Below are 67,200 nucleotides of genomic sequence, written 5' to 3'. Positions count from 1 at the left end.
GCTGTTCTCGGTATTTACTGGGAAGCATCACTGGGCTGGCCCAGAGTCCCCCACCCCAGAGATCGTAATTTTTACTACTAAGGTGTATGTATATGTATACTTCACATATGTTACATACACACACATTATTGTTGTGTTTCTGGATGGGGACATACCTGCCCTAGCTGCCAGGATTAAATTTTGAGGGTAGGTTGCCTTGTTTTTTCTGTTGCTTGGGTAGGTACAGAGTAGGTATTTCATGTTTGTTGCCGTAGACATTTACTTGAGTACTTGGAGTTTCTGCATACATGGGCATGTAGACTTTGCCTTGCTCTCTAGCATGGGTTTGGGTTTCAGCCTCACGTTTCTATGTGCTGCTCTGGGCATGTTATGAGGTTTTTCGGAGCCGTAGAGCTTTGTGATTTTAGTTGTAAGTTTCTGGACCTTCTTCTGCTACTTTCTCCTAGGAGTTTTTAGTTTCTGATGTTTAGGTTTTTCTATCTAGGTTTTCTGGGAGGTGACGTTTGTTAGGGAGTTTGGGGATGGGGAGTTTTGTTGGAGTTGGAAGGGAGGGGTGGGGTGAGGACAGGGGCAGTTGAGTTGGGTGGGGAGAGGATAGGAAGTGAGTGGGCCGGGGTAGGGAGAAGTGAGCCGGGCTGAGGGAAGGATTTCTGGAGTTTAGTACTGGTTTTCTAGTGTTTCGGTGGGAGTGGGGATTAGGGGGGTGGCATTAGATGGGATTTTATCTCTTGGGTTTTCTAGGCAGGGAAGCTCAGTGAAAGGAAACAGAGAAGGTCATTGGATTTAGAGGGAAGTGTGATGTTTGCTGGGTTTACATGCCTGCTGGGGAGGGTGGGGTCAGAGAGGGTATTTGTGTGTGGGAGTGTTTGGTGTTGCCTCGTTTCGTTTGAGTGTTTGGGGTGGGTTATGGGCGCCTTTCCTGGGCTGTGGGGTTGTGCTTAGTTTTTCTCATGTGTTTCGGGTTTCTAGGAGTGGGACTTCGTTTTCTGCCAGCTGTGAGTGGTAGTGTGGGAGGGTGGGGTTCTGCTGTGGAGTACTTCTTGGGCCTGCTCTCATCACTCTCAAATTACTTCCTCTGAGCCTAAGGAGTACTTTCACTTGGCAAAAGCTCTCTCTCTGTTCTCTTTAAAGCTCTGAAAGGCCTATTCAAGTGAGGGAGGTTGGTGCCTCTGCTCTGCCTAGCTCTGAGTAGGGTTTCAGAGCTGGGGCCTGAGGGGGGAGAGGTTGGGGGCAGTGGCCTCCTGCATTGCCTATGATCACATTGTGGGGCTCTGCCACTCTCTAAAGTGGGTTTCGTTGGGCAGGGTTGTGTCTGCCTGCCCGAGGAGGTTGCTTGAGGCCAGCTGAGGGGGGGGTTGCAGGAGTTTTTCTCTTGCTTCTGGGTCTCTAAGCGTTTAGGCAGGATGGGGTGGTGTAAAGGGGTTCTGCCTGTTTCTTCAGGGGCTATCTATGGTGTGTGGGAGGGTTTCGTTTGTGCTAGTGTTGTTGCTGCTTTTGTCAGAGGGGTTGGGGTTTGCCTGGAAGTTTTGGGCATTTGGATAGTTTAGGGTTGGTTCTCTCTTGTTTCTACTGAGGTGGGAGGGGTTTTGGTTAATTTACAGTAGTGCTAGTTTCCACTGTTTATTTTTTAAATGACTTTTAAAAGTGTAGGTTTCTGTTGAGCTTGGGAGTGAATGTTGTGGAGAATAGAGGTTTCTCAGGGTTGCTGTTGTGGGACTGGTTTGCAGTTTCTTGCCTGTGGTTGCTGTTTAATTTAGGCGTTCTGGGAGGGGTATGCGGGTAAGTGGGAGTTGGTTTATTTTAGGAGAGGGGTTGAAGGTAGGGGTTCTGGAGACTTGTTTTGCTGGCATGTACTACGCTGCGCTGGTTTTGCCTTTGCTTGGTTTCTAGGTTGGCTTGAGTTGGTTGGTAAAGTTTGCGTTTCTGGTAAGCCTGGTATGTGGTTGTTTTCAGTTTCTAGGCATGAGTTTTTGCATTTGGGTTTGGGTGGGGCGGGGTTTGGGTATTGGAGGGAGGGGTTTGGGTTAAGTTTTTGAGGGGTTGTTTTGGTTTTGTTTGGTGGGTTTTTGCTGTTTCTTGCAGTTTGAGCTGGGCATGGTTTCTGCTTGGAGTTTCTGAGTTTGGCAGGTGTTGGGAGTGAGGGTTGGGAAGGGTTTATTTGCAGGTTAATTTTCAGGTGTTTGGGGTTAGGGGTTGCTGGGTGGGGGTGGGGTTTGAAGCTTGGAGGATGTGTGGGAAGGGGTTATGGTGTTTTGTTTTCATAGACTTTCGTTTTCTTGTTTTTTCTAGTTCTTTAGAGTTTAAAGGGGTCTTTTCTTGGACATTAAAAAGGTTCTGGGAGGAGAGAGTTGAGATTAGCTATGTAGTTGGGGAGAGTATTTTGGTTTGGTATTTGTTTGCATTGCTGCTTCAGTGCTCGGGAGAGTGAGGGGGAGGGCCTAGCAAGGAAGGCAAGGCCTCTCTCTAGGATACATTTCCTACTAGTGCCTGAGGCTACTGCTGGGGGGGCAGGGGTGGGGGGGGAAGGGGGTTTGCATAAAAAGTGAGTTTCTGTAGAGATGGGAGCGTTTCAAGCTTTGGGAAGTTTACCTTTCTGATTTGCTATTGTCTCTCTTTGGCTGCAGTTTTCTTGTCACTTGGGAGGGGTTATTTCATTGGGCAGGGACTTCTGTATTCTCTTGCCCTGTGCTTTCTGAGCTCTCTACATTCTGGGTTCTGTGTTTTCCCTTGAGCTTCCTGGCATTCTGCCCAGGCTTCCCTGAGTTTCTACATTCTGGCCTGTAAGCTTTCTCTGAGTTCTCTACATTCTGGCTTCCTGTGTTTCTCAGTGAGCTCTCACATTCTGCCCTGTGCTTCCTGAGCCTCCTGCCCTGTGCTTTCCCTTGAGCCTCTACTTTGGGCAATTAGGTACTGGCCTTGAAGGCTCAAGGGAGGAGGGGGAGGGGCGGTGAGGGGCCTGAGTCTGTTTCTGTAAGATTGGGTTTGGGTTGCTTGGGGTGCGGGTTTTCTCCATTCTCTGGGCGTTTGGGGGTTGGAGAGCTGAGTGAGGCTCTGTGATCTCTTGCAGCCTGATGTGGCTCTGGACAAATAAAATAAGGGATGAGATTGCTGCCTAAGCACATGGGCTCCTCAGGCTGTCCTTCTTCAGCCTGCAGGCTGGGAAGAAGGGAGGGGGTGGTTGGGAAGCCCTTCCAGGAGTCCAGGAAGGCTCCCGGGAGGAGGAGGGCTTGCCAGGAGCTGTCCACATGATGGAAGAGAGTGTTTCGGAGGGGACCGAGCCCCGCTGCAGGAGCAGCCGCTTGGAAGAGGCAGGGGGAGACGGCCGGATGCTGGGGGACTGGGGGGGCAGGAGATGAGGCAAGCCCGGTGAAGGGTCAGCTCCTGCTGGGCAGCCCATAAGGCGGGTCAGCGGCCGGGGGGGAGGGGGGCAGAGCACACGGACAGGCTTGGGGGAGGTGGGGGGGGGCTGCCTCTGAAAACGGGCCTGAGCGTCCCTCTCTGGGCTGGGGCCTTTGCCCCACTTCCCCTCCGGCCAACGGCGCAGTGGGGGCACGCGCCACGTGCTCCTGGGCCCGGGCTCCTCACTGCCCACGTGCTCCTGGACCCCGGTGGGCTCCTCACTGCCCGAGCTCTCCCGTCCCAGGCTGAGCCGCTCCGTTCTGCGGAGCACACTGCCCCCCTCCGGAGGCCCGGCTGGGCCATCTGTCTAGGCGGGGCGAGTCCGGCCTGGCAGGAGGCAGAGGGTGGGAGGGGGAGCCGAGGAGGCGCCCGAGGACCCCCGCTCCCCACCTCGCAGCTGCCTTGGCTTATCTGACCCACCCTGCTTGGTGTGAATATCCAGCGTAATAAATCACAAATAGCCCTCGCGGGGGGACCCGCGGAACCTGTCAGATGGCTCCAGGCTGCTGGGACAGCTGCTTGGGGAGGGGGAGGGTGGGGGCAGGAGACCCCGGCCTCCCCCCCTCCCGCCCGCCCCGAGGGCAAGAGTTCAGCCGGCCCAGGGGCAGCGCCGAGGGTCCGGCCCAGGTGAGGCCGGGAGCCCGGGGAGGCCGGGAGCGGGGAGGCCGGGCCCGAGGCGCGGCCGATCTGCCTCTGCTCTCTCAGCAGCCCGGCCTTCCAAAGCGCTGTCCCAGCCATGATCTCACTGTTGCTTCGTGACGCCCCGGAGAGGCAGGGATTATTCACCCCCATTTTGCAGATGGGGAACCGAGGCCCAGCCCGGGCCTGCCCCGTTTCCCGGCTTCTTTCGGAGCTGGTCAGAGCGGGGAGGGAAGGCGGGGGTGGGGGTGGGGGGCGACGGCCAGACAAGCCGGTGACCGCCGGCGACAGCTGCGCTCGGGCTTCTCTCAGACAAGGGGGCCTTTTACCGTTCTCGGACACTCGAGCTGCCCCGACAGCCCGGCCCAGCCTGGTGCTGTTGATTCATGCCCTGCACCCCCTCCCCCCCTCCCACCGGCTGCCCCCTCCCTAAGCCCAAACAGCCTGTTCCCAGGCCGCTGGGCGGGGGGCTTGAGCCCCAGCTGTTGGCGCCCCCCCCTCCGTGGGAATGAGCTGACGGGGCAGGTTCCCCCAGACACATGCCCGGGGCCCCTCTCCCCACTTGTGGAGCCGCTGGCGGAGCAGCTGACCGGATCCCCAAAGAGCAGCTGCGAGGGACAGGGTGCCAGAGGGAGGCCGGGGGGGATTAGGGCCGTCACGGGAACGCGGTGGGGGAATGTGAGCCCCCAGCCCCCCGCTGGCAGCCCCCCCTCCCGGCCCCCGCTGACAGCCCCCCCCACTCCCCCGCTGGCAGCCCCTCCCGGCCAACGGCCCCCAAGCCAAATCTCGCTCCACAGGAATGTCCGTCCCTCCTCTGGCTGCAAGCGGGCCCAAAGCGGCTCCCACGGTCCCACACCCCAACCCGTAAAGCAAGAAAGCGCCACTGAGGCAGAGGTCGGGACAGCCGGGGGGCAAAGGGCAGGCCCAAATGAACCCCCGGCTAAAATGGCCACAGAAGGGTTTGGCAACGGGGGCCCGGGACGGCCCCAGTGAGGACAGGGACGGGAAAAGGCTGACCTCTGGCTCCTGGCTGGACAGTTTGCAGCCCCGGGCCCAAAGTACCGGGCAGCAGCGGGCAGAGGCTGGCACTCAGCCCAAAGGGCCAGAGGGTGCTCTGTGGGTCCTATACTGCGGAGGGGAGGCGGGTGCCGGCAGAAATCTGGGTAGGGGTGCCAAGGAGGGAGGGCTCCCGGCAGTCCGGAGGCTGGGGAACTTCTGCCCTCGTCCCCCACGTGTGGGCCCAAGGGGAGGCGGCCCGGCCAGGGCCTTTCCCTTCGGGGCCGCCCTCGGCTGGTCCACGCCCGAGGCCCCAGTGGCCGCAGGCGGAGAGCTCCGGGCCGCCGGGAAGGGCGGGGGCTCTGCCACGATCCTCAGCCTCCTGGGCCCGGCCGCCCCTGCCCTTGGCCACCCCTCCGTTCTCCGAGCCTGCGCCTACTGCCCACCGGGCTGCCCAGCCTCTCGGCTCTTCCTGCCTCCCTCCCTGGCCCGCCCTCAGTCCGGGCCCAGCGGCTCCCCAAGCCCACGGGGCCGCCCCGGGCTCAGCCTTGGGGGATCCCTCCGCCAAGCTGGATCCAGGAAACCTCGAAGCAAAGGGCCCGCCGGGGACAGGCTCGCCCCGGGGCGCGGAGAGGTCTCCTTGCGCGCTCACACTTCCAGGGGCCAGGAGTGGGAGGACCCGTTTTTCACTTAGGGAAACCGAGGCAGGCAGAGTAAGGGGCTCGCGGCCCCGCCCGGGCTTGTTCTCGGGGCTCCCGAGCTTCCGGCCGAAATCACCCCGGGGAAGCCGGGGCAGCGCCGGCGCCGGGAGGGCAGGGTCTGCTCCAAATCAGCGTTGGGAGCTGTCGGGCGGGGGCGGGGCGGGGGCCGCCGGCTCACCAAAGCCTTGTCACGGCCAGGCGAGTCTCACCCTCCGGCCTCTGGTTGTCATTACCGTGGCCGCGGGGGAGGGAGCGCCGGGGGCCGCGACAAGGGGAGGTCAGCGAGGCTTCCTGGCCCTCATTATTTTTAAGTGGGCCGGCCGGCGTGGGGGCCGAGGCCGCAGAGGAGGCAGCGGGTCTGGCCGCGGCGGGTGGCAGCTCCCCCGACCGGGGTCCCGGCCAGAGGCTGGGCGGAGGCCGCGTGCGAACGTGTGGGGATCAATGAGCGTCTGTGTGCTGTGTGGCCAGCTGTGTCTATAGAGGCCTTAATGAGCAGGCCTCGGAGCGGGATGGAAAAACCAGAGCGAGGCCGCCGCCGGCGGGTCTGCTTAAAAGCATCTTTGTCTCAGGTGACCGCCCGCCTGGCTGGCTGGGCGGCCGCGGGGGAGGGGAGCGGCCGGCGGGACTTGGGGTCCCGGGGCTCCCAGGCCGGGCCAGCCCGGGGACAGATGAGGGCTCCTGGGGGAGGGGGACTTAAAGTCAGGGACTCCCCCACCCCCACCCCACTGCCCAGCTCTGGTCTTTGGGAAGGGCCCTCCAAATAAGCCCACCGAGCGTGGGGAAGCTGAGGCGCCCGGGGGACACCGGAGGACACCCGGGGACACGGCCAAAACCCGGCCGCCTTCCCACAGCCCGGCTCCCCGCCCCTTTCCCCGAGACCTCCCCCACACGGCTGCCCCCCACTTCCATCCCACAGGAGGCACGAGGCCCCAACAAGAGGTGGAGGAGGAGTGCGGAGGGAGGGCAGCTCAAGGAGCCTCCCCTTTGGGCCCTGGAGTCCTCAGCAAGGACGGTCACCACCTACAGGAGGAAGCTGAGTAGGACTCCAGCTGCCCCCCAAGCCAGAGCCGAGGCTGCCCAGGCCCCCGCGCCCCAGGCCCCGTGCCCGCCTGTCAGAAATCTGCCCAGACTACTACCTGCCATCTAGGGGAGAGGGTGGGGGAAGGAGGGGAAAAGTTGAAACAGAAGTTTTTGCAAGGGTCAGTGTGGAGAAATTGCCCCGACACACGTTTTGTAAATAAAAAGTTCTAATTTTAAAAATGTCAAAAAAGAAAATAAAATTTCATGCAAGTAAAATAAAAAAGAAAGAAATCTGCCCGGGCCCCGCCGCCGGCCCAGACTCCCTGGCCCCCAGGCCCCGCCGCCGGCCCAGACTCCCTGGCCCCCAGGCCCGGCCGCCCGCCTGGCCCGGTTTGGAGGATCAGGGCGTGGCCGGGGGAAGGAGGCTCTCCCACAGCCCGCAGAAGCGCCCATGAGGGGCGTGATGGAGAGCAGGGAGGGCAGGCCCCGGGCCCTGCCTCCACGGTGGCCCACCAGCCCCAGCCCCGGGCCCTGCACAGCCAGCCCTCGCCCTCCCGAATGGCCGTTGGCAGGAGCGGGCGGCGTGGCCGACTGGGCCTCCGGGGTCTGGGGCCGGGCGGGGCCCGCTTCTCCCTCGCTGGCCGGGGCTCAGCCCGAGGGCCGCAGCCAGGAAATAAGGTGGGGCTCGCCCGAGAGCCTCCCGGGCACCGGGCTCTGGGCTGATGGGCCCCGGACAAATATACCCAACGAGACACACGGGGCGCGGGCGCCAGGCTGTGGGCTCAGCTCGCCGCTTCTTTCTAATCCTTTGGCTTTGGTTTTCACCCACTCGGCTGGGCAGAGTGTGAGAGGGGAACGCTGCCCGAGGCACATGGGCATGTGCCCGAGGACATTCAGGCAATGACCAATCCCCAGCCACTGTGCCCGGCGCCTGCACGATGGGCATCTGCCCAGCCCGCCGTGGGGAGAGGCCACCTGACCCTGCCGGAGGGCGGCCCACTTGGGTCCCGGTTTCTGGTGAGACGGGCAGCAGCGCCCGGCGTGGAGGGGAGAGGGCCGGGGCCGGCTTTCCGGACCGGACCTTCTCCCCGGCGCGCGCCAGGGTGACCAGCCATCCTCTGCCTCGCTTCCAGGCCTCGGCAGCAGCCTCGGGGACCCGCGGGGGCTTGGTGGCCTGGGCCGCCCAGGGCTGGCATCTCAGGACAGGTCAGTTCGAAGGCGGGCGGAGGCTGGGAAAGGGGGCTGGGGGGGGTCAGGGAAAGAGAGGGACTTCCTCTGGAAAATCCTCCGTTGTCCCGTCCTGCCCCCCCCTCCCCCCCGGGACCCCAGGGCTGACGTGCCCCGGCTAGGCAACCCGGTCAATATTTGTGTGTTTGGAACGGTCGGGCCATCCCCCGGGGCCTGCTGCCGAGTGTGGAGGCAGCTCCCCAGCTCCCAGGCCGGCCCCTTCCGCCTCCTGTTGGGAAGGAAATGCCCCCGGGGGCTGCCCAAGGGGCCGCGGCTTCCCAGCTGGGGCTGCTCCCTCACCCGCCCCCTGGCCTTCCCAGGCTCCTCAGGCCTCCATCCTCTCTCTGCTCTCCTCTAATTGCTTCCCACGGCAACTGAAAGCTGTTTCCTCCATTTCTGCCTTTGGCTGAGACGGGGACCAGTGGGTCGCCCCCCTCTGGGCAGGGCCCTTTGGTCCAGGCGGGTGTTAAGTTACCTTCACTTCTCTCCTGATTAAATAAACACGGCTCCCTCCACCCCAGGCCTGATTCCTATCAGGGCAAACACTCACCCCAAGTCCCGCAAAGAAGCTGTTTGTTTAAGTGGGGCCTCCCCCCAGGGTCCCTGCGGAGCAGCCGGCCCTCGCCCCCTCCCCTGCGGCCTCCCAGGACTCCGCCCGGGCCCGGCCTCCTCACCGGCGGCCTCCACGTTCCCAGCTTGGCCGGGAGCTGCACAACTGGGCCCAGGAGGGAAGCTTTAACCTAGGCCAGAGGGGCCGGAGGGGCTGGAGGGGCCTGGCATCCCACGCAGGGGCCTCCAAGGAGGCTCTCAGAGTCCGCAGAGGCTGAGCCAAGCCCTTCTAGTTGTTGGACAGCTACGGGAGGCCAGGGTCCACCCCCGGGGGGGGCACAGACCCTCTATCTGGGGGGCACAGACCTTATATCTGAGGGCACAGACCCTATCCCTGGGGGGCACAGACCCTACCCCTGGGGGGCACAGACCCTACCCCTGGGGGGCACAGACCACCAAGGGGTTCTGTTTATTGTTATTCTTTTTCAACTGACAGGAGCCTAGGCTCAGGGCAGCGGCAAACGCAAATTCTCATTGTACAGAAGAAGCTTGGGGTCACACAGGCCGGGTTTGAGGCCTCGGATTCTCTGCAGAACTTCTTGATTGCGGCCTGGCTAAAATGCTGGCGCCGAGGCCCCGAAACCCCTGACTACGTGGGAGCGCGGGAGCTCTCAGTTGTGTCTGAATGTGTGTGAGCGGGAGTGTGAGTGTGTAAGGCTGAGCCCGTGTGTGAGCAGGAGTGTGAGTGTGTAAGGCTGAGCCCGTGTGTGAGTGGGAGTGTGAGTGTGTAAGGCTGAGCCCTTGTGTGAGTCTGAGGTAAGTGAGGTGGAAGGTGAGCCCTGTGTGTCTGAGCGGAGGTGGGAGGGGAAGGCTGGTGTGTGAGTCTGAGGTGAATTGAGGGTGGCTGAGCCTGTGTGTCTGGAGCGTGAGGGCGGTGTAAGGCTGAGCCTGTGGGGTCTGAGTGGTAAGGCTGGAGCCGTGTGAGTCTGAGGTGGAATGTGGAGTGGGGCTGAGCCTGGGTGGGGAGTCTGAGGTGGGGCTGGAGCCCGTGTGTGAGTCTGTGTGCGTGTGTAAGGCTGAGCCCGTGTGTGAGCGGGAGGTGTGTGAAGGCTGAGCCTGTGGAGCGGGAGGTGGTGTGGCTGAGCCTGTGTGTTCTGAGGTGCGTGGTAAGGCTGAGCCTCGTGTCTGAGCGGGAGGTGAGTGTGAAGGCTGGAGCCTGTGTGTGCTGAGTGTGCGGTGTGGCTGAGCCGTGTGGGAGTCTGAGGTGCGGTAAGGCTGAGCCCGTGTGTGTCTGAGTGTGCGTGTAAGGCTGAGCCCTGTGAGTCTGAGTGTGAATGTGAGTGTGTAAGGCTGAGCCCGTGTGTGTCTGAGTGTGCGTGTGTAAGGCTGAGCCCGTGTGTGAGTCTGTGTGCGTGTGTAAGGCTGAGCCCGTGTGTGAGCGGGAGTGTGAGTGTGTAAGGCTGAGCCCGTGTGTGTCTGAGTGTGCGTGTGTAAGGCTGAGCCCGTGTCTGAGCGTGAGTGTGCGTGTGTAAGGCTGAGCCCGTGTGTGAGCGGGAGTGTGTGTGTAAGGCTGAGCCCGTGTGTGTCTGAGTGTGCGTGTGTAAGGCTGAGCCCGTGTCTGAGCGGGAGTGTGAGTGTGTAAGGCTGAGCCCGTGTGTGTCTGAGTGTGCGTGTGTAAGGCTGAGCCCGTGTGGGAGTCTGAGTGTGCGTGTGTAAGGCTGAGCCCGTGTGGGAGTCTGAGTGTGCGTGTGTAAGGCTGAGCCCGTGTGGGAGTCTGAGTGTGAATGTGAGTGTGTAAGGCTGAGCCCGTGTGTGAGCGGGAGTGTGCGTGTGTAAGGCTGAGCCCGTGTGTGAGTCTGTGTGCGTGTGTAAGGCTGAGCCCGTGTGTGAGCGGGAGTGGGTGTGTAAGGCTGAGCCCGTGTGTGTCTGAGTGTGCGTGTGTAAGGCTGAGCCCGTGTCTGAGCGTGAGTGTGCGTGTGTAAGGCTGAGCCCGTGTGTGAGCGGGAGTGTGGAGGGTAAGGCTGAGCCGTGTGTGTCTGAGTGTGCGTGTAAGGCTGAGCCCGTGTGTGTCTGAGTGTGCGTGTGTAAGACTGAGCCCGTGTGTGAGCGGAAGTGTGCGTGTGTAAGGCTGAGCCCGTGTGTGAGCGGGAGCGGGCCCGCGGTGCCCTGTGGAGCGGACGCCCCATGGCCCGACTTTGCAGCCCACCGGCCACCTCAGAAGGGGGAGGGAGGGAGGGGGGAGGCAGCTTTGCCCCGGGCCGGCCTTCGGGCCGGCGGGACTCGGGAGCTGCCCGGCCCCCGAGGCTGCCCCTCCAGATCTGCCGGGGCCGCCCAGGCGGGGCTCGGGACACAGCCATAAGCCGGTGCTTTGTGCGAATACCGGAGCTCGTGCTTCCCAAGCCCGCAACAAGCTGGGGGGCGGGGGCTGCTCTGGCCGCGGCCCCCCCCCCCAGGCCCCTCCGCCTTGCCGGGCGTCGGGGACACGGCGCTTCTTGTCTGGGGGGCGGCTGTGGCCCGCAGGGCCCCCCTTTCCTCTCCCCCGCCCCCGGGGCCGGGAGTCGGGGGAAACAGACGGGGTTTTGTGCGATTCCTCCCCTCCGCGAAGGGGCCGGTGGAAAACGGGCTATTTCGGGCCGGAGACAATATGAGTTCCCGGCGCGGGCCCCTCCCTCCCCAGAGCTCTGGGGCTGCTGCCTGCTGCGCTTCCTGCGCCCCCGCCCGCCCGCCCCCCGCGGCACCCCCGCGCGCTCCCTTCCCCGTTTCCCGCGCTCTCCCCGAATTTCTGCGGCGCCCAGACCCTCGCCTTTTTCCGGGGCTCCCCTTTCCCCCCGTTTGTCCCCGTTTCCCGCCCGCTCTCGCCCCCTCCCCACTCCCCCTTGCTCCTCGGCGCCCCCGCTTTGTTTCCCACTTGCCCTGCGTCCCCGGCTCTGCCCCCCCCCCAGTCTCCTCGGGCTGGTTCCGGACCCTCTGATTAAGCCCTCGTCTGCCCCCCAGCCCCTCGCCCCTCCCCCTCTGTCTCCGCCGCTTCCCCCCACGGCACCAGCGCAGAGGGCGAGAGGGAAGGTCACGGACCATGTTAACACGGAGAGTTTGTGGCATTAGCTCCCCCGGCTCAGCTTTCACTGAGCTGTCATCTCAGAAACCCCAGAGGGCCACAGGTGTGGGGAGGGCGGGGGGAGGGGGGCTGGTGGGGGGCCCTGAACCCCACAGCCCCGGCTCGCCAGCTCTGGGAAAAGCGGCCGGGGAAGCGGAAGTCTTTCCTCGTCTCTGCTGCCCACGGAGCTCCGACAGGCCCGCCTGCCCCCCCACTCGCCCCGGGTCCCTGGTCTTGGGGTCCAAGAGCAGCCGGGAAGAGAAAGTAGCTGGGCACAGCCAGCCCCCCCCCCAAACGTTCCCAAAGGGAGGGGCACCAGGCCCCCCTCCTCGCCCCCGAGGGCCGCCCCCTGAGCTGGGGAAGGGCTCATTGGCGGGGCTCCTGCCCCCAGTCCGGGCGCCGGGAGGCCTGTTTGCTCTGGGGCCCCGGGGCCCCGGGCAGCCAGGGCCATGCTGGGGGAGGCTTACACAATGACTCCTTGACCCCATTTACACAAGCGATGTTGGCCCGAGCCCCGGCCCTGCCCCCGCCCTGGGGCTACCAGGATGCCAGCTGCTGCTGCGGCCCGAGGGGGAAGTTGGGGTCCCCCGAGCACGGGCGCGGCCCAGCCTTGGGGCCGGCTGCCTCCTCTCCCAGGCGGACACGGGGGTCTCGCCCACGGCATCCCCAACAGCCTCCTCTTCCTGCTGTGGGGAGCCCCAGCCCCAGCCCCCATTTGCCTCAGCCTTAGCGTCCGAGCCCCCATGCTACCAGCGGGATGCAGTAGGCGCAAGGTGGAGGAGAGGGGGGGCCAGGGTGGAGGGAGGCCGGGGGCTTTCTTGGGGAGAGGGAGTGCCTCTGTGGGAGCTCAAAAGCTCCTCCCCGCCTCTGACACCGAGGGGAGCCCCCCCCAGAGAACCCACCTCTGACACCGAGGGGAGCCCCCCCCAAAGAACACACCTCTGACACCGAGGGGAGCCCCCCCAGAGAACCCACCTCTGACACCCAGGGGAGGCCCCCCCCAGAGAGAACCCGCCTCTGACACCGAGGGGAGCCCCCCCAAAGAACACACCTCTGACACCGAGGGGAGCCCCCCCAAAGAACACACCTCTGACACTGAAAAGAGTCTCCCAAAGGGAGCCTAGAAGCTCTTTCCCGCCTCTGACGCTGAGGGGAGCCACGGCGGGGGTTCTGGGGCCTTGGGTCCCAGCCCGGCAGCTGTCCCGGAGCCTGGGAAGCCAAAGGCAGATTCCAAAATGTTTTTCCCGCCCCAATGTACATTTTCCAGCCCGTTTCCCTTGTGGTTCTCGCTTCCCGCTCCGAGGAGGCGAGCTCAGACAGCGAGCTCGGGGCCAAGAAAGCAGGGAGGGGGAGGCGGCAATCTTATGGAAATAAATGAAGTCACTCCCTGGCGAGGCGCCCCCAGAAGCCCGCGCCCCCCGCCCTGGCGGGTGCCCCCGACACCTATGTCATCCTCCCGCGGGCGCCCCCCGCCCTCGGCCCGGCCCCCGACACTTATTCCAGCCGCGTTTGTGTTTGTCCCCGCACCGGGACCGTCGGGGGCTGAGTCACCGGCGGGCCCCGAGTCAGCCGCCAGCCAGAAGGTGGCGGAGCCGGGGCGCGGGGAAGGGTCTCGGGGGTCATGCAAGCAGAGCCCCCCCCCCAAGAAAAACACCAGTGGCGGCTGGAAGGAGGGAGGAGGGGGAGGGGGCGCGGGCTGAAGCTGAAAAGTGAACTTTCCCCAAGTGAAAGTCCCCACCGCCAGCTGGACAGCCGGGCACCTCTGGCCCAGGAGAAAGTTCCCCGGAACAGTGGCTGCCAACAGCCGGGGGGCTTAGGGAGGCCACGGGAGAGGCCGGGGGGCTTAGAGGCGCTGGCTTCCCAGGCTCCGGGACAGCTGCCGGGCTGGGACCCAAGGCCCCAGAACCCCCGCCGTGGGGATGGTGCGGCCAGATGCCTTTTTGGGGAGGGGGCCGCACAATGGGCCTTTTGACAAACGCCAAGCCCCGAGGGTCGAACAGCCTTAGTTCCGGACCCCCGCTCTGGGGACCCCCCCCGGCGGGGGGATATTCGATAATGGGGGAGGGGATGATTGTAGAGCATCAAGCTGAGTGGGTGCTGGGGGGAACCGAGAAGAAAACGGGGGGCTCACAGGGGAGGGAGCCACGTTGAGGCAGACGGGGGCTCTGCGGCGAGCAGAGGGCAAGGCAGAAGCTCCAGGGGGGCAGGGGACGGCTCTGGGGCTTTGCCGGGGCCCCGGCCCGGGCACAGCTTTGGGAGCCCCGGGCTGAGAGCGATTTGGACATTCTGGTTCTGGGGGCCCCACACCTCGAGCCCGGCTCCCTTTCGCGGGGCCTCTGGGTCTCATCGGGTCTCCCAGCTCCGGGGCCGGGACATGGGGAGCGCCTCCTGGGGGGGCCTTTCTGCCCTAGGAGTCGGTGCACAGCTCGGAGGGCGCCCCATTCAGCCCTCGAGAGGAGAGCTCACGATCCCCTTTGTGGGGGACCCTCCCCCAGCACGCGCCGCCCGGCCCAGGGAAGACGAGGGGGCTGACACCCCCTGGGGAGCAGGGCTGTTGCCCCCGCTCGCCCCCCGCCCTTGGCCGAGGCTCGGGAGGCAGCTGCCCGGCCTTCCGTGGGCCCAGGCCGGCGCAGGGAACAAAGAACAGCTCGGAACCGTGTGGGACGGGGCTGACTCGGACGCGAGGGAGCCCAGAGTGGCTGCAGACAGTGGGCTCCGAGGGTCAGGAGGGGGAGCGGAGAGTGGTGGGGACTCGGGGGGGGGGTCCCGGAGAGAGCAGCTGCTAGGGCTGAGATGGGGGACGGCCCAGGCAGAGGCCGGGGGGGGACAAGCTGTGGGGAGGGGGCTGGGGGGCCGGAGGCGGAGGCTGGCTCCCTGGGGGGGGTCTCTGCTTTCTGAAGCGGGAAAGGGTCAAGATCTGCTCAACTCATTTCCCTCCACTCTCTTTAATAAATACTTTGCAAAGTGGAAACTGCAGGATGAGGATTCGGCATCAAACCCCGATAATCCTTTTCCCAGGGACGAGCGGAGGCAGGGACGGAGCCCAGACCGGGCCGAGGCGGGGGCCGCTGCACCCCTGGCCCGGACGCACAATCAGCCTGAGCGGATGCCCTCCCCCAGAGCCCACAGCCACTTGTCCCCCACCCAGGACCCTCCCCATGAGGGCGTCCTGGGGAAAGGTGTGGTCCCTGCCCGGGGGTGGGGGTGGGGGGGCAGCACCAGGTCGGGGGTGGGGCAGCACCAGGCTCCATCTCCCCCCCAGAGGGCCCCCTCCCCGGGCAGCGCGGCCCGCTGTCGCCCCCAGCAGTTGTCCGGAGGCATGTCACCGGCAGCCAGAACAAGGAGCCCTTTCTTCTGGCAGTGAATGTTTCCAGGGGTTTCTCCGCCGGGGCTGACTGGGCCCTCACGGCACCCGGAGTTCGGGGTGTTTGTTTAGGGGGGCAGGGGTGTGGGGAGGGGAGAAGCAGCGAGAGACTCTTCATTTTGCAGCAAAGGAAACTGAGTCTGGCAGGGCCGTTTGCTGCCCGAGCCCCCGGCCCCGCCCCCGGCCTCCGGCTCCCCGGGGCTGCCCGTCCCAGCTCAGGAATTGGGTGCGGGCGCGCCGGAGACAGCTGCTGGCCGGCCCCACCCCCAGCTCCGCTCCCCGACCCCCCCATGCCGACCTTTCTCCTGTTTGTTTTCCCGACGCCCCTCTTGGGGTTGCCATGGCGATGACACCCGAGAGCGGCCCCGGGGTGAAGACCTTGCCCGTTATAGCCCCGCGGCCGCCCTGACGTCCCTCCTGGAGCCTCGGCGGCCTCAGCTGACCGCATACCTGGCTAAACTTAACCCGGTTCCGGGCAGCCCCGCACATGTCCGGCCTCGTGGCCCCCAAAAGTGCAGACGCGGCGGCTTTCGGCCTGACTCCGACCTGAACTTTCCACCGCCCCCCCCCCCCCCCCCGAGGCCTCGGGCCCCCTTCCGGCCTGCCCTGGGGCCTCAGCCCTGGGGGACCCCCTTCCCCTACAGCTGGGGGGCGAGGGGCCCAGCGGGGGTCCCTGTCCTCGGGGTGCCCCGGCCTCGGGCCCCCAGCTCTGACTGACATCAGGCTGGAGGAAGCTTCAGTTCCCTAGGAAGTCCGCGCTCTGTCCTCCCCAGGCCCCCATTCTGGGCAGGGGGGACATTCAGAGAGAGCCCCCACAACAAGGGCAGGGCGGGGGGCCTTCCAGTGTGAGGGGGGACCTTCCAGTGCAAGGGACCTTCCAGTGGGGGGGGGACTTCCAGTGTGAGGGGGGACCTTCCAGTGTGAGGGGGGACCTTCCAGTGTGAGGGGACCTTCCAGTGTGAGGGACCTTCCAGTGTGAGGGGGGACCTTCCAGTGTGAGGGGGACCTTCCAGTGTGAGGGACCTTCCAGTGTGAGGGGGGAACCTTCCAGTGTGAGGGGGACCTTCCAGTGTGAGGGGGACCTTCCAGTGTGAGGGGGGACCTTCCAGTGTGAGGGGACCTTCCAGTGTGAGGGGGACCTTCCAGTGTGAGGGGGGACCTTCCAGTGTGAGGGGGACCTTCCAGTGTGAGGGGGGACCTTCCAGTGTGAGGGGGGACCTTCCAGTGTGAGGGGGACCTTCCAGTGTGAGGGGGGGACCTTCCAGTGCGGAGGGACCTTCCAGCTGGGGGCATTAGGAAAGGCTGTGGAGGGAGGGGGCAGGGCCAGGAAGGCCGGGGAGGAAGGGGAGTGGCCAGGCTGGGGATCAGAAAGGTGCCCAGTGGGGAAGGGCTCCGATGCCCAACAGGGGGCTTGGATCTGAAAGTCCCGGGGACCCCCAGGGGCCAGAGTCCAGAGGGAGTGACCCCGGGCCCTGGGGCCCCATAGGGACCCGCTCGAGGCGATCTGGGAGGGCTGCAGGCCTTCCTGCCCATCCGGGGGGGGGGGGTCCCGCACCCGCCAGTGCCAGGAGGGGTGAGCGGGTCCCAGACCCCCGCCCCCACTCCCGGAGGGTCTCCTGCTGAAAAGCCCCCCCCCCCAGCCCAAGCCCCTCGTAAGGTGCTGCTTTTGTGTTTCACAGAGATCTGGCTGAGCTCGGAGGAACCAGGGTTTCAGCTGGAGGCTGGCAGGGGGCTATTTTGGGGGGGATGCTTGGGGTGGGGGGTCTATTCTGGGTGGGGGGGGGTGCCTGGGGCCTGGGCTGTCTCCATAAGGCCATTGCCGGACAGCTGAGAAGGCCTGGGCCCTGCTAACAGGAGCTCAGCATAGAGAACATTCGCGCACTGTGGGGGGACATACTTGGGCGGGGGGGGGGGCACATGCTAGGGGGGGCGGAACATGCTTGGGGGGGCGCTGGCCGGGTCGGGCGTGGACAGGGCGGGAGCAGCTGCTGACATTCCTGACTGGAGCCCTCCCCCTCCTCGGGGCTCCGCCTGGTTTGGGGCCCCTGGGGGAGCAAGGAGGTGGACCCCGAGATCCCGAAGCACTTGGGCCCCATTGGGCCCCCAGGGAACTTGAGACAGGGAGCAGACCCCCCTTCCGGGGCCCTGTTCTGGGATCCCCGCGGGGCTCCCCGGCACCCACCACCCACTGCTCTGCCGGAGGGAACCGCCCTGAAATGCCGCTGACCGAAAGCCCGCCGAGCCCTCGCCGCCCTCCCCCTGCTCTCTGGCCAAAGCTTGGGGGCTCAGAAGACCCCCACAGGGAAACCTCAGAGACCCCGGGCCGTGGGGGCGGGGCCACAATGGGGGGGGGGCTGCGCCTCCCTGCTGGCCGCCATTCGTGGGGGGCCTGTGGCGTCGCCCCGGGGGGAAGCTCCCCTGGCACTTCCCTGGGCCTGCAGGGAGAGGAGGCTCCTTCAGCTCGGAGCTCCTGGGGAGGAGGGGGCTGGTCAGGTTCGGGCAGAGAGAGCCGGGTCCGGGGCCTCGTGGGGGGCACCCGGTGGATGGGCCCGGGCAGAGGCCGGGCAGGGGAGCAGGGCCTGCGCCCCCGCCCCCCCCCCCCGGCCAGAGCTGCTGACTGACCTGAGTGTGTGTTTCCCAGCGGGGGGGGCTGATTTCTTAATCCGGGAGGCACCCCCCCCCCCCGGGCCTGGCCGCCTGCGCTAATGAGCCGCCGTTTCGTGGGTCTCCCTTTGATCCGGGTCTTTCAGGGCGGCCCCCCTCCCGGTGCTCGTTCCTGCCTCACATTTGGTGCTTATTCTCACAGCTCTTGCTGTACCAGGTCCTCGGCCTGCCCAGGTCAGGGGGCACTCGCTGCGGGGGTCCTGCCAGGGAGAGGAGGGGGGCGTCCGTCCGGGCATCGGCCCGGCCAAGCCTGGAGGCAGGGACCCCGGGGGTGCCCCGAACGCTGGGGGGCTCGATGGCGCTCCCGAGAGAGCAGAGGAGGGGGCCGCCCAGGCTGCTGCCCGGCCCCTCCCTGCCCTCCGTGCCCAGCCGGGAAACGGGCCCGAGGGGCTGCTGCCCCCTCCCAAAGGGCCCCGCTCTCCCCCCTCCTGCGGACCACAAACAATGGTCACTGCGACGGCTGGGCAGCCCTGGACTCACTGTGGGGACCCCCAAGGGGCTGAGGGCGGGCCCAGCCCCCGTGTGCCCTGCTGGCCCGCCCCAGATGTGCCAGCCTGGAGGAGGGGACCCAGGGAGTGGGGGTGGGCGGCGGGCTGGCTCTCTGCGGCCAGGCCCCACCCTGCTCTGGTGGTCTCCTTTGCCCATCAGGTGCACCTGGGCCGGGCCGCGGGCTCTGCAAGCACTCAGGGTGCCCCAGGGCACCCCCCGGGCAGAGTCTGGCACCCCAGCAGCCACGGGCACCCCCGGGCAGAGCCTGGCACCCCCGCAGCCACGGGCACCCCCGGGCAGAGCCTGGCACCCCCGCAGCCACGGGGCATCTGCCTTCCCAGCTCTTCCTGGAGATAGGGAGTGGGGCTGGGTGGGGGCCCGGCCCAGGCCGGCTTCTGCAGGGACCCCCCCCTCCCCGGCAGGAGGTGAGGGCTTTATGAGGGCCACAAATCAGGTGCCGCGGGGCTGGGGCTGACACGGATTTTATAAGCGCATTTAAGAGCGGGGCGGCGGGAGCAGCGTCCAGCTGCCGGCTGGGATTCCAAACACTTCGTAAAGAAAAGGCATGAAAGGCGCGCACCTTGTTCTGTTTAAGAGGACCCTTCACCTCCGTGCCCCGGACCTGTCGAGGGCCCCTCCCCCCTCCGGGGGCTGCGGCTGCAGCTGGGCCCATTCAGGAAGGGGGGGGCGCACGGCCGGGGCCGCTCCTCGCCCGCTCCCCGAGGCCGCCTCCGTCTCAGGCCTTCTGGGGACTCGTCAGAGACCCCCCCCCCAGCGGAGCTCTCCTCCCCCATCCCGGGAAAAGCGGGGGGCCCACGGTGGGCGGGAGGGTGGGGAAGCCCCGGGCCCAGGAGCTGGCCCGGCTGGCACGGCTGGGCACACTCACTCCCGGGGCCCTGAGAGCAGAGCCGAGGGCTCTTTATGATCCTGGAGGGCGTCTGGTGGGTCACCGACGTCTTGAGGGAGCCTCGGGGGCCTGACCCGACTCTCCGGCCAGCTGGACCCTGAAAGGCTGCGTGGGGCTGGGGGAGGGGAGAGCGGGTCAAAGGATGAAAAAGGCTCAGGAGAGCGTTTCTCCGGCTCCGGCCAAGCGTGGAGCCTCCCCTCCCCCAGGGCACCCTTCCCCGCGCCCCGGCCGGACCACACACCCGCCCATTCACTCCCAGCGAACAAAGCCCGAGCCGAGCCCCCCCCCCCGGCCCAGGGGTCTGGGGGCTTCCCCGGGGCTCCTCTGCCCGAGCGCCTCAAAGCCAGAGAAGGAAGGGGGCCGGGGAAGGCAGCGCCCCCTTTCCCAGAGACTCGGGGAGCAGCGAGATGCCCGTGGGCCCTGCGGGGCCCTCGGGGTGTCCCTGAACAGGGGTGGCCCCCAGGGGTGCGCGGGGAGCCTGAAGCAAGGCCCCGGGGGGCCCTTTATTCCTCCAGCCATAACTTCAAGGCCTGTGCAGAGACTGGAGCCAGTCTAAGCCAGATGTGGGAGCAGCCCCCAAATGCTGGTTATTTGTCTAGGAAAAGACCTATTTACAAAGAAACCCCGAGGCAGGGGAGGCTTGGGGGGCAGAGGCCCGGCCACCGAGGCCTGGCCCCGTCAGAAGGAGCAGTTCCCAGCAGGCTGGGCCCCTGCCGGGGGGGGGGGGGAAGGGGCTGGGAGGGGGGGCTGGCCCTTTTCTCACACACTCCCCTTGGGGTCCGTTCCTGCAGATGGACACGCCCCTTCCTAGGGCTGCCCCAGCCCGGCCCACCGGGACCCAGGAAGACCCTGGGCCGCCGACCCATTCTGCTGGGGAGGAAACTGAGACCCCGAGCCCTGGCTCCCCGGGGGAAGGCCCTCGGCCATCCCCGCTCTGGCTTTGTCCGGCTGCTGAGGAGGAGGAGCTGGGAGGTCAAAGGGCGGGAGAGATTCCCAGGTCCTGAAATAATTGGGGAGACAGACCATCCAAAGCCACACACGGGGAACAATTGGGCCCCCTCAGCGCGGCCCAGGGACTAATTAGGAGAGGGAAACAGTCCTTGAGGGCTCTGGGAGAGCCCGGAAGCTCGGCGGTGGGGGGGGGGGGGGGGGGGGGAGCAAGCTCCAAGACAGCCCCCTCGGCTCCTCCCTGGGCGTCCCTCTGCCGGCCTCAGTTTCCTCCTCTGGCCCCTCTGGCCCCAGATCAGGGAGCCTCCCGTGCTTACCCAGAAGGGGGAGGGAGGGTTCCGGGTGCCTCCCGAGGACAGTGGGGGCCCCGGGGGAGTCCCTGTGATTTCGCCTCAGTCAGAGGCTCCTGCCGCTCCCCGGCCCCCTGACCGGCCCCTACCCTGGAGGTTCTCTCAGGGGGACGAGGTGGGGGGCGCTGAGCGCCTCCCCCCGGACTCCTCTCACCAGCCTCTGACCAGCCTCTACACTTGGTCTTGCTTGGGCTGCTTGGCTGAATGGAGAGCCCTGGTCTTGCCCCGGGGGCCGGGCCCACCTTGCCTCTCGCGGAGGGTCTGTGGGCACCGACTGGGCGGGGGCGCCCATCCCTCCCTGTGCCCCAGACTCCCCCGGGGCCCCCAGCGAGCCCGGACTCCAAGGGCTTCCCTGGCAAGAGCTGGGAAGGGCTTGGGGGGTGGGGGGAGGCCTCGGCCCCAGGCCTGGAGAGCCAGAGCAGTGCCAGGGCCCCTCTGCCTACCCCTGGTGGTTCTGTTCCCCTCCTCTCACCCCACCCTCACCACCCCCTCTATGGCCCCCCTCAGCTCTGTAGGCCCCCCCTTTTCTCCCCACCCCCGCCTGTCATTCTTGTTGATGTCCAGGCAAAGGGGGATGTGTTTCTAATCAACCTTCTGCTATTTATCTTTCAATCAACTGTTCCCGGTGTAGGAATAAACAGGATGTTTGGAGGCCTGGCGAGGGAGGCCGGCCTTCGCCAGCTGTGCGAGGAGGCCGGGCTCGGGAGATGAGGTGAGGAGGGGCTGAGTCTCCCTCGGGGACTATCTCCTTTTCCAGCAATGACATGGTCTGGATATATTCACAGAAGCAGAAACGGATCCAGAGGGAAGGGCCGAGACCCGGTTCTCGGATGCTCGTAGCCTTGGCAACAGGTGCTGCTTCCCGGCCGGGGCCTAGAGAAGTCCTGCATCCGGACCATCTGATGGGGGGAGGGGGGAACAGAGCCAAGTGGGGAAGGCTTCCGTCTAACGCCTGGAGGGGCCTCCGTGGGAGAAGGAAAAGGGGACCCCGAAGGGAGACCCCAGCGCGGGCTGTGCCCTCACTGGCCCCCCAGGCCCCGCTCCTTGCTTCTCCCTGGGAGACCCTCGACCCTGAAGGCCTGGGAGCTGGGAAAGTAGATCCAGAGCAGCCCCCAACCAGGCTGAGGGCGCCCTGAAGGCCTCTGGGAGCGCAGCCCCTTGTGGCTTCTAGGCCCCCAAGTTGCAGATGCCCACAAGGGCCGCCAGTCTTCCCGGCCCCCACAGCTCCCACGGCCCATAAGCTCCCTTCTTTTGGCCGTGGCCGGGAGGGGCTCCTCGAAGACCAGGCGCTCTTGCCTCCAGTCCCTGGGAAGCCTCACGGGCAGGAGCGGGGCCTCCTCGGGCCTGGCCGGGCCCCGGGGCCCCGAGTTCTGGGGCGAGCTCCCTGGCCTCAGAGCCAGCGGGGAACGGGCAGGGCTGCGGCCCCACAGGACAAAGCTGCTTTAATAAACCATCGCTGCGCGGCCCCTGTGCCTCCGCCTGTTCTTTCTCTGGGGGCTCTGGGAAGGTCTGGGCTGGGGCCAGGGGGCGCGTCAGGGACGACCGAAGGCTCCTGCAGCCCCCGCCCCCCGCATCCCCACGGGGACACGGGAAACAGAAGCTGAGAGAAGGCTCTGCTCAGGTCTTCCACAAGAGCCCCCTGGTCAGCGAAGCCCCGTCACAGGGAGGACGGGAAGAAGACGACCTCTCCTCTCCCAGAGGGAAACTGAGGCCGGCGCTCCGGGCACTGGGCCGGGACCCCCGACTCCCCGGGCGGCGGTGGGCAGCCCCGCTCCGGTCTGCGGCCTTGCCCCCAGCCGGCAGCTCACCCTTTGTTGCAGAGAGGAGGGCAGAAGAGCCCAGCTCCCGAGACTCAGCAGGACTCGTAAAAGGGGAAAGGAGGCCGGTTGCGGCAGCCCGGGGCCATGGGCCTGTGCGCTCTTAATTACCCGCCCCTCCCGCTTTTACTGTCGGGCCCCCAGGGAAGGCGGGCTGGTAAACAGTCGGCACTTATTTACAAGGGCGGCTTAGGAACCCACACAGCCCCTGCCTGGCCCCTCCAGACACCTAGAGCCCTGCACACAAGGAGAGCCCGGGGCCTGGGGTGGGGCTGGAGGACTCGACCCGTCCTTCCTGGGCCATCCTCCTCGGCCCCTCCGGTGGGGGCGAGCCCGGTTCGGCTCCGCTCCTTACTAGCTCCGTTCCTGAGCAGGAGGAGAGCCCGGGGGCCCACTCCACTCCGCTCCCCAGTAGCCCGGGCCCCCTCCCCTTTCCTGTGGCCATGCCGGCAGCCCTGCTGCCCGCCCGGCCTCTCGGCCCTACAGACCACACTCCAGCCACTGCCAAACACTTCGCTCCCTCGCTCCGGAACACAAAACTGCTCCCCACTGCCGGCCATGTCCCCTGCAAACCCCTTCATGCTGGCTCTGCGGGGCCGTCCCCAGGCCTCCCTGACCCAGCCTTCCCTGGGGCCCCGGCCTCTGCCGGGACTCGGGAGCCCGCTAGCGCGCCTGTCTCTGGCCAGGCCCCTCGGTGCTTCCTCGCCTGGGTGGTCCCCGCGGGTGGAGGCGCCCATCTTGGTTCGCAGGCCCAGCTCCCCTCCCCGCACGGGCCCTGGACCTGCTGAGGTCCCCCTGACCCCACTTGTGCAGGGGTCGGGGGCAGGGGCCCTCCTGCCACCCGGCACAAATGGCTGCTGCCTCCCCCAAGACCTCCAGGGAAAAAAAAGACACAAGGGAAAAAAAAAAAAGGCAAGGAATCCATTTTTCCTTTTCCATAAAGCAAGCTTTAATTCCGCCTTGTTGAAGAGTTCCCCCCCCCCAGACGGGCCGGGGGGCAGCGCGGGCCTCCCCATCACAAGCCGAACCAGTCGGGGACACCCCCGCGCCGCGGGTCTCCTTTCTGCCTCTCTCTCTCTTTATCCATAAACTCATTTTGGATGCCTTCAAAGGAGACGGTGTCGGGGCTTGTTTCTTTCTCAGGAAACAGGTCCGGGAACGTGAAGGTCTGTCCGTAAGCCTGGGGAGGAAGCAGCCACGGGCCTAGGCACGGGGCCCCTGGGCCCGAGGGCCCGATCCCCGCGCGGCGGCCCCCCCCCCAGCCCGGAGCAGTGATTAATGCCCCCGCCCCCCTTTACCCCCCCACCCCCCGCTGCTGGCCGTGATGGACTCCGCGCCCCGGCAGCCGGAGCGTGTCCGGAGCAGCGGCGTCTCTGCCTCCGCCCCGGCCTCGGCTTTCATCTAGCAGCAGGAAACCATCACTCTGGGACAATGATCTTTTCACTGACATTATCTCTTCATTGAGCCGCATTTGCCCCGCTTGTGGCCTCATTAACGGTGTCCATTCCGGGGGGGGGAGGGGGGAGCCCTGCAGACCCCGAGTCCCGCAAGCCCTTCCCCCTCCTCCCGGCCCAGAGCGGCGGAGAAATACGGCCGCCCCGGCCCCCCGCTCTATAAATCAGGAAGGCTTTGCAAATTAACTGGTCTTAGGAAATTCAGCGGCGATCGGTATCAACAAAGGCCCGCGCCGGGCGTGATTCGGGGTGCGGGGGGGGGCCACCCCAACCCGCCCGGGGCATCGCCGCCGCCAGGCCGGGCGGTCCCCCCTCGGGCCTCCGTTTCTAAAGTATCGCCGCCGATTCATATTTAATCAACGCGGCTGCAGTAATACACGCGATATTAAATATCGAGCCCTTCCGCCGTTCCGGGATAGGTCAGGGGACACAAAGGGCCCGTCTGGCTCCGGGACGTTTTAATAAATAAAACGAGGCGGGGGCGGGCGGCTCCCCAGAGCCCGCGCTCTGTCAAGAAGCCGGAGCGCGGGCTGTCGGCCAGCACGGGACACCCTGAGAATTGAAGGCTGATAAATTCTGATCAGATGGAGCGGGGTGTCAGAGCGGGGAGTGATGAAAAGCAGGGCCGCGAGCTCGGTAGCCCGCGCGCGGGGGGCTTAGCTTACACATCTCCGAGGGCTTTTTTCTTTTTTAAAATACCAGAGGGCAATAGTTTACACGCAGGGCTGATTGCCCAGAACGGGGGTTGATGGCACTAGATCGCGGGGAGTCGCCGCTTTCCCCCAGGAGAAGGAGGCAAAATGACATTTTCAAACGCAAATGCGGAGGAGTGTGCGATTTACAGAGTTCAGCCCAGCCGGGGAGGGAGGCTCGGGCTCCAATCGGGGGCGCTTCCTCCGCAGGCTCGGTGGGCGCTGGGGCGCCGGCCGCTTCCCCCACCTAGAGAACGTGAGCTTTCCCTCAAAAAGGAAAAGGGGAGAAAGGAAGCCCCTCGTCCTTACAAAGAGAAAGGAAAAGCTGCCCCGGGCAAAGAACTGGGAGGGGAAACCCGAGATAAAAAAACAACGCCCCCAAGCCCAGGGCAAAGGGAACGGTGCTCCCGCTTTTTCCCGGGACCCCTCTGTGTGGGCCGAGCCTCCGGAACCACGAAGGCCGGACCCTTTGGGGCCTTTCTAGCTGTCCGCAATTAGGGCAGAGCCGCGTTTCTGGGGTTGGACTCCCGCGCCTGACAAGGGGGTGCGAGATACATTTTCTAACGGGCTCATTGCCGCCCGAAGCCCCTCCAGCCGTTTCACGGCAGCGACTGTCAGGGAAAGGCCAAACCAGCCCCCCAAAGCCTCCCCCCTTTCAAGCGACACCCAGGCTGTTCCCGTCACTCGCCCCCCTCCCCCACGTCCTGCCGGAGTCAGTCAAGTCGGGGCGGGGGAGCGGCCGTTACAAATTATGATCAAGGAGCCTCGGAGCGGGGACATTAGACACACTGTTCCACGCTAAGCCTCCGGGCAGCTGTTGATACGAGATCTCCGTGCTAGAGTTCAATTTTCACGACTGGGGGCTGGGGGCCGGCTCGGATGACTCAAAAGCCACTGTAACCGTAGCCTCCCGGGAAGGGGCCGGGGCCCCGGGGCGCCCCCCCCCTACAGGGGGCTTTCTGCCCAGGGGCTTCCTCCCGGGCTGGGCTGCCACAGAGCCGGCTGCGCACGTGGGCTGCCGGCCGGAGAAAGGAGGCAGTGGTCGTCTGAGGGAGGCGGCCTGACCCCAGCTCGCACAAAGCGCCCCCGGCCCGCGCTCTCCCCAAGAGCACCACTGCCATCTGGCGGCGGGCTCCCGCCCCCCGGCCGCCGCCGCCTCCTCCGTTCCGGCTGTTTAAAGTGAAATTGGAGGAAGCACAGCTGGGAACAAATGGGGTTCCCAGGGCCCTGTGGAGGGCCCCCTCCCGGCCCCGACTCAGCTGTGGAGGGAGATCTGGGACAGATGATGGACAAGGGCGGCCCATGTGCAGGACTGGAGGGGAGAGGGCTCAAAGATGCCCAGGTGGGGAGGGGGCTTCAAAGGGCAGGGGCCCTGGGCCTTCCCCCTCCTCCCACCTCCTCCCAGGTCATCCCAAGGCCAGGGGTCCAGAGGCCTCTGAAGGGGAGACCCCGGGGCACTGCTGTGACCCCCCTCCCCAGGCAAACAGCCCTTTGTTTCCATGGCCCTTTATCTGACGGTTGAGCAATCCCAGCTATTTGCCGGCCAAGGAGAGGCCCAATGGGGGCTACAGAGACAAAAAAGACCCAGGACCTGCCCTGGGGGGGGCTAAGGCCAAGGTCACCCCTCCTTACTCCATGCTGCGAGAGGAGGGGGAGAGCCGGGGGAGCATAAGTGATACTTTGGGGGGACGCTCACGGCCAAGATCCCAACAGAGATTGAGGTGAAGGGAGCAGCCGGGCTGAGCAAAGGTCGGCGTCGGCCCAGAGGCCCCAGCCCTCCGTGACCCCAGCAGAAGCCAGAACTTCCCATCAGACCCCTGGAGGGAGCCTGCTTAGCGAGGGGCCTGAGGAGCTGCGCCCAGCCCCAGCCTTACTGACCAGCAACAGCCAGTGTTAAGACACTCCGAAACCCTGGGGCCCAACTGCTAACGAGGGCCAGCCGCGCTCCCCAAGGTGTCTCTCTCTCTCTCTCACACACACACACACCCACACACTCACACTCACACCCAAATGGCCTCAGCTGTGCAGATTTCTGAAGTCTCCCCCCACGCCCACAATCTCCAGGTGGACCAGGGCAGCCCCAGAGAGATGCCCAGAGGAACCCCCCCCCAAGGCCTGCAGGGACTTTCCAGCCCTCTTGGACACTGGGCGGTGACGGGAGGGGGAGGTCGTAGGGAAACCCCTTCGCCCCCTTTTCCCCCGAGCCACCCCCCAGCAGCCCCGTGCCCGCAGCTCCGAGCGCCAGGTTTGACTCACCAGCTGGACATAGGCGACCTTGTAATCCGGCTGCTTGATGCGCACGTTCCTGTGATCCCGCTTCTTGTTGGACCCTGTTGGAAGAGACCTTCCTTAGTTTCCCCCTCCCGAGTTCTGCTCCAATTATTCCGGGCCCAGAAGTTCAGCCACCCCAACCTGCTCCTGAAGCCCCAACCCTCCGAGGGAGCCCCATCATTGGCATCCCTTGGTGGGGGCTGGGAACCTGCATGGGGGGGGGGCAGCTGGCAGCAGAGCTGGTGACAAAGGCAATAGCCAAGAGGGAGAGAGCCCACCAAGCTAGAGGCTGCCCAGCCCCACTGACCATTGTACTTCTGATCCTGAAGCGCCACCACCTGGTCACTAGTGGCAGAGCTGGGGAGAGCAAAGCAAGAGAAAGAGGGCCTCCATTCACCATGCTGTGGTCTGGTCCCCCCCTCTTCCCCTCTTTATTGTGCTGTATCCTGGTTCTCACCCCCCCACACACACACTCACCGTGCTGTACCCTGGTTCTCACGGCAGCCACGGGCACATTATAGATGCTCTGCAGATAATTCTTGAGGTCGACCCTGGTCATCCTGCGGACCAGACAAGAGGGAAGAGGTGGCCTTTGGAACCCCAGTCGCAACAAGGAGGCCCGGCCTGAAGCCAGAGTCGCAGACGCAGCAGCCGTGTCCCCCCGTACCCCCTGTGGCCAGGTGCCGGTGGGTGTGGCCCTGCTCCAGTGGGCCCCTCTGCGGAAGTCCATACGGCCCCTGGGCATCGACCTCCGGGCGGGTCACCAGCGTGGCCTGGCCCCAGCGATGGCACGCGAGTGCAGGCCGGGGGCAGACTGACCAGGCCGGCCCAACCAAAGAGCCAGAACCCGCACCCCCTTCTCTCCTGCTGGCTGGTCTGGTCTGGCTGGCTCAATGTGCCGTGCAGATGGCGGCCTGCAGAGCCTGCCCAGACCCCCTATGACCCCCCCTCCCCATAGCCCTCCCGCGACCACCCTGAATAAAGCCGAGGAGTTCCATCTAGCTTCAGACAGAAAAAACTGTCCTTCAGGGATTTCTTGTCTCCATTGTACTCCAAACTGTGGCCGTCTCCTCCTGGGGCCGAGGGGCCGAGCCCAGGGGCAGGCCCTCAGAGTCTCACCAGGGCCCACCCCAGAACCTTTCCTGAGGCCGCCCTTGGATAGATTCACTGCCCAAGGAAGAAGTCCCACATCTAGGTTCCCCCTTTGCCCAGGGAGCACTCACTCCATTGGGATCCGGAACTGCACGGTGTCCTCTGGCTGGACTGTGCCTGGCCTCACCAGCTGGATGAAGAAGTTGGTCCGGAAGATTCGCAGCTGGGGGTTTCCTGCCTGGTACAGGGGGTACCTGCCAGAAAGCCCTCGGTCACCTCAGCGGTGAGCACCCCAAAACCAGAACCTACAAGGCCAAGGGCTCTGGCAGCAGCGGGCAGACCCCCCTCCCCGGGCAAACTCTGCGGGGGTCAGCTCCCTCAGCCCTTCAGTCCTCCCAAAGCACCGTGGGCAGGATTTAGGGGCACATGGGGGGAAACGGCTCGACTTCTCCTCTCTAAAGCGTGGGGAACCTCCGGGTGACCCTGGGGGCTGCCCCCAGTTCCAGCATTCCCGACTGCATGAGGGCTCTATCCTGGGGACTCCCAGGGCTGGGGCAGGGGAGCTTGGCAGGAGAGAGACCTCTGGCGGCCTGCAAGGGCAGCGCCAGACCTCGCTGGGACTCTGCTCCCCCAAGGCCCTCCAGTGGCCATTCGTGTTGATGCAGGCAGGTGGGAAGGGCCTCCCATGTTCCCCCTGGTGGACAATGCCCCGGGTCTGCACCCAAGCAACTGGGAGCAGGGCTTGTCAGCAGGGCATGTGCCCATCCTGGGCCTCCAAGGGTCCCTCTGTAGAGGGGGTGCTGGTGGCCTGGGAACGAAGGGGAGGAGAGCCCAGTGTCTCTGGGGCCTGGAGCCCGGCCTTCCTGGGGGGAGGAAGGGGCCGGGGATTCAAGCATAATGGAGGGGTGTTAGGGTTCTTACAAGGCACTAAGACAGTAGAACTGAGCTGATGCCGCAAGGAGACTTTATGGGCCAGAACTTGAGACAAGGCACTAAGTGGAACTGAGGAGACAATGGTTAAATCTAGTTTAGCGTTGCTTTAATCCTACAGCAAATAATGGTTTCCCAGGGATACAGTGATTGGTGTGTGCTCAGTGCGGGGCAGATACACGAGAAGCTCTCGGGGCAGACAAAGAAGCCCTCAGGGGAGGAGACAGACTCATTCCAAATTCCTCCTTTGTGCCGGCTGGAGGCCCTGGATGCCGAGAGAACTCGAGGATTCGAGACATCCGGGGGGAGCTCTCGGAATCAAGGAGGGAGACGGGCCTTTAAGAAAGCTAATGGGCCCAAGGAAAGAGGCAAGACTTGGAAGGAGAAAATAAAGCATTTGAACTTTGAACAGCTGGATGTATTTGAGGTGATTATTGACCTGAATTGAAAGTAAGGCTGCCTCCAGAAGTTCCCCACGAAACTGCTCCCAGGGAACATTATATTTAGAGAAGAGAACTTTACACAGGGGAGCCCAAAGCGAGGCTCTGAACCGCAGGGCGTGGGGTCTCGGACCCCCTGCGCCATGGGCTGAATGACAGCTGGGCCCCTCATTCTTTGGGGCACCTCAGCCCCTCTGGGCCAATCATGCCCCTGCATGGAAACTAGACGGGATTATGAGGAACCAATTGTGAGAAAAAAATGTTAAAAACAAGTTCTCAGAATCCAACCCCACACCAGAGGCCTCTGCCATGAGTGACCCCCAGAATCCTTGATGAAATCACCAGGCTCTGACCCGATGTCACCAAGCAATTACACAAAAGAGTGGGGTTCCCCACTGGACTGAGGGTTAACCATCTGTGCACCTCCCCACCCCAGGCTTAGCCCTGGTTCTGGCACACAGCATCTCATACAGACGGACAGACAGATAGAACAGGAGATGGGCAGAAAGATGGATGGACAGACAGGTAGATAAATAGATAGACAGACATAGAGACAAAAAGTTAGACAGATAAATAGAAAGATAAACAGGTAGAAAAATAGACAGAAAGATAGAAAGATAAACAGACAGGTAGATAGAAAACAGACAAAGAGAAACAAAAGAAGACAGAAAGATAAATAGATAGATAAAATAGAAAGATAGACAAAAAGATAGAAAAAGATAGACAAAAAGATAAATAGAAAATAAACAGATAAAGAGACCAAAAGATACAAAAATAGAAAGATAAAAGAGAAAATAGACAGAAAAAAACAGACTGATAGAAAACAGACAGAAAGAGGATAAACAGATAAAATAAAAAGATAAATAGATAGATAAAATAGAAAGATAGACAAAAAAAATAAAAGATAAACAGAGAAAAATAGAAAATAAAAGACTGATAGATAGAAAACAGACAGAAGAGAGAGAAAAGATAAAAGACAGGAAAAAAAGACAGAAAGACGGATAAACAGACAGATAAAATAGACAGACAGAAAGATAGAAGATAAAACAGAAAGAAAGACGGACAAAAGAAGACAGAAAGATAAATAAAAAATTAAGATAGATAAAGAGAGACAAAAAACCAGACAAACGGACAAAAGAGAGGTAGATAAAAAAGACAGCTAGATAAATGCACATTAGGAAAGATAAACAGGCAGGCAGGAATAGGGACGGAGTTTCAGTCCGGGCCCGATGGCAGACAGACGGACCCCGCAGATGACCACGGACGCCGCAGGCGGCTGGGCGGAGGGGCGCCCCACACGCCAGCCCCGCCCCCGCCGGGTGCGGCACTTCGGACATCTCCGGAACTGGGCAGGGTCTGGGGAGTCTAATAAAGGGCCCGTGGGAGGGGGACCAGCCGGCCTCCCGCCCGCCCAGGAAAGGCGGTCCAGGGGCCAAGGGGAGCCGGGAGCGGGGACCCCAAATGGATGGAAGGCGGAGGATTCAAGAAGAAAGGGCCAACGGACAGGGACCCCGCTGGGGCAGATGGGGGGCGCAAAAGAGCCCCCAGGGAGAAGGGCCCCGAGAGGGGGAGGGGGGGCCAGCCCCCCCGGAGCCCGGCAGGAGGGAGGGGCCCCTGGGGGCGGGGCCGGGCCCTCGGGCAAGGGGGCCCCCGGGGACCCGGGCCCCGGAGAAAGAGCCAGGGCCCGTCACCATGTTAGGATGGGAAGGGGGACTGAAGGCCCACGCTGCACCCAGAACCCCGCGCTGAACCCGAGCAGGCGCGGGCCCAGAGGGAGGCGGGGGGCCTCGCCCGGGCAAGCCTGGGCCTGCCAGGAGGGCGCAGGGCCCCGGGGTGGGGGGGGACCGGGGGGCCGGGGTGGGGCGGGACCGGGCGGGGCGGGCCGGGGGCCCTGGGGGGACCCGGGAGGGGACCTGGGGGGGGGGCCCCGGGACCGGGGGGGCCTGGGGGGGGGCCGGGGCGGGGACCCGGGGAGGGACCGGGGAGGGGGGCCGGGGCGGGGGGCCGGCCTGGCTGTGGGCGGAAGGAGGGAGGGAACGACTAAGCGAACGAAGTAAGGAAGGACCCAAAGAGCAAACGCGCGAGGGAATCAATGGGGGAGCAGGAGGAGGGAAGGTCGACGGCTGAATTAGCCCGTGAACAAGTGCGAGAAAAACGACCCGAAACAACCGAGCGAGTGAAGAAGTCAGTGAATGGCCGAAGACGCACAAGGGACCGCGAGGGCGGGAACGTGTGAAGCGCAGGAACACGGGGCGGGGAAGGGGCGAGGGAACAAGGAATTCCGGGATAAAGACGGCTAAGGAAGCAGGAGCTGAAGGACCGGGGAGGGACCGCGGGGCCCAATGAAGGCACCAGGAGGGGGGGAAAGGCGGGGGGGCCGGGGCGGGGGGGCCCCCAGGGGCCGGGGCGCGGCGGGCGGGGGTCACCAGGGGCCGGGGCGCGGGAGGGCGGGCCAAACCCCCGGCTGGGGGCGGGGCCCACCAGGGGCCGGGCGCGGAGGGCGTGGCCGTCCCGGCTGGGGCGGGGGGCCACCCAGGGGCCGGGGCGGGGGGCGGGCCACCCCGGCTGGGGCGGGGCCACCAGGGGGGGCGGCGGGCGGGGCCGTCCCCAGGGGCCGGGGGGCGGAGGGCGGGCCACCCCGGCGGGGCGGGGGCGCACCAGGGCCGGGCGGGAGGGCGTGGCCACGTCCCGGCTGGGGCGGGGCGCACCAGGGCCGGGGGCGGCGGGCGGGGGGGCACCAGGGCCGGGGCGGAGGGCGGGCCCCCCGGCTGGGGCGGGGGCCGTCACCGGGGCCGGGGCGGGAGGGCGGGCCTCCCGGCTGGGGGGGGGGGGCGTCCCGGGGCCGGGGGCGGAGGGCGGGGCCGCCCGGCTGGGGGCGGGGCTGTCACCAGGGGCCGGGCGCGGAGGGCGTGGGCCACGTCCCGGCTGGGGCGGGGGGAAGGCTGTCACCAGGGAAGGGGCCCGGCGCGGCGACCCTGAAGGGTGACTGGGAGCCTGCCCCGCTCCGGAAGTCGGGGTCACAGGGGCGCGCTGAGCCCCGGTTTCCCCCCGGTGACCCCAGCTCGGGTCTGAGGCCGCCGCGTACTCACAGGACGTTGCGGGCCATGACGCGCGTTCGCTCTGACAGCGGCTCCAGGAACTTCCTGTCGGCGGCGGAAATGGAGTAGACGAGGCGGGGCTTCCTGCCCGCGCCGGGGCCGCTTCTGCATCGCCGCCTGGCGGCCGGAGGCCGCGGCCCGCTCTCGCAGTTCGCTTCCTTCCTCCGCGCCTTTGTCTGCTGCCGCCCTCTCCCGGGCCCGCTTCCGCATCTGGGACGGACGCCAGGCCCCCCTTCTCCTACAGGGACACGAGAGAGTCCCAGGGCCCGGGCGCGGGGGGGCTGGGAGCAGTCCGGGAGAGCTTCCCGGAGGCGGCGCCTCAGATGTTCACGCCAAGGGGGAAACTGAGGCCGGGATCAGGAAAGGGCGGAGACAGCCGCCTGTCTGAGCCGAAGTGGGTCCTCGCCGGCTTCCCCCGATACCGAGAAGAGCGGGGCAGCGCGGGGGCCGAGGGTGCCCCTCCCCCCCGCCAGCTCAGGCCCCCCCCCCCAGGCCAGCCCCTCCCTCCCGGGTAGCCCCTCCCTCAACCCCCGGAAGCGGCCCCTCCCTCCTCGCGTCTCTGCTCCCCCCTGCGAACGAGGGCTGGGACACCCTAGGTGCCTAATAAATGTGCAGTGATCGATTGACTCCCAAAGCTGTGGGGGGAGGGGCAGCGGCCCCCGAGTGTCTCCCCCTCCCCCCAGGAACGGCGGGGCGGCCCCCGGGGCCCGCCCCTGGGCGCGAGGAGAGGGCGGGGGGGCCCCGCCCTTCCCTCTCAGCCCCACAAGCCCCCCCTGTGCTCCGGTTTCTGCCCCCTCCAGAGCTGCGCTGCTGACCGACGCCGCCCCCCCCCTCCCGGGCTGCAGCAGCCTGAGCCGGCGGGGGACCCGCGGGGGCGGGGGCCGCGGTCAGGCCCCCCACGGAGAGGGCGGGGCCGGTGGGGGAGGGGGAGCACCCGCCCCTCACAGCGTGCGCCCCCGAGCCGCCCTCGGTGCGTAGCTTGTGCCCCCCTCCCCCGGCCACCCCTCCCCACAGAAACACACGGAACTCATGGAGAAGGGGGTCGCTCGAGCTTTATTTACACGCCCCGCCGGGGAGGGCCCCCGCGCGGGGGGCTGCGGGCAGGAGGTGAGGGGCCGGGGGGCAGGGGGGCTTCGCGTCCGGGGGGGGGCCCGGCCGGACGCGGGGGGAGGAGGGGCGGCTCTGTGCCCGCGAGGCGCGCTGCTTCCCGCTTTACTTCCAGCGCCCGCCGACCTTGCCCTTGGCTCCGGCCTTCTTGCTGCTGCAATAGAGAAAGGGAAACCGAGTCAGCCGGCGGCGGGGGGCGGGGCCGTGGGCCGGTCCGGAGCCTGACCGGCCGCGGGGGGCGGGGCCTGAGCGGCCGCGGGGGGCGGGGCCCTTCCCACCCTGCCTGTCAGGCCCGGCCCCTGTCCCTGGTCCTGAACCGCCCCTGCAGGAGGCTCCAAGGGCACCTGGGAAGGGCCCCGCCCATCCCCCTCCAAGCGCAGCCCCGCAAGCGGCCGCCACTTACCTGCGCACGGGCCGCCCTGCTCAGGGCTGAGTTTGTCCCTTGCCCAGCGGGTTAGTCTGAGGTTAGGGCTCTGAGGGGGAGGGGCCCGGGAGCTCGGGACCCCCGCGCCTCCTGCCGCCCCTTCCTCCCGCAGGGTGTCCAGCTCCTGCCTCCGGTCATGGATCTCAGTCCTGAGGGGACCTCGAGATCACCCAGCCCGGCCCCAAACTGTACAGATGGGCAAACTGGAGGCTGGGACTGGCTGCCCTGGCCCCGCCCCCCGCAGGGAGATTCGAGGGGGGGCGAGCATCGGGGAGACGGAGGCAGACTCGGCCGCCCAAGGGGCCTGCGAGGTTTCTCAGGCGTCTCTGCCGCGGCGGAGGAGAGCTTCCCTGGCAGAGGGCCGGGGCCCAGGGAGCGCCCACCCAGCACACGCCCCCACACACACACACCCCTCGCCAGCAGCCGGTCACCGAGGGTCTGTGCCACCCTGACCTTAATCGGGACAAGGGGCCTGCCCACCTGGGGAGAGTTGACCCGCCCCCTCCCCACCAGGGTTTGAGCTGCCCCCCCAGAACTGCTTCCTCCGGCCTGGGAGCTGAGGGGAGGCGGGGAGGAGGGGAGGCTGCTTGGGAGGGGCCGTCTGGGCTGGAAGGGTTGAGCACAGACCCTCCCCCAAATCCTTACTGAAGCTTTTGGTGCTCCTGCCCCCGGGGGGTCTGTGGGGGCCCTTCAAAGCTCGGGCAGAATCACCCCCAGGCGCTGCTGAGGGAGCATGGGGACCCCGGCTGGAGGGGGAGGATAGGGCCCCGGAGGCCCCCCGGGGACTGGGCTCTGGTTCCCCTGGGCGCCCCGGGCTGGCCCAGGATCTCGGGGTGGGGAGGGGGCCCCGGGCCCTGATGGCAGCGGGGCAGGAGGTGACAAAGCGCTTTGGACTTGCCCGTGCCCCCAGATCCAGGGCCTCTTACACACGGGGACAGGTCAGCCCCCAGGAAGGTCGGCCCTGCCCCGCGCCCCGCCTCCTCGTCCCCCGGGCCGCTTTTCTGATGGTCCGGCAGGAACACACGGGGTTAAACGCCCTTGGGGCTGGGCGCAGCCACCGCCAACCGGGCCTGGGCGGGGCCTGTCCGGGGAACGGGGGGGCCTGAGCTTTCCAGTTGGGCCTTGGGGCCCCACTGGACCCCAACCAGGCCCTCACTGGACCCCCCACCAGGCCCCCCACTGGACCCCCACCAGGCCCCTCACTTGGGCCCTCAGAGATGACTGACCCTCCCCACCCCCGGTGGCTCCTGCCCCGCCAGGGCTGGGCTGGGGGGCGCTGCCCCACCAAGTCCGGCCTCCCCGCCCGCCTCTGGTCCGGGCCGGCCCGGGCACAGGGGCCAGAGCAGGGCTGGGCACCACTGCTTCTGGGCCTGGTCAACCGGGTTCCTGAGAGTAGTAACTGCAAAACACAAGGCCGGGCTGTCACGGGGGGGGAGTTGGGAGGGGCCTGGGGCCCGGGGTCCTTCTGCCAGGGGATGCTTCAAGGGGGCCCGAGTCCGGGCAGGAACCGCAGGAACCAAACAACCCCACCCAAGGCCTTCCACCGGCCCACGGAGACGGAAACGAGGCCTGAGAGCAACAGCCTTCCAAGGCACAGAGGGAGGGAGGGCGGACTGGACGATGGCCCCCTGTCCCGGGAAGCCGGAGGGGGAGGGGAGGCAGGCGGGCCCGAGGGCCCTGCCCCCGCCCCGTCCCCTAGCCGAGGGGCGAGGCCCTGAGCAGCCTTCCCAGACCCAGAGCCCCATCGCCCCTGGGACGACACTGATCCCTATCAATGCCCCCCAAGGGGAAGGAGCCAAGGGGTTCCATGGAGAAGGGCCCCCCTACGCCCGTGGATCTTTAGTCCGCACGCCAGCACCAGCTCAGTCTGGGGGTCTGACTCGGCCCCCAGCTGTGCCTGAGGCCACCGCGGGCCCAGCCAGGCCGGAAAGGAGGGCGCCGTCTGGGAAGAGGGGGCGTTCTGCCCCTGGGACCACTGTAGCGGCTCCAGCCCAGAAAGGCCTTAAGGGCCGTGGAGACCCGCCGCAGGAGCCAGGATCGAGCACCAAGGGCCCCTCCCCTGCCAGTCGTGCCCTCCTGCCCAGCCTGCACCGGACTCTCCCGAGGCCCCGGAGGGCGGTCCCGAGGCGCAGCTCGGCCAGGAGGCGTGAGGGAACTCGGGGGGGCAGAGGCCAGAGCCCGAGGCCGGCCCAGGTACTTCCCCTCACGTCCCGGCCGGGGCAGCGGCATGAGGCAGAAGGTCGGAATGGGCGGGGGGGGGGGCAATCTGGCCCCGGGCTGCCAGTGGGATGGCCAGCGGGGCGGGCGCCCCAAGCGGGCCAAGGGATACCCTCCTCCAGGGGAGGGGGGTTGCTGACAGGCTGGGCAGTCACTCCTTCTGGTCCCTCAGTCCTGCCCAAGCACACAAAGGGAAGCCTTCTGAACCGACAGCTGTCCCCTGCTGAGCTAAGTTGCCCCCCATGGATTGGGCAGCATGGGGGCAGGAGGAGGGGAATACTGGTGGGCACAGCCCAGGGCATCGTTCTGTGGGCACGGCCCATGCCCCCCAGGCTCCCGCCTGGCCTGGGGGAGCTGACCAGCAAAGCTGTGCTCCCTCCGCCCTGTGGCTAGAAGAGGAACAGCAGGAAGGACGCCGCTGAGGGGGGGGCTGGTGCCCCGGGGGGGGAGGTGTCCAGAGTCAGCCCCTGCTTCAGTAAACTTGAGTCACCTGTGGCTGGCCCGGGCTGCCCGGGAGCACGGCACTTACCTCTTCCCAGCTGGCACGGGAGGCCGGGGGGCAGCGGGCCCAGGGCACGGCGCTAAATCAGTCCTACAGCCCGGCTGGGGCTGGCCTTCCTTCCCTCTCCCCGGGCTCGCTCTCGGCCCTGACCCCCCACGCCCTCCGGCCGCAAACCTGGCAGGGGGCTCCCGGGCCCTCGCCCGCGCCACGGCTGTAGGACTCATTCGGCGGCCCTGCCCCCGCTCCGCCAGAGCTCGGGGGCGCCCGCCTGGGCGGGGGGAAGGGTGGGAGGGGAGGCCCCCAATGGCCTCAGCCCGCCTCTGGCCCTTCTGCCCGCCTTGTGCCCGCTGCCTGCCAGCCTCGGCAAGGACCCAGAATCTCACCATGCATGAAATGGCCAGCAGCCTAGCCCATGGCAGACTCTCGGTACTTACAACTTGGCCAGCATCTCCACCCTGGCTCGGACAGTCATGATCTAGGAAGATGGAGAGTGTTACGTCAAGAGGGGCCTGGGCGTGGGCTCGGGGGGCCCGGAGCCCAAGGGCTGGGGCTCGGGCGGGGGTCAGACCCCCTTTGGACGGCAGGGAGGGCCCTGGGCTCGGGGGGGGTGTCGGACCCCACCGAGCTGCCAGAAGGCGCCCGAGCCTCAGGCCGCCGCCCGCGTCACACGCAGGGCTCTCTGTGGGCCTGGCATGGTCACGTGAAGCTTGTGGGGATGAACGGGAGCCAGTTATGGGAGGTTCTGGCTTGGGGGGCAGTGGTTGGGGGTCTACAAGAGCAGAGAGAGCTCCGCCCCAGAGGCCAGCACGGAGGGGGGGGGCTTCACGCGCAAGGTGGCGCCGGGGGCCCCCAAAGCCGGACAGAGGATGCCCCCCCGGCCTCCGGCCCGCCTGAAGCTGCCAGGCTATGCTGAGCAAACGGACCCTGTCAACAAGGCGTTGGGCCAGCGGGCAACGGTTAGCTGCTGTTTCCCGCGGCGGGAATCTGCTGATGCGGCCGATCCTTATCGGGGCAGCAAACAAGGCCCTGGGCCAGACCTCCTTCCCTTCCCGGACTCCGGCCTCTCCCAAGGCCGGGGGCCGGGGTATGGGGGGGGGGGCTCTCCTCAGCCCTCCTTGCCCCAGAGCTAGAGCCAGGAACGGGGAGAGGCGGGGGGCGGGGGGGGGGGTGGTCCGAGCAGCCTCTGGCTCGCTCTTTCCTGACACTGTCTCCAGGGGCTGCTCCAGGGGCCCGAGCGGAGGCCGGACACCTGGGCAGGGCAGTGGGGCCGGGCCCCCATCCCAGCCCTCTCGGGCCCCGGCCGGCCCGAACACCAGCCTCGGTCTGGGCGATGTCGGAGCGGGGCACAGGGGCTGAGCCTGAGGCTTCTAGGAGGGAGGGGGCGAGCCGGGGTCCCCGGGAGCCAGTGAGGTTCTGGCCTCAGTCTTCCTAGAGAGGAAGGTGTGGATGCCAGGGCTTAGCTGGTCTTGCCCCGTTGCCCAAGTCGTTCTCAGACTGGCACAGGGAGGAAGGGCCGCGCCGGACAGCTCTGGAGGGCAGTGGGGAGCCGGCCAGAAATGGCAGACACGCTGCCTGGGGAGAAGCTGCAGGGCCCAAGGGGGGTTGGGAAAGTTCCAGAAAGGGTCTCCCACTGGATGGGAATGTGGGACGAGGAGGGGAGACCTCCCTATGGGAAGGGCTGTGCTGTGGGGGCAGGGGCAGAGCTCCCTGGGGCAGGGGCAGGCGGCCTGGGAGGGCAGGGAGGGCCTCCCGGAGTGCCGCCCAGGCCGGGCTCCCTGCAAGGGCCTGGGAGGAGACGAGGCTGGACCCAGGGTCCCTCATGGCCTTGGGGTCTGGAAATGCAGGCAGCTGAGGACTCCTGGGAGGGGAGGAGGGGGAACTCTTTGTCCGGGCTCATGGCGGGAGCCGGGGAGGGGGCTGTCTGGAAGCCCCCACAGGCCCCCCGAGGGCCGAGGGGCAGAGGTCAGAGGGCAACCTGGCAGCAGGCAGCGCCGGCCCCCAGCTCCCTGGTAGCTTGGGGGCACCTGAGGACTGCCCGGGGCTCACCTCGTACTTCTGCCTCTTCAGCTTCTCCCCAAAGTCGTACTTGTCCGTCTCCAGCTGGTACAGGGTGTCCCACAGCTCCTTAGCCTTGTCCCTGGAAGGAGGAGACACCCCAAAGCCTCAGGGACGGGAGCCCCCGCGCTCGGCCAGGCTGCGGGCGGGGGGTCCCGAGGGCGGCCGTGCGCGGGGGAGAGGGGCACCACGCCCGGCCTCCGACCGCTCGCAGGCGGGGCTGAGCAGGGGGGGGCGCGGAGACGCGGGGGGACCAGACGGGCCCAGAGGGCAGCAGACGGCCCTGGTGGGCACGGGGCAGAGCCAGCCCCCCCCCGCGACCCCCCCACGCCCAAATGCCCCAGGCTGGCCCCCCGGGACCCCCCTAAAGCAGCTTCCTCTTTCCTCCTTCCCCGGGAAGACCCCCCTGCAAGGCCGGGCCCCTCCGCGGGCGACCCCCCCACCCACCTCAGCTTGTCGTCGCCCAGGTGGTCGATGTTCAGGGGCTTGCGCCTCTCGGCCAGGACCTTCTTCTTCATCTCGCGGGCCGTCTGCTTCTTGCCTCTCTTCTGGTCGGCCTGGGGGGAGGGGAGGCTGAGTGGCAGCCCCCTAGGTGGGGGGGAGGGGGGCGGGGAGGGGAAGGGGGGCGGGGCAGAAGGGGGCCGCGAGCCCCGCTCACCTTCGCCAGGTACGAGCTGTACGAGGCCCCCATGGAGGAGAGGGCCTTCTTCTTCTTCAGGTCATCCTCGGCCCGTCGCTTGGCGTCTTCCTCCTCCCGCCGGGCCTTCTCCTCCTGCGGGGCCAGAGGGAGGGAGCCCTCGGTCAGCACCGTGGACAGCGCCCGCGGCTCCGCCCGCCTCCCGCCCAGTCACCGCCCGGCCAGGTGCCGCCCGCGGCCTTCTCCGGTAAAATGCTCCCGTGCTGGCGCCCTTCCCCCAGAGGGAGGGCCCCCCTCCCTGCCCCCCCAAAAGTCTCGCAGCTTTGGCGAACCGGAATAAGGAAGCACAAGAGCCCTCGCCGGGGACTCTGGTCCCGGGGCAGTGAGCGCCCCTCCCCCCCTCGCCGAGACCCCTGAATGCGCCTCTCTCCCGGAGCCCCCGGAGGCGCGCGCTGGCGCTGGGCGGGGGCGCTCTGGGCGGGGCCTCGGGAAGAGGCTCCCTCAGCTCCGGCTCTGGGGAGGGCGCGGGAGACGGGGGAGGGGGCGGCGGGGGGAGGGGAGAGCGGGGGGAGGGGCAGCGGGGGGAGGGGCGGCGGGGGGAGAGCAGGGGAGGGGCGGCGGGGGAGGGAGAGCGGGGAGGGGCGGCGGGGGAGGGGCGGGGGAGGGGAGAGCAGGGGGAGGGGCAGCAGGGGGAGGGGAGGGCAGGGGAAGGGGCGGCAGGGGGAGGGGAGAGCAGGGGGAGGGGCGGCAGGGGGAGGGGCAGCGGGGGGAGGGGCGGCAGGGGCAGGGGGGGGGAGAGCAGGGGGAGGGGCGTCTGGGGACACTCACGGCCAGCCGGTTCTGCCGCTCTCTCTCCTTCTCGGCCCGGATGCGCTGCTGGTCGGCCCGCTCCGCTCTCCGCTTCTCCTGCAGGGACAGGCACAGATGCACCCGACGCTCCGGCCGCCCGCCCCTCCCCCCCGGACCCCAGACTCACAATTCTCCTTGAGGGCGATGAGCCCTCCTCCTCCTCTTCCGGGCTTCAAGTGACGTCAATCAGGGCCTGGAGCTCGATGAGGTCTTTATTCTGCCGCTTCTTCTGGATGTCCTGCAGGCCACAAGGTGGGGCCCGAGGTCAGGCAGGCTGCTCTTTCTGGGCCTCGTCCCGGGGGCGGGAGTCCTGGGCAGGCCCCGCCCCCGCAGAAGGCCCCGCCCCCAAGGCTGCCCCGCCCCCTGCCCCCCACAGGCCCCGCTCCCACTACCCAGCAAAGACCGGACTCAGAAAGAAGGTACAAATACGCGCATCGAGAGAAACTTACGTCAAAATCGACTTTCTCTCCTTCCGGGATCTTGGGCGCGGTGAGTCTGTGGGGAGCAGAGCGGGAGGAGCCGCCGTGACCTCGGGAGCCGCAGCGTCCCCGCCTCCACAGCGTCCCCGCCTCCCACAGCGTCCCTGCCTCCCACAGCGTCCCCGCCTCCCACAGCGTCCCTCCCCCCCCCTCTCGCGGCACCTCTGACCACGTCCGGCAGAGGGCGCCAGAGACCGCCACGAGCCCGGCCCGCCCGCGGCCCATTCGGAATCACAGAACTTAGCGTATTAGAACGGGGAGGGGCGGGGCGCCCTTCCAGGGCCTTGTCCGCCCCGCCCCCTGTCCCGCCTCCCAGCGGCTCCCGGTCCCTCCCACGCCGCCCCCCAGGGAACGCCGGTCACCAAACGGCCCTAAGCAGGGGTGACCCGGGAGCTGCTCCGGAGTCCAAAAGGCCCGAGGCCAGAGAGTGAGGAAGGGCCCAGGACACGCAGAAAATAAGCAAAGGAAAAGCCCGGGTCCAAACCCGGCCTCAGGCTTCCGTGGCGGGGACCCTGGGCCCCCGGGTGCCTCAGTTGGCTCTTCTGTGAAATGGGTAGGAGAAGGAAATGGGCGGCGGCGCCGGTCTCCGCCAGGGAGCTCCCGGGGACTGCAGAGTCCGGGGCGCCGGGAGCGGCTGAAGCCCCGTCACCCTCACGCGCGGCTCTGAGATGCCCGCGCCGCCTGGGCTGCCCGTCCCCCGTTGGCTGCTGCTAAGCTTGGGGCCCACTGGAACCCCCAGATCTTTCCTAGACGGGCTCTCGTTCACCCCAGACTTTCTGGCTCTCCGTTGGGAAGCTGTTTCTTTGCGCCCAAATATAAAGTCAGATCTGTGATTATGGAGGGAGCCCCGGGGGGAGCGCCTTCTCCTGTGTCGGGAAGGCCCTTGAGCTTACAGCCTTGAAAACCAAGTACAAAATGCGACGTTTTCATTGTAAGGGCAGCTACAGGACCCAGAGCCTCTCTGAGCCTCAGTCTGCTCATGTGTAAAATGGCAACAGAGGCGCTCTTAGGGTCCGCCCCTCAGGGCTGCCCGGCGGCTCAAGAAGGCGTGGGAAGCATTGTATGAGATGCTCCAGGAATCGCGCTTCTCCTCTGGGGGAATCTGAGAGGTGCCCCTCCCTCCTCCCCCCGGGGAAGGGCTACTCACTTTGGCCGAGGCTTCTCTTCTGTTTCCAGAACACGACCAAGCCGCCGGTGCAAGAGCAAGGAGAGAGACAGAGACAGAGACAGAGACAGAGAGAGAGACAGAGAGAGACAGAGACAGAGACAGAGAGAGAGAGACAGAGAGAGAGACAGACAGAGAGAGAGAGAGACAGAGAGAGAGCAGACGTGAGATTGAGAACAGGGGAGCTGGGGAGGAGTTGGGGCAGCTTGGAGCCCATCATCCTGGAGCTTGGGCCACCCCCATTGAAGTGACAATGCAACCTGACCCCCTCCCCCGCTGCCCATGGGGTTTGTGATTGACGCTGGGCAGGAGCCAGCCCGGACCACGTCCAGCCCTCCCGGGCTCAGTCATTTTTCCAAGGGAATTTTTGCAGACACACACACACACACGGCAGGATTCATGAACAAGGCAGAGGTAGCAAGAAGGGGGATCTCGCTCCACAAACAACCGAGAAGAAGCAGGAACAGGGAGAGACTTAGAAGGACACCGCTCTGCTCCTGAGACTTCTGGGAGTCTAATCTTTCCTACAGGGGTCGGGATACAGGAGAGGAAGGAGGAGGGGGAGGGACGGGGAGAAGGGGGAGGAAGAGGACAAAGGGAGGAGGAGGAGGGAAAAAAGGAAGGAAGGAAGGAAGGGAAGGGAAGGAGGGAGAGAGGGAGGCCCTGGTCCCCATCTCTGAACTGCTCTTAAGGCCATCATCACTCTCCAGGATTCAGGAGCCTTCTCTGGCCCCCAGCACCAGCAGCCCCTCCCTCTGCCCCGCCTCGCCCCCTACCGCTGCATCTCCCACCTGGTACCAACAGACTCACTGCCCTGAGGGGGCTGAAGGGATGCTGGCGACAGGCTCTCAGTGAGCGCAGTGGGCGGCTCAAGGCCCGCCCTGCAGGCCAAACAAGGCAGGCGGCAACCAGAAGCCTCCCGGGCCCCGGAAGACCCGAGGGAACAGAAAGAGGGAGAGGAAGGATCCACAGAGGACAGAGAGAGGCCTCCGAGAGCCAGGCGGCACAGCCACCAAAGCTCCAGGGTCCAGGGGGCGCAGAGAAAGAGGCCCGAGCATCTCCACATCAGGACTGAGAAAGTCAAGTTAGAAACACACGGAAAAGGGGCAGGAGGGAAAGGGCCACACAGGAGCCCGGACCCACCGAGGCCTGGGGGAAAATGGTGAGAAAGTGAAAAGAGGAACGTGGACAGGACAGAAACAGAGCAGGCTGGGGCCTGAGGCTGAGTGAGCTGGAGAAAGAAAGGAAGGATGGGGGGGGGGGAGACAGACAGAAAAAACAGGAGAAGGGGAAGAAGAGAGGGGGGGAGGGGAGACAGAGACAGAGACAGGTGGAGAGACAGAGAGGTATAGATATGGAGAGAGACAGAGAGGGAGACAGATGGACACAGAGAGAAGTGGGAGGGAGGGAGAGAGAGAGAAAGAGAAAGGGGAGAGAGAACAGAAAGACAGAAAGAGACACAGAGAGACAGAAACAAAGAAGGAGAGACGGAAGGGGGAGGAATGAAGGGAGAGATGGGAGCAAGAGGATGGGGAAGAGAAAAAGAACTGGGAGAAGGAGGAGGAAGAGAATGGAAGAGAAAGAGGAGGAGGAAGAGGAAGGATGGGGAGGAGGAAGAGGACAGAGGGGAGGAGGAGGAGGAAGAAGAAGGACAGGAAGGAGACAAAGATGAGGAGGATGGGGAGGGGGCGGCGGAGGAGAGGAGCCGCGGAGCCGGAAGCGGGTCCTGGACCCCAGGAGGCCGCCGTGCGCTCTGTCCGCCCCATCGTTCTGAAAAGGAAGCGGGGAGGCTGCGGGCGGGCGGGCGGGGAGGGCAGACCTTGGACAGCGGCGCGGGGCCGGGCCCTTACCTTCCTCGTAATCCTCTTGCTCGTCCTCCGCCACATCTTCGCAAAGGCAAGCACATGCAAGAGAAGAGCGAGACGCAGGAGCGCCAGAGCCGTTAGAGGCGCAGAGGCTGGGCACGCCGGGCACGCAGGGCACGCAGGGCACGGGCGCCGGGACGGGCACGAGGCCGGGCAGCGCGCCGGTCCCGCGTCCCCGGGGCTGGGCCCCTCCCTCCGCGTCCCTCCCAGAGCCTCCTGACAAGCCGGCGTGAGGGGCGGGGCGGGGGCAGCTGTAGGGGATGAGGGGGGGGGGTGGCTGAGGAGGCAAGGAGCCCCCCCACCTCCCCCGGGCGTGGGCAAGGCTGACTGGCCTGACTCCAGCCCCATCCTCCCCTGCAGGCGAGAGGGTAGATTCCCTCACGGACCGGCGGTGGGCGACCCTCGGACCCACTGGGAGGCCCTGGCCCGGGAGCTCTCTGTCTCCAGGGGGCAACGCCGGCGTGACCGGGCCCCCAGAGGCCGAGCCTCCCGAGGCTGAGCCCGGCTTCCTGCCAGGGAAGGACGAACGCCGGGTCCGGGCCGGGAGGGGCCCGAGCCTTCCCCGCCTCCTGCCTCGGACTGAAGGGCGGCCAAGCGCAGGCCCCCCGGAGGCCGGACTGCCCCGGGCAAGGAAGGGAGGGCCCGGGCCTGGGACGGCCCCAGGGGGGACACCGAGCCCCCCCCCCCCGCCTCCCGGGGAGCCAGCCCGGAGCCTGCGCCGGAGCCGGGTCTGGAAGCTCCAGGGCCCCCGCAAGCCTCCGGGCCCTCCCGGCTGCTCCTCCTGAGATCCCGGGACCGGGACTTTCACAAGGAGCCTTTGCCTCCACTCAGAGAAAGTGTCCCCAGGGCCCGCAGCGGGCGGGGCCACCGTGAGTGTGGGGGGAGCTGCTGCCCAGTCACATACAGCCCGGAGAGCGCGGGAGGGGAGCCCCTGCCCCCCCCCGCCGGCCCTGCCCACGTCCCACAGGGAGTGGGCTCCGGCGCTTTCGGGCTGAGGCCTCGAGCTGCCCAATGGCCGCCGGGGGGGCAGAGTTTGGAACTCCCGGCCTGAGTTAGCTGGAAGCGAGGCTCCCGCGCAGCCCCTGGTTCCAAGGGAGAGAGAACCGAGGGGGAGGGGGCGGGGGAGGTGAGGGGGAGGACCGGGAAATTCTAAACTGCCCGACTGCATAATGGGGAGGGGGCAGGGAGGGAGGCCCTCATCCTCAGGAGTGGGGAGCACCGGCCGTCAGAGGGCACACGTGGGGGGGTCCACAGCTGAGGGCCGCTCCCAGCCGTCGGCCCCCACAGGGGCCGGGGGCTATCCCTGCGCGCTTGCTTAGCGCGGGGGGGGGGGCGAATGGAGCCTTTTGGGGGAGGGCCCGGCCCGGGGAGGTCCACCCCATGCACAAGCGTGGCTCAGCCGGCCCGGCCCAGGGCAGCGTTGCGGCAGCACAGCGCAAGGGCGTAGCACGTGAGCACTCGGGGCAGGGCGTCCTGCCCCTGGACAGCTCCCGGTGCCCGCTTCTCTGCCAGAGCAGGCGCTCCTGCCTCCACCTGCCAACCACACGCTCTGCCCATTCATCCTTCTCAGGGAAGCATCGCCCTCTGGGAAAATGCCTCAGCTAGAGCGGCCCTAAGAAAGGCCCCCACCGGCCCCTCCCACAGAGACCCCCACCGGCCCCTCCCACAGAGACCCCCACCGGCCCCTCCCACAGAGGCCCCCACCGGCCCCTCCCACAGAGGCCCCCACCGGCCCCTCCCACAGAGACCCCCACCGGCCCCTCCCACAGAGGCCCCCACCGGCCCCTCCCACAGAGGCCCCCACCGGCCCCCACGTCTCCTGGAGCTGGGTTTGACTGGGTTCTAAGCGGGCTCCGCACATCCCATGGCCATGTGCCGGACACCTCAGTGCGGGGCTGCTTGTCAGGCAGCACCCGCCAGAGGCTCGGGAAGCTGGGGCCAGCCCTCTCTGCCTCCCCCCAGGGCCTGGGCCCCGGGCTAAGGCTGGGGAAGTCTCTGCATCCCCCAAAGGCAAGAGAAGTGGGCGGGAAACAATCAAGTCCCCAAACTCCCCTCAGCGAGGAAGGCGTCTCTGTACCCGCACACCCTCGTCCCGTTCTCCTTGGCCCCGAGCAAAGGTCCCCTGCTGTGTATGTGGGGGGGGGGGGGCTGGGTCTCTTTCCCTGGTTCCCACCTCCTCCCCTTTGCCCCAGTCTGGCCCTCTGCCTGAGGGAGCCGCTTCGGCTTTTCCCTTCTCTGCACTCCCACCTCGGTCCCACAGGGACCCTGTTCACCCCGCCCTCCCTCTTTTCTTCCTGGACCCTCCCCCAGGCATCCTGCCCCAAGCCCCATCAGCTCGGGGCCCACACGGATGCCCTGGAAGCATCTCCTCAGGGAGCCCCCACCCTCACCCCCAGACAGACCCGAGTGGAAAAAGGGAGGGAGCAAAATCGGGAAGGCAGCGGCCAACACATACGTACCTTCTTGGACTTCCTCTGTGGGGGGGTCATCACGGAGACAGGTCAGGCAGAGGGAAAGAAAAAAGAGTAGTGGTGAAAATCCCAGGGGAGAGAGACAGAGGGGGAGAGACAGAGACAGAGTGAGAGAGACAGAGACAGAGAGAGACAGAGAGAGGGGAGAGAGAGAGAGACAGAGAGAGAGAGACAGAGAGAAGAGAGAGAGAGACAGAGAGAGAGAGAGAGAGAGAGAGAGAGAGAGAGAGAGAGAGAGACAGAGACAGAGAGAGAGAGACAGAGAGAGGAGAGAGAGACAGAGAGACAGAGACAGAGAGAGAGAGAGACAGAGACAGAAAGAGAGAGACAGAGGAGACAGAGAGGAGACAGAGAGAGAGAGACAGAGACAGAGAGACAGAGAGAGTGAGAGAGAGAGAGACAGAGACAGAGAGACAGAGACAGAGACAGAGACAGAAAGAGAGAGACAGAGTGAGACAGAGAGTGAGACAGAGAGAGAGAGACAGAGACAGAGAGAGTGAGACACAGAGACAGAGAGACAGAGAGTGAGACAGAGAGAGACAGAGAAAGGCAGAGACAGAAAGAGAGAGAGAGAGAGAGAGAGAGAGAGACAGAGTGAGACAGAGAGAGGCAGAGACAGAAAGAGAGAGACAGAGACAAAGAGATAGAGAGACAGAGACAGAGAGAGACAGGCAGAGAGACAGAGACAGGCGGGGAGGCAGGGAGGGAGGAGGACACGGCGCCCTGTCTGGGCCGTGGGTCCTGGGCCCCTCTTGTTCCTCCTCTTGGGTCACCCAGAGCTCCCTGCGCACGCTCGCTCACACAGGACACACACTCACGCAGGCCACGGGAGCCTGAAGTCATGTCTCATACCTGGTTCATGGACTTCATGGGTGAGAAGAGTCCCAGAACAAGAGGCGACACCCACCGTGAAGGGGGAGGGAAGGGAGGAAGAGGAGGAGGGGTTCAAACGAGAAAACAGCTGGTTAATGGAGAAGGATAATTGAGTCACAGCAGTCGGGGTCACACAGCAGCCCCCCAGGGAGGTGGACAAGACTACCACCACAGGCCTCTCCCGGCCCTTCTCTTCCCACGGGCCTTTGACAGCTGCTGCCCAGATTAAGGCAGGGACGGAGACCCTGCGGTGGCCTGAGGAACATCAAGGACCAGGAGCGAATGCCCCTGAGGCCCTGGGATGCCCCCTGAGGCCCCAAGGGCCAGCCCCGGGCTTCCAGAAGCTCTGGCCTGGGGAGAAGGGTCAGGGCCGGGCTGTGGCCTCCTATTCCCCATGGGCTCTGGGAGCCCAGCTTGTAGCCCCGAGGGGGGAGGGGTCTCCTGTGCTCTAAGTTATGGAGTTAGTCCACAAGCGCCAGCTGGTAGGCAGGCCTGGGAGCTTGCTGGGGGGAGGGGCAAGGGCTCTGGCCCCTGTTCCTTTTCCTCAGCTGCCCGGGCGGAGCACTTCTGGGGCGGGGGAGGAGCCCAGAGGGGCTGGAGCCGGTGGGGCCCGCAGGGGCAGAGCCACAGGGAGGGAGGCTGAGGAGAGGCGGGCAGAGAAGCAGGTGAGAGTCCTGCCGCCCTGCCCAGCCCCATCAGCCGCCCCCCAGAACTGACGGGCCGGGCCGCTGGGGTAGCCCGGACTTGTTGGGCGCCTGGGCCAAGGCCCACTGTGGGCTGCGTCTCTGGGCCGGGGTTCTCGGGGAGCCCCTCTCAGCCTGGTGAGTGCCCAGCAGCCTCATTTTTACAAGGAGGCAACGGGCAGGGAAGGGGCCAGCAGAGCCAGGACCCAGGGCCTCGTCCTTCCTCGGAGGGTCTCTCTGACCCCCTGCGAGCGCCCACCTCAGGATGGGCCCGATAACTGGAGGCCGTCAGGGCCTGAGGCTTCTGCTGGAAGCGGCCCCCACGGTCCTCCTTTTTACAGATGGAGAAACCGAGGTTCCCAGATGGGAAATGGCCTGGCAAGGCTATGCTGCAAGTGGCAGAGCCTGTCTCCAAGTCCACGAAACTGGCATCTCTGTGCCCAGGCCCCCCGGGCACCTCTGCCCCCCACCCTGGGCTCCCCATGGCCATGCAGCACCAAGCATTAGTCATCCACACGGGCCACATGCCGTGGGCGCCACCCATGTGGCTGGGGGGCCCTGCCCCCCCTTGGAATCCCCAGTCATGCTTGGGGCCCCACGCATGGGATTCCAGAGTCATGGGGTCATACCTTCCTCATGGACTTCTGCAGGTGGGAAGCGCCAGGGAGCCGGGCGGGGCCGCCATGAGGAGAGAGAGAGCATTAGTGGGAGCCACAGAGCCAAGTCCTGGGCAGGGGAGTGAGGGGGGGTCGCTGGCGGTGGGAGGGTTAGAGGGAGGGCCGGCAGGGCCCGGGAGCCACAAGCCGAGACCAAGGCCAGGCCGGCTCTCCTCCTGCTGGGGGCCGGGTGGGCGACTTACCTTCTTCCTGGGCTTCTGCTCCGGGGAGAAGTCAGAGGTCGCAGGGGGAGGCAAAGAAAAGGAAGTGTTAGAAGTGAAGGCCTTGGAGATTGGGGGGTGTCAGGCAGTTAGGAGGAAAAGACATTCAGGCACCGGAGGAAGGGGAAAGAGTCAGGCAGCAAGAGGGGCCCTGGGGCTGGTCCCGTCCAGGGGTCTGAGTGGGCCTGGCTGGGGGCGGTGGACTTGCCGGCCTGGCCTCTATTGGCACGAGAGGGCGGGCTCTCTGGGTAGCTGGTAATCCCCTGGGTGCTGGGCAGGGAGAGTCCAGACGGGTGGGGGACAGAGGGGACCTGGAGACCTTGCCCCACTAGGAAAGCCTTAGACCTTTGGGGCCTGTTCCCCTACCCGGAAGCCCCGGAGCCCAGGAGGGAACAGCAGCCCTGGTCTCCAGGCTCTGAGGAAGGGAGGGGCTTGCCAGGGTCACTGGAAACCTCTGAAAGATGGAGGGTGTCACAGAAATTAGTGTGCCCATGCTAAAATGGGGAAATTGAGGCACGCAGAAGCTAATGCAGCCTGTCCCCGTCACGGGTCCTCAAGTCCCAGCTCTAGAGCCGGAAAGAGCCTTGCAGGCCGTGGAGTCCGGCCTCCCCACCTTGCCGGCGTTTCCTGCAACAGCAGCTCTCCCAGCTGGGAGCCCTCCTCCTGGCCCCTGGAGGAGCCTCCATCCTGGGGAGGTTAGGAGGGACGGCGGGTGACCATAGCCCTGAGGGAGGGGCTTCACTCCCAGCTCAGTGTTCCTTCCATTGCCAGAGATTGCCAGGGACCCTGAATGATCCGGGCATCCCGGGGGAGCCCCCCAGCAGCCTGAGGTCCGCAGGCCCCCACTGTGCCAAGGCTGCAGCTCCCAGAAAGTCGCTTCAGAGACTCTGAGAATGGATTTGGGGGAGAGTCTGGGGAGGGGGCCCCAAAAATGGATCTGGGGGGGGCCTCCACTCAGCTCTCCACTTGGGACTGCAGGAGGCCATATTTAGCAGGGCCTTTGCGTCCAGTCACCTTCACGGGGAACACTTTGGAACGAATCTTGGGGGGCTTTGAAATGAGTCTCTGGGGGCTTTGGAAATGAGGAGCTCCTGCTCCAAGGCAGCTTCTCCAGCTCAAATCTCCTCTTGATCCTTTCATCTCGGGAGGGAAAGAGCTTCCTTTGGGGGCTGAAGAGCTGAGTGCTCAGGGAAGATTTCCAACTCATTTTAGGGGCTTGGCCCATGGGAGCACCCCAGGGAGCACCGTGGGAGCCCCGGGAGCACTACCGAGCTCCACCAGCACCGCCGAGCTCCACCAGCACCTTGAAGGCACTCTGACTGGCCTGCACTTCCTGTCAGAGTGAGGGCCGGGCCCACAGGGCACCTGGACCCAGAGAGCCAGGCTGAAAAAGGAGATTCCCCCACACAGACGAACCTTGAGTTCTTGCCCGAAGGTGCTCAGGGAAAGCAGCTGGGCGCCCCGAGTCACTGTTAATTCATTAGGGTGAAGATATTAATCATGGGAAGGTTCCATTAATGGATATTAATTACACGTGATGGAGGCTTAATTAGGAAACACTAATGAAGTTTCAGCATCCATTAAGTGACATTAATTGATATTAATCAGGAGCAGGAGGGGTTAGTAGTGATGACATTTCATCACAATGATGAAATATTCATGGAAGAGGAGGAGGAGGAAGAACTGCAGGCAGGAGGAAAAGGAAGTGAGGAGAGAAAGCCCAAGACCCCAAGAGGGGGAGGGCTTCCTAGTTACCTTCCTCTTCGTATTCTTCTGCTTTGGAACAAAAACACAAGAGAGGGTCGCGTTAGCTGGGGAGGGTCTGACCCGCCTTGGGCAGGGAGGGCTGGAGCCACTGGCCCTCAGCAGAGGGAAGAAAGGTGAGAAGCCTTGCTGGGCTCCCCAGGGACTGAGCCGGAGGGGACACAAGGCTGAGACTAACCCCAGACTGCCCTCCATCCCCCTCCTCAATTCTAAAGGGTGGAAGAGGGACATGTGGGCCTGTAGCAGCAGAATGGCGGGGCCAGGCTCACCCGGCGGGTGGCCCCTGCCTTAGCTAGCTCCCTCTGCCTCGGGGTCCATCGGCCGGGACCCGCCAAGGGTCTGGGCACGTGGTGAGCGTCCTGTGGGGGGCCAGATGCCTCCGGCCTTGGGCTAAGGAGCTCGCCCGCTGCCCACGTCCCCATCAGGGGCCCCGGGAGATGGAGGTAGAGCACAAAGTGGGGGGGTCACTTTCCCCAAGGTTTGGCCATAAGTCAGGGTAGTGTCCAACGTCCCAGCCCAGGGAGATGATTAAAGACTTACCTTCGCCCTGTTCACTGTGGAGAGAAGAAGAGGGAGAGCCGGTCAGTGGGAGGTCATGAAGGCGATCACCAGCCACAAGCATGGCTCAGCCCTGCCCCCCGTCCCCTCTCCCCCACAGGCTTGGCTCCCATCCGAGCTCTCCTGGTCTCCTCACTGAAAAGGAGTAGGTCCCTGGGAAGACTTGTCTGAGGGGCGGGAAGCAGCTGCAGGCCCAGGGGTCCCAATCCCGGGGGTCCCAATCCCGGGGGTCCCAGGCCCAGGGCAGGATTGAGCAGGGTGGGCTTTGTACTCACACTTCCTCGTCAGACATGGTGGCGGTGGGCTTCGCTTCTGGAGAGGGAAAGAGATGGAAAGGGGGAGAGGAGAGGGGCAGGAAGGGGGAAGAGAAAGAGGGCAGGGGGGAGAGGGGAACAGCTTAGCCCCAGCCAGCCTCCTGGGAGCATCGTTCCCAGGGTGGGCGCCGCAGGAGGAGCAGGGTGGCAGCGGCCGGATGGCCCGGGCCCTGCCCGGAGGGAGCCCACTCCTTCTTTAGCCCCCTGGCCTCAGTCTCTGTGCACTGGGGGATTCCCCGGGATCCCCAGCCTTCCCTCCCTGGAGACACTGCTCACCTGGCAGTGGCCTGATTGGTTCACTCCTAGACACTTGGTGAGGTCCCCCACCTCCCCCAGCCTGGACCGACTCTTGCTGAGAAGGGGGCAGCTGGTGGGCTCAGGGAAGCCCCTCCATGACAGCATTTGTGGCTTATTGACACCCCCCCCCCATGCCGAGAGGGAATGAGGAGAAAGAGCCGGGGGTGCACAGGTGGGGGGGGAGCCACTGCCCATGGAGCCCCTTCTAGCTGCAGGACTCGGCCCCATAATCTCTGTGCTCTAAAGGCCCTTTCAGCCTCCAACTTCGAGCTCAGACCTTCTGCAGGCCCCTAAGGAGAGAGACCCCGGCTGGTCCGGAGGCAACCCAGTCCCCTTGAGAGGGCAGAACCTCATTTTACTCATCTGTACAGTGGGGCTGCTACTGTTTTCCTTGCAGGATGGTGGGGCAAAGGCTTCCCTGGCTGCTCAGGAAAGCTCCCACTTGGGAAGGGGCGTCGGTGCCAGGGGCAGCATCCTGCCTCCTGGACCCACTTTCCTCCCCTGAGCTGCGTCCTCGGTGGGAGAAGGCGATGTCTCCGACCGAATGGGGGCCGGGAAGGGGAGTCCAGGAGGGGGTGGAGGCCGCCTGGGGCAGCCTCTGGAGTTCTCAGAGTTGGAGAGGAGACTGGGCTCTGAGCCAGACACTTTTCTCCCATCTTTCTTTCCCTTTAAAAAATTCTTTGCAACATGGGATGGTTCTTGGGGGGGGGGGGGATGTAGTTGATGTAAAAACAGAAGAAAGAAATAGAGGCAAAAAGACTGAGCCGCCTCTGCTGCTCCTGCCCATGCTGCCTCTAGGCTCCCCGACCTCTGACTGCCAGCCCAGAGCCTCCACATGGACCCGTCTTCTTTCTTTCTATAAACAACTATTAAATGCCCACTGTTTGTGGGTCCCCATGCTAGGCCTGGGGACTGGCAGAGTTTATGCCCTCAGACACCAAACACTCCCTGGCTGTGGGACCCTGGGTCAGTCACGAAAGCCCGACTGCCTCAGGGGGAAAAAATGCTCCCTCCTTGGTGGGGTGTGGGCCAGACAGCTGGGCCCCCCTTGTGCCCAGGGGCCTTCTCGGCCCCGACGCCCTGGCAGCGGGGCAGTGGCTATTTATACCCAAGGAGCCCCGCGCTTCCTCCAGGATTGTGGCCGCTGCCAAAATTAGCCAAGGAAGGTTCTCTGCCTGAAACTCAAGAAGTCCCTGTGTCCTCCTCAGGCATCTGGGCGGGGCCCCAGAGGGTGGGGGCTCTAGAGGGGCGGGGCCCCAGAGGGGCGGGGGCTCCAGAGGGGTGGGGGCCCCAGAGGGGCGGCCCCCCATGCTGCGGCTAAGAATAACCCTCTGGCCCTGGCCATGCCCTATAAGGGCCTAAGCGCTGCTGCCCCGGCCTCTAGGGCACCCGCCCCACTTCTGAGACCCTCCCTGGAAGCCCGGGCTGCAGGCTCAAGGGCAGCTCCAGCAGGCCTTGAAGGCCAAACTAGCGGCCCAGCTCTGCTCCTGTGGCCCATAGACCTGCAGATTGGGGGAAACAAGCAAGCCCTCCATCCAGGCGGCCTCTAAGCTCCCTCCCAGTGTGCCCGAATGCCAGCTTCTGACACCCCGGGGCCGGGTTCTAAGGCCCCCCCCCGGGGGCCCAGACTCTGGGAGTCGGGGCGGGAGAGAACATGGCGGCGCCTGGGACCCGCCAGCCCACGTCCTCCTCGGAAATGCAGGAGTGGCCCCGGGCCTTCCAGCCAGGCCCGAGAAGACGAAGGGCACCCCTTTGTTCGGAGGGAGGGGGTGGGTCCCCTTGCAAAGGCTAACGGGGGGGGCTGCCTCCCATGTGCCCTGCCGGCTGACTCAGGGACCGTGTGCCAGGAACGGGAGGAGGCGCTCCCGGGACTGACCCCCTGCGTGTTGTTCCCTGCAAGGTGGGAATGACTAAGCCACCAAATTAAATACAATCAAGTCAAGAACCCCTGAAAAGCAGCCCCCCATCTCTGCTGCGGCGACGAGGGGCTCCCTACTTGTGGTGACGATCCTTCCATAGTCGGGCTATGGAGAAGTTTTCACGTCTGCTCTCTCTCTGTCTCTCTCTCTCTGTCTATCTCTCTCTCGCTGTTTCTTTCACTCTGTGTCTCTGTCTCTCTGTCTCTGTCTCTCTCTTTCGCTCTCTGTCCATCTCTGTCTCTGTGTGTGTCTCTCTCTGTGTGTCTCTCTCTCGCTGTTTCTTTTACTCTGTGTCTCTGTCTCTCTGTCTGTCTCTCTCTTTCGCTCTGTTTCTGTGTGTGTCTCTCTCTGTCTGTCTCTCTCTCTCTCTGTACATCTCTCTGTCTCTGTCTCTGTGTGTGTCTCTCTGTTTGTCTCTCTCTTTCGCTCTCTGTCCATCTTCTCTGTCTCTCTTGTATTCTCTCTTTCTCTCTCTCTGTCTCTCTCTCGCTGTTCTTTCCTCTGTGTCTCTCTCTCTGTCTCTGTCTCTCTTTCACTCTCTGTCCATCTCTCTGTCTCTGTGTGTCTCTTCGTATCTCTCTCTTACATCTCTTTCTCTGTCTCTGTGTGTCTCCTGTCTGTCTCTGTCTCTCTCTGCTACATCTCTCTTCTCGTCTCTGTGTGTGTCTCTCTGTTTGTCTCTCTCTTCGCTCTCTGTCCACTCTCTCTCTCTCTCTGTATGTCTCTCTATGTCTCTCTCTCTTCTATCTCTCTCTCTGATGTTTCTTTCCTCTGTGTCTGATCTCTCTGTCTCTGTCTCTCTCTTTTGCTCTCTGTCCATCTCTTCTCTGTGTGTGTCTCTCTCTGTCTGCTCTCTCTCTCTTCACTCTCTGTCTCTGTCTCTGTGTGTGTCTCTCATCTGATCTCTCCATTCTCTCTTCTCTCTGGTCTCTGTCCCTGGTCCTCTAGTCCCACTCCTTTCCCCTTCAGGAGGGGTCCCGGGGAGCTTGGGGACCAGCCTCTGAAGGCCTCTGGGTGTTGACTCTTTGCCTCCCCCCTACCCCCATCAGTCACATGTCCTGGGAAGGGCAGCGAAAATGGCACCAGCCTGGACACCCCTAACAGCTGGAATGCACTCACCGCCTCCCAGGAGTGGAGATCAGCCTGGATGCTCCCCCCCGTGCCCCTGCTGGAACAGACGCCCCTTCCTTACATGGGGCCCTAAGGGGAAGAGAGGAGGGGAGGAGCCTCCCAGAGAGGGCAGCAGAAGGCCCTGGGTCATGTGTCCCCCTCCAAGGCATCCAGGGCCGGCGCCTCCATCTCCCGTCTGCAGCCCGCCCGGCACGCAAGAGTCCCAAAGATGGCAGGCAGGGGTTCGGGGTCCTAAGCCGCTGCTAGGCTGGGCCTGGGGCAGCTGTACCACCCTGAAGGGAGGTACAGGTATCTCCCCTCTGCAGGGGGCCACCAAGCTCAGGAGGGCCGGGGGCCGGAGCCTGGGAGGACCCCCAGCTCTCCCTTGGCTGAGGGCGGAGCCATGCTCCCTGCCAGCCCCTGCCCTGGAATGAGGCCCCTCCCGCCCCCAGACTTCCTTCGTGAGGGGTGGGGAGGGCTGCCCTGGACCCCTTCCTCTCGGCCTGGCTGGACCTCTGACCTTCCCTCCAGGTCTGTGTGGGGAGGCCCCATCCCGAGCCAGCCCTTCCCCAGCAGCCCTTAACCCTGAAGGGAAAGGGGCCAAGCCCAGGCTGGTGCCCCCCTTCCTCCTAGGCCCTCCCTGAGCTTGGAGGTCACGGGCTGGCAGCGTCTGAGAAAGGGAGCATCCCAGACAGTTAGGGAGCAGGAAGGCCCTCAGGAGGCCGGCCCCTGGCCCTCTGGCCCTCTGGGAGCCGGCCCTGCCCTCTGGGGAGCCCGCTTCTGCCCGATGTGTCCCAGCCCCTCTCCCACCCTGCCTTGGGCAGCCCTGCCTCCCTTACCCCTGGGACCCTAACTCAAGCTTCTCCGGCGTCTCCCCAGCCGCCCCATCCCACTGACCTGTGCGCTAAGTCTGCGGAGAAGGGGAGCCCCGAGGAGCAAGGCTGGCTGCTGGCAATGTCACCAGCCAGAGCCCTCCTGCCCCCAATTATAGTGACATCTGATCTTGCCCCAGAGCCTACTGGGTAGCCAAGGAGCAAGGCGAGGGGGGGAAGGACCCTCCCAGTCTTGGGGGCCATACCAAGTATAGACACAGCTGTCTCTGGAGGCTGAGAAGGAAGGGACATGTTTGGAGAAGGAGAGAGGACCCCCGGCCTTGCCCCCACCCCCGGCCAGGAAAGGCTGTGTGCTAAATTTACACCCCGGCCAATGGGGCTGATGGGACATTGTGTCCCGGAGACCCTGCTGGGCTGTCCTGTTCCCCCTAAGCTGCTCCCACGTCCCAGGGAGCCCCCCCTGTCCTTGCCACCTGCCCCGAGCCTTCAGCAGGGAGTGAGCGGCGGCGGCCCCAGGCCCGGTGTCGCCTTCCCTCCGACCCCTGCCTAGTGTTGCTCAGGGCCCGGCCCCGGGGGCATCTCCCCCAAACCCGGGTTCCCGCTGGGGCTGCAGCTCCTCGGCGCCCCTGGCCGAGTCACCTCTGAGCCCCCGCCAGCCACCCACGGGCGGCCCTAAGCATGTCACGGCCTTCACGGGGGGACTTCAGCATGGGGGCTCGGGCTCAGCGTTTCTAGGAGTCCCTCCAGCAATGGGGCCTGGATTCACTGATCCGCTGGGCTGGACTGAGCTCAAGGGACAGGGGGGAGAGAGGAGCCATACAGAAATGCCTCCACAGAGCTCCGGGACTCAGTTTCCCCAACTGTCAGAACTGTACTATTCAAGCCCTCTCCCCCAGGTTCCACTCTGCATGGAATCCCATGATGCCAGAGACCCCAGTGGCCGTCCAGTCCAAGCAATAACTGAAGCAAAATCCCCCCCAAGCCCCTCCCCGGCTCCCCAGGCCTGCCCTGTGACTCTGGGTTCTCTGTCAGTGAGATCTCCCTGCTATCAGGCCCATGGCGGCTCCTGGCCCTCCCGCCTGGAGTCCCTCCTTCCCAGGCTTCCAGTACCCTGGGCCGGACCCCTGGCAGCCCTCGGGGGCCGCTGGGCCCTGGCCAAGCACCCCCAGTTCCTCCCACTGAGCCTCCCCCAACACTTCGCCCGGGCAACGTCCGTCCCAAACTGCAACCCCAGAGCTGAGGTCTGGTCCTGAGCCACCCAAGAGAGGGGGAAAGAGTCATCCCTGCCCGGAGACCGGGGCCATGGCCCTCCTGGAGAACTGGGAGCCAGAGCTTTCCCTCCCCGCGCTGCCCCCGCCGAGCGTCTCCTGGAGGGCGATGTTTTGGACCCCAGGGGGAACCCTGACCTTCATGCAGCCACATCCCCACTGGCTGCGGTTGGGCCAGCCCCTCGGCCCGTGACTGACCCATCCTCGCCCCGCTCATGGTCAGAGGGCATCTCTCCGGACAGCAGGTGCCGACCACCAGCGGGCCCTGGCGCCCGGTCTGCGCCTTCACTCTGCTTCAGGTCGTGGAGACCTCCCAGAGGTGGGACAGCGTTGTCCGGAGACCTGCAGGCCCCTCCTGCAGCACATGGGGAACGCCGGTGCAAATGAGGGGGGTTTGGGCCCAGTAACCTCCGCTGTCGCAAGCTCCTGACTACAGAGCAGATCTGTGGGATGAACCATACTGGAGAGCCGGCTGAGGGACCGGACAGACAACTGAGGGACCAGACGGACAACTGAGGAGCTGGACAGACAACCGAGGGACCAGATGGACAACTGAGGGACCAGCCGACTGAGGGGCCGGACGGACAACTGAGGAGCTGGACGGACAACCAAGGGACTGGACAGACAACTGAGGGACCAGACGGATAATTGATGGACCGGACGGACAACTGAGGAGCTGGACGGACAACCGAGGGACCAGATGGACAACTGAGGGACCAGCCGGCTGAGGGGCCGGATGGACACCTGAGGGACCGGACAGACAACTGAGGGACCAGACAGACAACTGAGGGGCTGGACGGACAACTGAGGAGCTGGACAGACAACCGAGGGACCAGATGGACAACTGAGGGACCAGCCGACTGAGGGGCTGGACGGACAACTGAGGGACCGGACGGACAACTGAGGAGCTGGACAGACAACCGAGGGACCAGATGGACAACTGAGGGACCAGCCGGCTGAGGGGCCGGATGGACAACTGAGGGACCAGACAGACAACTGAGGGACCAGACGGACAACTGAGGGACCGGACGGACAACTGAGGAGCTGGACAGACAACCGAGGGACCAGATGGACAACTGAGGGGCCGGACAGACAACTGAGGGACCAGACAGACAACTGAGGGACCAGACGGACAACTGAGGGGCTGGACGGACAACTGAGGAGCTGGACGGACAACCGAGGGACCAGATGGACAACTGAGGGACCGGCCAACTGAGGGGCCAGACGAACAACTGAGGAGCTGGACGGACAACCAAGGGACCGGATGGACAACTGAGGGGCTGGACGGATAACTGAGGGACCGGCCGACTGAGGCACTGGCCATCTGAAGGACCAGACGCCTGGCTGAGGGACGGGATGGTTGAGGGAGGGACTGGCCCACCAAGTGCGCCTTCATCCACTTGGCTCCCCCGTGTGGATGGGCTGCGGCCGGCCGTTGACAGGAGAGCAGGACGGCAATGTTCACAAACTGGGGCGGGGCCAGACTCCGGGGGCTTCCAGGGGACCTCAGCCCCCAAACAGAAGCGACAGCCCTGCCCCCGCCTGGACAAGGAAAATGGGGAGGGGAATTTGGGTTGGGGGCCAGAAGCCTCTCGCCGGCTCGCCTGGTCAGGGACCCGGAGGTTTGGAAAAGTGGTGGGCACCAGGTAGCCCTCCCAGGGGGCCGGGCAACCCCCTGCAAGCTGAGATAGCCCTCCAGAGGGGAAGGCAAGGCAGGGGAGGGCGGGAGGCCAGCTCCCGCCCAAGCTTGCCACCTCCAGGGTCCGTCCCTCTGTCTCTGTCTCTCTCTTTGTGTCTCTCTTGTCTCTTTTGTGTCCTGCCTGCTTTTCTGTGCCCTGTGTTCTCCAGGTGTTTGTTTTAATTTTACCGGGAAGGGTCCAGGCCCCTCCCTTTGGGGCGGCCCTCCCATGGGAGCAGAAGGCAGGGGACCCCAGGGGTGGGGGCGCCCCCTCCCCCACACGCCGGGCCCGGGATCAGCTGGTCCGACCCCTCATCTGCAGATGGGGAGACTGAGGATCAGAGAGGCCTCTGGGTGGTCCAAAGGAACACTACTGGGGGCAGGGGCCGCCGGAGCCGAGCCCCCCAGAGCCCGGGAGCAGGGGAGGGCCGAGGGGCCCCAAGGGCAGGCAGAGCCCCAGATGCCGGAGGGGGTGAGGCCCATCTTAGGGAGGGGGGGCCCCTGAAGTTAAGGGGCACCACGACCAGAAGGTTCTGACCGGGGCTGGAGGGGGAGGCTGTAATGCTGGGAAGGGCCCTGGCTGGCTTGGGAACCATGGGAGGAGAGCCCAGGGAACCAAAAGGGGGCCCGGTCCCCCGGGACCCTCAGCCGAGGAAATCATGAACTTGCCTTTGGACGCCCCCCCTGGGCCCTTCCCTGGGCGTGGGGCCCCCAGTCCCAGAAGCTGCAGCCACACGTCGTCCAGTCCCGAGAATCGCCCCCCCGTGGGCACCAAGAGGCCGTGGGCCCGCCCTGCCCCCTGGGGGGGAGGAGCCCCCACGGGCCCCGCCGGGCCCGTCAGCCAGCAGGGGAGGCTCGCCCTCCAGGCTGGCGCTGGCTGCAGCTGGAGCCCTGAAACCCGGCCCGGGGCCTGGGCGGGCGCCCGGGAGAGCCGGCCAGCCCGGGTCAGGAGGGATGGAGGCCAGGTTATTTTGGGCACCCACAGCCTGGGGAGAGGGCAGCCGAGTCAGGGGAAGGAGAGCGCAGCACGGGCCCCCCCACCCGCAGGCCAGGACCGGGGGTCCGCCCCAACTGGGGGTGCGAGGTCACGGGAGGGCGGGGCTCTGTCAATGCCCCCCAGGGTGCCCAGGGCGAAAATCCCACTTGGGGGGCAGGGAGGGAAAGGAGAGCATTCACCGGTGCCTGGGGCTGTGGGTGGGCAGAGTGCCCAGCCGGGCTTCCAGAGGGTCCCAGGTGTGGGGAGGGCTTCCCGGCAGAGCCCCCGTTCAGAGGAAAGCTGCCTCCTGATCTGCATGGGCCCTTCCAGGAGCTAAGCTCCCACAGGCAGAGGGGCAGGGTCCCTTGGCCTCCGTCCCATCCCTCTGCCAGGGCCCCCAGGTGTCCCACACCCCGGTATCCCAAAGGTTGTTTGTTGGTATCCCACAAACCCCCAGGTGTCCCCGACCCCATGTTCCAAAGGTTCCTAGGGCCCCACAGGCCCCCAGGATCCCCAAACCCCGGGTTTGCAAATAAACCCCAGGGCCCCATAGGCCCCAGGTGTCCCCCAGGCCCCCCAATGTCCCAACCTCTGGTTCCCCCAGGCCCCCCAGGTTCCCATAGAACCATGTCCCACAAGCCCCTCAGGTGTCCCCCAGGCATCCCATAGAACCATGTCCCCAGGCCCCCCAGGTTCCCCAGCACAGGGCCTCTGGGTCCCAAGAGACGGCCTGGGGCCGGGGCAGGGACTCCAGCACCAGGCCCCTGCCAGGATCCTTGCCCTGGGGCACTGCCAAGCCTGACCTAAGATGCCCAGAAACTGGAAGAGCCCCCATACAGCCGGTTTGCCCTTCCCCCCATCCAAGATGAAGGCTGACCCCCTTTCCCATACCCCTTCCCCCGCCCCAGGATCCACCGTCACCCTGACTGAGAAGGGGGATTAAGGGCTGGGGGGGCCCCCAATTTACAATATCTAAGGGGCAGATTTCTGGGGTGGGGGGCCCGGGGACCGACCAAGTCCTTGGCTGCTGGCAGGAGATGCGGGGCACCTGGGCCCCAACTGGGGGCCGGGACAACAAGGGCACAGGCCCGCTTTCATCTCCTTAGGTTGGGCACCCCCACATGGCGAGGCACCCCTGGTGCTGGGTGTGGGATGATGTTTGGGGCCCCCACTTGTGTGGGGGCACACGGCGAATTTGGTGCCGAGGGCCGGGGGGCCCATTCCTTTTCAGACACCACCCGCCCCCCTGTCCCCCCCCAGAGTTTCGGGGCATCGCAATCCTTCCCTTGAGGCCCCAGACCTGGCTGGAACGGGTGGGGGGCGTGGGAGCCCCCAGGGCCAGCAAGGATCAGCCCTGATCAAACTAAAAAACACCCAGAATTTCAGGACAGGGACAGCGGGTAGGGGGCCCATGTCCCCCACCCAAGGCCTTTCTGGAAGGGGTCCGGGTCCCGCCCCCAGGGGCACCGGGCCCATGGGGATAGGGACGGGCCTTGGCCTTCCGTTGGGGGGCCCTCCCAGGCAGTCCGGGGCTCTGGAGCTGCCCCCCTGCCGCCCACCCCCTTCCCAGGAACCCGAGGGGAGAGTGGCATAAATGGGCCAGACACACGGCAGTCAAGTAGAAAACGGATTTTAAAAATCGGGGAAGAAATTTCTAGAAGAGCGAAGGGGGCCCCGGGGCCCGGGATTGGGGAGGCCACGGGCAAGGGAATTGGGGCTGGGGAGCCGGGGGCCGCAAAGCCGGGGAAACATGGGAAGTGGGGGGGCCGGCCCGGCGGGGAATCGGGGAAGAGGGGGGGTTCCCCCCCACAGCAGAAGGGCTCGGCCAGGATGAAGGCATCTGGGGTCTCAGGGTCAGCGGAAAGACAGGAGGAGAGGGTTAGGGGAGGGGCAGACCCTGGAGAAATGACAAAGGCCAGAGGGGGGGGAGGGCCCCTGTTCATGGCCCCTTGGGTGTGTAGGCTGGTTTATTCCCCCCCATGGGGACAGGAGGCCCAAGAGTTCATCAGGGGCCCGAAGGGGTCCCGCCTCCGGCCCTGTCCACCCTCTGCCTCGGGCCCTTGCATCTCAAGGGTCACCTTTCCAGGAAGCCCCCCCGCTTCCGGCTGCCCCCCATCCCCTTTTCCCCTTGAACCCCCCAGCCCAGGCCCGCCCCCGGGGCCCGGGCCTGAACCTCCCAGGACCTCCCGTCCCGAGGGCACAGAAATGCTCATCACTGTCCCATGCCCCATGAGCCCAGGCCCCGGCCCCCTTTCCCTGCCCCCCCCTCCCGCCCCCCGGCCAAGGAAACCCGTCCGAACCCTCAGGAAGGCGGGCCAAGAAGAAGGCGGGCTTGACCTCCCTCCAGAGCAGCCCTTCCGGGCCCTCCCTGTCCCCCGTGGGGGCCGCCCACCAGGGCGGGGCCCCAGCCTCGTGGAGCCCCCCCAGGGCTGCGCCCATGGGCCCCCACCCGCCTAACCCCACCGCCATGGGCCCCGAACCCCCCTGGACCGCCCCCCTGGCTCCCCACCCACCGGGTCCCTTCCCAACCCCCCCCCCCACAAAGCCCCTTCACCTTTCCCCCAAAAATCCCCACCCAGACAGAGAGGAGCCTACACCCCAGAATGACCTCCCCAGCTCGGGGCCCGCCCAGAGCCCCCACCCCCAGGCTGTTTTGTCCGCGGCCCCGGGGGGCCCAGCCGGGGTCCCCTGGGGCCGCCCCTCCCTGCTCTCCGGCCCCTGCCCCCAACCCAGACTGGCAGCTGGGGAAGGGAGACAGGAGGGCCGAGCCAGAAGCGGGAAGAGCCCGGTGCCCATGAGCAGGTGGCGGATCCCCCAGCCCCCCCACCCCCGAGCCCAGGCCATCCACCTCTGATCCCCCAAATGCCAGCCCGGGGCCCCGGCCAGAACCACCGCCGACCACCAGGCTCCCCGTGTGGAGGCTGCAGCCCCAGACAGTCAATCACTAAGATCGGGCCCCATTTGTCCCTACCATGGGCTCCGGACCATCCCAGCACAGTCCCCCCCCAGCCCCCTTGGCAAAAGCCAGCCACCCCGGCCCCCTTGCCCCAACACCCTGGCCCCGCTTGTGGCCACTTGATCCCAGGAACCCCCAGACCCCCCCAGGCCCCCTGCTTCCCCTTGAGCCCCTGTCCGGGGGAAGGGCCCAAAGCTCCCCAACCCCATTCCAAGAACCCCCTCAGTTGGACCCGCCTCAAGAAAAATTATTTGGGCCCCAAGCCCCTTCCCGGGCCCAAGGGCCCTGAGGGCTGGCCAGGGGCCCCTAAGGCAGCGGGCCCCCCACCCACCTCAGCCCCGCGCCCCAGTCTCCCGGCAAAGATGGGATGCCATCCCACCAGGGGCCAAGGGCCCAGCCAGGGCACCCAAGGAGCCCGGCCGGGAGGGGGGGCCGGGGCCTTCCTGCCCCTTGTTCGTCCCCCACTTTGACGCCCGAACTCCCGGGAGTTACGCCCAGCCCCCCGGGGCCCCATTCCTGGGGTAGCCTGGCCCACCCGGGCACCCAAGAACTTTAACGGAAGCGCCGCGGCAGCCCAACTGAGGCCCCTGGGCCATGCCCTGGGCAGGCCTGGGATGGTGGGAGGCCCCACCCCAGCCTGCACCAGACACCTCCCCTCCCTGCCACCAGCCCCCCCCGGGGTCTAGCCGACCAGGGGCCAAGGGCCCCCCCAGGCCCCTCCTCTCCCCGACAAAATCACCCGGAGCTGGACTGGGCAGTCCCAGGACCGACAGTCCGAGGACCAGGCAGTCCGAGGGACCAGGCAGTCCCAGGACCAGGACCCCAACGTCCCAGGTCCAGGCAGTCCCAGGACTGCTTCCCCACCAAGGCCAAAGCCTGGAAACCGCCAGCCTAGGGAAGCCCATGCCCCGGGCACCACCAAATCAGGGTCCACCCTCCTTCCGAGTCCAGGAGAACCTCAAGGCTGGACTGGGGAAGACATCAGGACCCTCCATGAGCACCACTCCCATCAACCTCAAACGGCGGCCCAGGTGGTTTTCCCAACCCCACCTGGCAACGGGAGGCAGGGCCCCAAGGCCCTCCGGACGGATGCCCCAGGCCAGTGCCCCCACCCCCTGAGAAGGTCCGGTGCTCTCCCTGGCCCTGCAGACCCCGGTGGCCGGGTTGGAGGGGGCCCCTCAGGGATCCTCCTGGCCTCAGCTAAGAGTCTCCCCTGAGCTGGGCTGTCTATGGGGAGGCAGGGAGGACGAATGGAGAGGTCCACAGGGAGAAGAGGGTCCTGGGCATTTTGCCAGAGCAAGGGGAAGTCCAGATGGAGAAAGGGGACAGGAATTGGGGAGACTGTGGGGCACGGGACAAAGGGGAGGAGTTGCCCTAAGGGGAAAGCCAGGGCCGGTCTGAGACAGGGTGAGGGGTAATGGGGTGAGTCATCGGGAAGACTTAGGGAGGGAGGGGAGGCTAAGAGGAAAGCGGAGGCAGGAAGAGGAGAGATGAGGAGGGGGGAGAGGAGAAAGAGCTATGAGGAGGCGAAGGAGGAAGAAGAGGAAGAGGGAAATGAGGGGGGAAGAGGCAGGAGGGAGAGAGGAGGTGAAAGAAAGAAGAGGCAGGAGGAGGGAAGAGGAGAAATGAGGGAAGAGGAGGCAGGAGGAGGGGAGAAGGTAGGAGGGAGAGGAGGAAGGAGAAGGCAACAGGAAGGGAAAGAGGGGAGAGGGAGGCCACCCTGAGGGCAGAGAGCGCTGGAAGGAGGAGGGGCTTGGGGGGGAACAGGGCACCCGACTGGACCATCCGAAGGCCACCGTGGGGGGCCACAAGAGGCAACAATCCCAACGGGCCCTGAAAAGCCTCCCAAGGAGCCCATTGGGCCGCCCAAGGCTGGACAAGAAGTCCTTGGGGTGAAGGGAGGTGAGCTGCCACTGGGAGCCAGGAGGCTGCCCTGAACCCCATGGGTGCCAGCAACCAGGAAGGGCCGGCCGAGCCAGACCAGGAGCCCAAAGGGCACGGGGCGGAGGAGGAGCCCTGAGCCATGGTGGGCAGCCCGGGAGGACCGGCATGGGAGGGGTCTCAGGCTTGGGAGGGGGGCCTGCTGGGGAGGGGAGGAACCGAAAAATGTCTGCAGTGCCCAGTCAGTCCTCCCACGGGTCCCTGTTTGGGAGTGTGGTGGATGGGTCCGGGGGGAGGTGAGGTGGAGTGAGGCGGTGTGTGTGTGAGATGCCCAGGAGGGCACTGAATTGCCCCACTGGGGAGGTGCCTTCCCCAGTCCTTGCCTCCTCCTGAACCCACCCTGATTCTGGGCCCCATTTTCCCCGGGGGCCCAGGGCTGGCCGGGGTGGGGGGGAGGCCCTGGGGCATCCCATGACCACACATCCTGCCCTGGTCACCCCTCACAAAGCCAGCAGGCCCCCTTTCCGCCTTGGCCCTCACCCTCACCTCCCAGCTACCCCCTGCCCAGACCACGGGTTCCCCATACTTTTGATTCATTGGGCCCTTTCTTTCCTCGCCTCCCCCTGCCCCCCCCGGGAGGGTCTCTGCCCCAAGAAGCGCCTGGCTTCCCCCATCCCTGCCCTTGCCCCTCGGCCCTCCCAATGGCTGAGCCGCCCCCAAACAGGCCCCCTCGGGCCCTCCCACAGTGAGCCTCGCCAAGGGAGGCGGTACACAAGGAGCAGGGGGAGCGCTCGCCGGGTCCCTTGGACCACAGTAGCCCAACATCTGCCAAGGAGGATGGGAAGAAGCCCGATGGGCGGCCTTTCTAAGTGATTTGCCCCCGGGCTGGCCCCTCCCTCTCGGATTGGCCCCGCCCGCTTGGCCCCTCCGGCCCCCGCCCCCTCGGATTGGCCCGCCCCGCACTCCGGGCCCAGTTTGCCCAGACCCCGGGGTCCTCATCAGCACCTTCCGATTCCGTGCCCTGGCAAAAATTGCCCTTCCCGGGGCGGTTTCATGGAGCCAGGGAGGGGGTCCAGGGGCCTCCCCCGCCCGTTTCTTCCTCCTCCCTCGTGGGTCAAGGCCGAGGTCCCACACCAGACCGGGCCCCATTAAGGACGGAGGGGAGGAAACGATTGACGGTGCCCCTCCCTCCCCCCCAAGCCCCAATCCCCGCCTCCAGAACCCCCCCCGCCCGCCCAGACCGCCTTCACCTTCCTCCACAGCCCCTTTGGCCCGGGCTGGCCTCCGACCCCTTGAGCCTCGAACAACCCCCCAAGAAGTACCTTGATGGTGGAGGAAGCTTGCTGCCCCTGGTGCCCCAGAAACCCGCCTCTGTCCCCAGCCAATATCCTGAGGAGGGGCTGTGAGCCCCCCACCTCCCTGCCCCCAGGCCCCCCCCCCCGGGGCCCCCCCAGGCCGCCCCCCTCCTCCCCAAGCTGCACACACGTTTTCAGGGCCCGGCCTCGTAGGCCTCGGCCCAAGCTGCTGCCTCCCAAATTCTATAGACCCCAGGCTTGCATTCGAGGCTCGATGGGTCCCCTGGGCAGGCCCAGCCAAACCTGAGCCCCCCCCCCAGCCAGCCCCCCGGGACCATGATCCAGCTGGGAAAGCTCAGCTCCCCGGGGGGTGACACATTCTGGGGGGGAGATGGGGGGGGAAGGGCCGGGGGGGGGGAGGGAGGGAGGCCTGGGGGAGGGGCCGAGCCCACCTTGCAAGGAGTGGTCTTGGCGGGGGACTGGCCCAGAAGCTCCCCGGTCTCCCAGAGGTCTTGGAGCTGGCCACGGTCATGGCGGATCTCCAGGGGAGGCCGGCCAGCTTCGGGGTCCCCGGGGCCCCTTGGGAGGGAACGGGGCAGGCCCGGGCGGCCAGGGATGCCTGGGCACTGCCCAGCGGCATCCGAACACGCCACGGGGCAGACACACACACACACACACGGGTGCCTGGCCGGGTGAACACGCCCGCCCCCCCAGTTTACAAACCCCCCTCCATGTGCAATGCCCCCAGACTCAGTCAGCAGAGTCAGACGCTGAGCAGGGGGCCCAGCAGGGCTGGCATCAGGAAGGAGGAGGGGGGAGAGCGCCCCAGGGGAAGGCCCAGCCCCCAAGGGAGCTGCCCTGCCCTGGGCTGCCTGCGAGGCCGGAGCTCTGGCCGCTCCTCCCGGTGCCCACGGACAGGGGAGGGACCCACCAGGGAGTCCTGAAAGCAGTCCTCCAGGCCGCTTTCAAATGAGTGCTCAGGGGCCTCCCTTTCCCCTTTGTACACGGAGGGCGCCCTCCGCACTCGATGGCCTGCGGTACGCCCAGCCGGTCGCCCATCTTGGACACGGGCAGCGGGTCACTTCTTCACGCTTTGCTGAGGGACAAGGCGGGCGAGCCCGGCGGGCCGGGCCGCCGCTTCCCCAAAGCCCCGACCCCCCGAGGTTACCTCTTCTTTATGGAAGGTTCAAGGACTCCGCCGGCGGTGAGCTGGGTGGGGAGGACCCAGAGGCATGCCGGGCCCCAGGGGCCCCCAGAGGGTTGGGGAAAGGGACCCCGGCTTCCCGGCGACATCAGGGGCGAGCTGTGGACGGAGTCCCCTGCAGGGCCACCCTCCGCCCCCCAGCCCCCTCCACCAACCCGTGGACAGCCCGGGCCTGGCCCGCTTCCCCAACAGCCCCCCCCTCGGGAACAGGCCCTCCGGTCCGGGAGCCCTTTGGCGCCCGAGGCCCCCCCGAATCCCAGCGGGCCCGGGCTGGCAGAGCCGGGCCGGCAGCTGGACCCCAAGTCCAGGCCAGGAGGTCCTGGACCGGTCATTGCCTCTGGCTCCCTCAGTCTCCTCATCTGTCAAACAGGGACGGTCACAGTCCCGCCCTCCCAAGGCTGGGGGCCAAATGAAGGAATTTTTGCCATCTGCCGGGGGTGCCCTCTGCAGCCCCTGCCCAATGCTGCCCCTTCTCCCCCCGCCCCCCCCCCGCCGCGCCCGCCCAGGCCCTCACTCCCCCCCGCACTGCGAGTATGGACAAATCTGGGAGCTCCTCAGGGCCAGGGACCTAGTTCCGCTTTCCTTTGGCTCCCCAGGTGTGGCCGGCATGCAGTAAGTGTCCCAAGCTCCCAGAGGAGCTGGTATCCAGCAGGCGCTTAATAAATGCTGGCTGACCCTCCCCAGAGGCTGCTCCAGAAGTGGCCACCGCTGCCAGGGCAGGGAGAGCCTTCCCGCTGACCAGCCGGCCCTCCCCAGCAGCCCCGAGGGCAGCAGCCTCGGGCCCTCAGAGGGGTTCTGGGGC

General features: G+C 65.8%; 2 protein-coding genes and 1 long non-coding RNA gene across 3 annotated transcripts; all 3 read right to left on the bottom strand.

Annotated features, from left to right (window-relative positions):
• Positions 1-23,088: 23,088 nt before the first annotated feature.
• MRPL23 (mitochondrial ribosomal protein L23) lies at positions 23,089-32,219 on the bottom strand. Its single transcript, XM_031942578.1, has 5 exons — positions 32,133-32,219; positions 27,805-27,927; positions 27,059-27,141; positions 26,567-26,640; positions 23,089-23,344 (listed from the first exon to the last, which is right to left on the bottom strand). Exons 1-5 carry the CDS (start codon positions 32,147-32,149, stop codon positions 23,180-23,182), a joined length of 462 nt encoding a protein of 153 aa, XP_031798438.1. The 5' UTR covers positions 32,150-32,219; the 3' UTR covers positions 23,089-23,179.
• Positions 32,220-33,272: 1,053 nt separating this feature from the next.
• TNNT3 (troponin T3, fast skeletal type) lies at positions 33,273-48,012 on the bottom strand. Its single transcript, XM_031943595.1, is given in 12 exon segments — positions 33,273-33,402; positions 36,826-36,866; positions 38,438-38,528; positions 38,894-39,003; positions 39,105-39,218; positions 39,912-39,989; positions 40,060-40,170; positions 40,382-40,427; positions 41,559-41,577; positions 45,901-45,915; positions 46,765-47,040; positions 47,718-48,012. Coding segments are annotated over 12 exon segments (1,245 nt in total). The 3' UTR covers positions 33,273-33,353.
• A 2,637-nt stretch (positions 48,013-50,649) lies between these two features.
• On the bottom strand, positions 50,650-55,640 carry LOC116419922. The gene is made up of 3 exons (XR_004230245.1): positions 55,205-55,640; positions 50,943-50,979; positions 50,650-50,663 (listed from the first exon to the last, which is right to left on the bottom strand). It is a non-coding gene; the product is annotated as an uncharacterized LOC116419922 (long non-coding RNA).
• Positions 55,641-67,200: the final 11,560 nt, after the last annotated feature.

Source organism: Sarcophilus harrisii, chromosome 6 (assembly GCF_902635505.1).
Source record: "Sarcophilus harrisii chromosome 6, mSarHar1.11, whole genome shotgun sequence".
In the NCBI taxonomy this organism is placed as follows: domain Eukaryota; kingdom Metazoa; phylum Chordata; class Mammalia; order Dasyuromorphia; family Dasyuridae; genus Sarcophilus; species Sarcophilus harrisii.
This window is presented reverse-complemented; position numbering and strand designations above follow the sequence as displayed.

Coding starts and splice junctions, on each gene's coding strand:
- MRPL23 (XM_031942578.1), bottom strand. Junction 27,142..27,804: donor CAGTTCCGGATCCCAATGGA/GTGAGTGCTCCC, acceptor TCTGGTCCGCAG/GATGACCAGGGTCGACCTCA. Junction 23,345..26,566: donor AGGTCGCCTATGTCCAGCTG/GTGAGTCAAACC, acceptor CTTCCTCCCCAG/GCTTACGGACAGACCTTCAC.